The sequence below is a fragment of the Teleopsis dalmanni genome, chromosome 2 (genome assembly GCF_002237135.1).
Source record: "Teleopsis dalmanni isolate 2A chromosome 2, ASM223713v2, whole genome shotgun sequence".
NCBI classification, from domain to species: domain Eukaryota; kingdom Metazoa; phylum Arthropoda; class Insecta; order Diptera; family Diopsidae; genus Teleopsis; species Teleopsis dalmanni.
Genome location: NC_051847.1, coordinates 177,468,886 through 177,529,833, shown reverse-complemented (window position 1 = coordinate 177,529,833; position 60,948 = coordinate 177,468,886). Strand labels below are relative to the sequence as shown.

Genomic DNA, 60,948 nt, shown 5'->3' with positions numbered 1-60,948 from the left:
TTGGATTCTGTAGGTATATGGTTATCATCGAAAACACTTTTATCACATACACTATATATCTTTTCTTCACTTAAAGTATATAAAAATAAAAGAAAGATTTAATATTGTTTAAAAAAACAAAATCTACTTTTATATGAGTAAATTTAGTATTTATTATTTTATTTATTAAAACTTCTATTGCTTTGGTTTAATATAATATGCGATAACAATTTTTAATCTAATGTATAAATAACTTTTTATATTCGTAATAAAAAATTATAAAATTTAATTGCCACTACAAAAGTGCCTCTAAGTATTTTATTAATGTGTTTCATATTTATTTAAATTTTAATATTATAAAAAAATAAGCCATATTAATGCTTAAGTTATCATAATTATATATTTGATAGTTTGATAGAATTTAATATATTAAAACTGGTATAATAAATCGTTTATGAAACGAGGATATATATAACGATAATAAATGATTATGTCAGAAATTGACCAATGTTCTTAAAGACTTCTTGAGTTTCTATAAAATATGTAATTCATTAATAATAAATTTAAGAATTTACGTTTAGAGAGCATAAATTAAGTTTAAATTTTGGAAAGCCGTAAAAGTCTATAATGCATATACGAGTTTATATTAAAAATATCACTATTCCAGTAAAATTGGAAGCTTATTGTTGTTTATTCTTCGCTCGGCGACGTTTAAAGCCAGTCATTTGCTTTAAGAGTTGAGAGTTTTCATCATCTAGATCCATATTTGGTTCCCAGAGACGTAAACGTTTTGGTATATATATTAAGCCAATTAATGTAATTGCTATTTAGAAATATATATTATACAATAATTTAAATTATTTTTTAATTTCACAAAAATTAACTTACAATTCAAAACGCATGGAAAGATCACATAAAAATTAAGTGTACTTGAACGGAAGTACAAAGTTTCGCTGACATACAATACCATGGTTAAAGCCAAAGCACAACCACCCATACTCACGACACTTTTTTAATGGATAATATTTAAAAACAATAAATTAAAACTTTTTATTAATTATTTCAAAAAGGTTAATAAGAACTTACGGTCTGTAATGTATATATAAAGTGCAATGCACAAGTGCTACTGCTTTAAGCAAACAATACATGCCTATTATGCGTGATATTGTATAATCACCTATTAGAAGAGTTATTATAGATAATATTCAAATTTAATATGTATTAACTAACCTTCAATAAATTGTGTTTCAGAGTGATCACCTAAAAAGCTACGACGCTCTATATAGCTACGGAATGCTGTTCCCATATCCATAAAAGCTACAAAAGCTATCCAGCCTCGAAAGGCATATAGTATTTTTCGTTCCATTTGCGTTTGATACGTTTTGGCGGTTGATCCAAAACTTTCTCCAAATTAAAATTGAGGTATATTTTTGTTTTTACACTGAAATAGAAATTGTAAATATATTTTAATATATTCAATTAATATGAAAATGCTCTTAAGTAAATATTATGTTTTAGAGCTAGAAGGTCTAGACCTAGAAATTTAGTATAGTTAGTTTTTATTATACTTCTTGGCATACAAATTCATATACAATATACAGTATCCCAATTTATAATTATTTACTACTCCACTCTATTCTTTGAGTCTCAATTTTTAATTCTCAGTCGTTACATCAATTTTTTTTTTTTGTTTTTAGAAATACACTATTATATGTATATTTTTTGATGATGTTAATTCTTCAGTTTTCTAAACTCCAAAAAAAAAAAGTACAAAACGTTTTGACTAAATTCTATATTTATTTTTCCAATTTGTAATATCAACAATTTGTGAATATTTAATCTGCAACTATTTTTTCTTTTCGAAAATACATTATTTTAGTTCCTAATCCAAAAGTGTCCCAATGAGCGTCATAAATCTCAATATATTTCAATTTATTTTTAATATGTTTTAAGAGCTGCTATTTTTTATAATCATATTAATATTCAGTATCCGCTAGTTATAACGTTTTCGTTTACCATAATTGATGAATGGATAGAATAGAATAGAAATAAACAGGGTACCAGCTCCCAACGGAGCGGAGCACTGAGACCATGGTTGATCTGGATGCATAGTATCTAATACAGCATCATTTTCTTTATATATCATCTTTTCTTCATCTTTATATATTATTTGATTACGCTTAGTATATATATATATAAATATATATATATATATATTAGTTTCTTCTGTTGAGTACTTTAACAAAGTTATTATCACTTTATTTTTTTTCCTTGGAAAAGCTATGTTTTATTTTTGATTGCGCTTAGTTTAGAAGTGATTTATTTTAATCTTATTTCACAACTTGATCGGCTAATATAGTTGACTAGATTTTAATAAACAATTCAAAGTTAGTTCATAATCAAAATATTCATAGCAAAAAGATTTACTTAATAAAAATATTTTATTTTTATCATGAAAAATAAAAATTTAAGAGTTTTTGATAATACAAATTGAAAATAATACAAAATTGTTTTTAATAAACATATCGTTAGCATATTTAGCATGTTAGGCCGTGTGCGAGTTCAAGTAAATTGATGGTAAATTGAGGGAAATAAATGAATATATTTATCATGAAAATATTATTTACCATATTCATTAAATTTCTTATTATTTATAATTGGGTTAAGAATATATTTATTTATATGAATTATTCGCTGCATATATATGGTAGCGAATGTTGGTATTTACCAGAATTTCAAGAAGGGTAAATTAGATAAAGATTAGATAAATTAGGTGATACCATTGTGAAAATTTTATAAGATATTTAATAAATAAAGTTGAAAACTAAAAAATTAACAAAAAATAATAAATAAGTGCAATAAATATATAAAAAAATATTTACATAAGTACAGTGCAAAAAATCCCTAGAATATTTCAATTTACTTTACCTCAATTTACTCGAACTCGCACACGGCCTTAGTACGCAATCAAAATTGCATTTAATTCTCTTGAATTATTTCATTAAATACGTTCAAAACAAATCATTTATCTATTAACTCTATAGAATCTGCTATAATCGATGCTTGACTTTTTATAATTGCTTGAAATTAAGAAACCATACCTGTCTTTCAATTTTTAACGATCATTTTATTTATATTCAATTAACCGCATTTTGAATTCTGTGACATTTTGTGATTACTTTTTAAACTTTATTTAAATAACTTTACAAAAACTTTCTCATCAATCTATTTTTTAAATCCGTAAAAGAATATTTGATAGAAACAAATGGCACTTGAAAAATACAATGAAACTAAACTCACTCAAAACTCTTTTTATAGATTATACTTACCTACATTTTATACCATATAACTGAATACTATATACTATAAATGCATATAGGAAATGAAATCCAATATAACAACGAGAAGAACAACAATTGTAACTAAAATTTTATTGGATTAAAACGTCATTGAACGCTGCCTATCTCATGCGAAATAAGAATCTTTTGTAAAATGAACCAACCACTCAGTCCAAGTATAACACTTCAAAGTAACAAAGGGAAAAACAACAACAACAAAGCAACTGCAATAAAACAAACCGTAAACCAACCAAATAAACCACAACTGTGACAAGAATTGCAAGTCTATTTCCTGTGAAGCTCGAGCACGTAAAATCAATATTTGATTAAACAAAAAAATATTCCTTTGCAATTCACTTCACTTCAATACAATACAATTCGAATACAATTTTGTTACCAAATCAACATGAACTATAATTTAAGTATTTTTATTATTAACAAACACTCTTTCTGTTGAGAAGAATGTGAAAACTTTTTTAATTTTAATAGAATTATTAATAGCGCAACAAAATTAAAAAAAACAAATACGCACATTTTGGCATCGATGGTGCAGTGAGTGTCGTTGTTTATAAATTCTATATTCGTTTTGCTGTATTAAATAATTATTTTGATATTATCAGGGGAGCTGTTTTAATATTTCTTATATTAAACAAAATTGCACAACTTTCCGTTTGACATTTTTTACGATTGTCTGTCTGTCTACCGTTCCTAGTCGTCGAACTGTGTACTGTGTTCACTTGCCGTTTATGCTCTTGTGAGTCTGTCGATAAACACTTGCATCTTCACCGCATTTATTATTATCTCTACTGACAACATATTTTTCTTCTAGAACTGCCGGCATATTTTGGAACATGCGTACAAGTCGCTCTCCTCGAACTTGAATGTTTTTCTTTAAATTATACCGTAAGATTCGATAACTAGGACATCGTGAAATCACTAGAACAGAAACTATACTTTTGTTAAAATATAATAGTAAACACATATATAATAATATATGTATATATTTCCATGTAGCAAAAACCCTCAACGTTATTTACATTTCAAAGTAATTAAATTAGATTCTAAAAATATTCTCATTATCAGAACGGATTTTATTATTATTATTAAATATGATAGATAAATAGATACTTCTTTATTATTCAATTTCAAAATTTTTTAACATAAGTATTATGCTTTAAGTCTAAAAACATTGTTTAGAGTTACTTAAAAATATATTACTTAAAATATATTGAAAAACAAAGAATACGACAATGACTTGATAGTCGTCTGTCGGAGGTGTTGGATTTATATAAATTTGCCTTCTAGCTTAATATTATTCACAATTTAAAATTGAAAATATAAAGAATTCTAATTAAAAGCTTATGTTTTAAATATTAATTAAGAAGTAACAAATTTGCTTATAATCAGTTTTCTGCATTTCAAAGCACTAAAAATATAGTTTTTCAATCTTATTATTAAATATGTATAATATATATAATTTAGCGATTTTACTAATTTAGTCATATTGTACGAGTGGATAAAAATACTCTGACTAGAAAGTTATTTGATTCGGTACCCGCTAGAGTAAGAAAACGTGATAGAGAACCTGCAACGATATAAAAGCAATCGACATTACCAACTGGCGACGGCTTGTTTAATTCTCATGTACACACTAATTTAAATCCAACTGATTTGAAACTGAATTAGCTGGGTTTCTCTGCCTTGAAACTCCGAGTCGGAGACCAGGATAACCCTGGCATCCCATTCATATCCATATCCTTTCTTTTAATACCTTATAAGCTTTTGATACCCCATCCTAACGCATGAATTCTTCTTCTAATGCAATCATGGTTTTTGTCCTATAGGTCTCTCCGAACTGTGACAACAACAAAGCGCATAATTTATGCAGCTCTCGTAAAGACTATTTTTCATATATTAAAATAAATAAATAAGGTAAATGATAAAATAAAAATAACTTTATTTTTATTTGTATTCAACGAGAAAAATCAGAGAGAGAGTTGTCTAATAAAAAAACATTAACTAAACAATATAATATAATAAGATGGCTATAAACAACATCTAATAGTTGTTGTTGTAAAGTATATCGTTCCACTGTTCTCGTGATTCAGCGATCACAATAATTATTACCGGCCAGGGCTACGTACCAGACCAAAGTGCAGTTCACCACCCATCAAAAGGATATTACAAGTAGATCCCAGCGAGTTACAACAAAAAGAATTATTACCATTTACTGTTTGTTAATACAAAATCATTGAAAATAAAACTAGTTAATTAACTAATCAAAATTTATTAAAAAATTTTACAAAACGTATAAAAAAACATTTACAACTATATTTATAACAAACATTTATTTATAAAAAGTATTAATAAATTGATCGTTTTTATTGCCCTGTTCCCTTAGCAGCACTTTCTTCACCTTCGCGATATTCCGCATAGTCAACGAAGCCGTCTCTATTCTTATCCATTGTATTAAGCACATAATCAATAACGTCGGACAATTCCTTATCGGTATATATTTTGGTATCGTGCTCTTCGTTGCCATCTGTTTCATTTAGTTTTGGTTTTTCCTTAACTGCGTAAGCAAAAATATTATTGATTAAATAAATTTCTGTTTTGACAAATGCAACACCTAAACAACATTTTGGCTCACCAAAACCAATTGAAGCCGCTAAAGTTTAAACTTTAATTGAAAGTCGAACGCACATTTTTGAAATGAATGCACGGCAATATCAAGCAAGACGTTAAGACAAAAGCAAGATTAAAAAATTAAATTAAAATTAATTTACTATTATTTTTATTTAATGGTTTCAACAAGTGTTGCGAACAGAACACTCGCTTTATTTTTATTTGTACATAACATTTAGTTGATTGCATCAGTCGTTTTATTTCCAATGGTATTAAACATATAAGCTTTTACTAATTTAAGTTAATTGGAATACGAAATTTTCAAAATAATGTCTATTTTATAAACATTAAATAAATATTAGAAATTTGCAGTAGAAAAGAAAAGTGCATATAATTTTATTATTTATTAAATTAGCTTTAAATCTAGGATGTACAAAGAGCTCATCAAAAAGAGTGTATACAAAACATAGAAATCTCCATGTTTTTTTAACAAGTAATTTAATAATAGCACATATTTTTTTATAAATTTATAAAGCTTTTTTTATTATTTTTAATTTCAATCAATGTCATGTTTTATAATTAAATCGAGATTCGAGTTTAGTTATATTTTTGTGCACTTAAAAGCGCCTTCAATTAAAACATATAATTTTGTAAATTTTTAAAAATTTTAATTATAAATTTGTTCGAATTTGGAAGATTTTTTGTTACTTAAATGGAATGACTTCACGTTTTAACAAAATTTAAATAATTTTATTATTTTAATAACACAATTTAAAAAAAAAAAAAAACATATGCCTTTAAGGAAATAAGGACGCAAATCTATCTGATGAGATGAAAAGAAAACAAGATGAAATTAAAGAAGATCAATTGGAAATCTTTAGGGATTTTTAATGTTTACGCGTCTTGTTAGTTTTGCTGTTGTTGCTGCTGTTGTTGTTGCTGTTTTGTTGCTGCTTTTTGTTGAGCTTTTATAAATTCTGGATAATCAATAAAACCATCACGTGATGTATCATCCATTTGTAAAATGGGATCAATTAGAGCAACTAATTCCTCATCAGAGAAAATCTTTTCTTCAATGTGTGGTTTTTGGGCATCAGTATGTTGTTCTTTGCTGCCTTGTTCTATGTATATTATTTCATTTATTTATTGAAATTTTATTTTATATGATAGCGTAGTTTTAATGGGTTATCAAATTAATTGAAAACGACACAATGAAAATAGTTTTATTTGTCATTCAATGAACCGAACCAAAACCAGTACCGCATAAGTAGTTTATGGTATGAAGAAATTTTTATGAAAAAAAAAAACAAATAAAATGGGTATTAACAAAACCTCTATACCAATTAAAAAAAAAATAAAATAAAAATACTTTTAAAAAGTTGTTCATCTTACCATGCCAGTGAATAAGTGATTTTATTAATTCACAACCATCCAATTTATTATTATTATCGGAATCATGCATTTTGAAATAATGAAATTGTAATTCAGCCTCCGACATTTTACTTGTATCAATTGGGACCTGCATATGCTCTTGGATATGCCTGTAAATACATCAACATTAGATAATTGTTTTTTTTTTAACTAGCAGCAACATTATCTTATTTATTTGTAAAATATATAAATAATTTTATAATAAAGTTATATATTTTTAAATAAATCTATAAATGAAACAATCAATACAGAACAAGAAGAAACTAATAAAATAATCTATATATGTTATAACAATTAACAACAAAAAGAAAAATTCAATTTATCATCATGTTCAATAAGACCGACAACTGTGGTTCATTTATTAATTTTTATTATTTTCCTTTTATTGTACCCCAGAACGATATGCTTGTGCAGTCCTTTTTGGGAATGCTAAATGCCACTTAGCGGCCGAACTGAACTGGAGCCTGAATGGTTCCAGGACATAGACACGGTCGTTGTTGGAAGCTTGCTTTTTTCCTACTTCTCTCTGCCTCACTGCATCTTCTCTATTTTTCACTAAAAATTCAAAACCTTCACAATGCAATTAAGAAGACGTGATATAGGTCATCATCTGTGCTCTTTTCCTTTCTTTTCCTTTGTATATGTGGCTCATTTCTTCTTCTCTATGCCTTACGACATGCTATTGTCTGTATAAATACAATTATTAAGACGTATTTTTGGTCACCATTTATGTTGTTTTTCTTTCACTCCGGGTCTCACTGTTTGTCCTCTGTTCTTTATTAAAATCCAAAGGTTGTGCTGATATAACTGTCAGTACTTCCACTATTGCTTATTGTGAGGACCACAAAATTGCTTGGAAGAAGTGAGTTACACTAATTGTTATCTCCTGATATTATCCATAATCTCTTTGTTAAACCATTTGGTCTTCCAGATAAAGCTAAGAAACGGATTCTAAGACATTGAAGTCACTTAGTCTTTAGTCCCGAACAAAAGCATAAAAATCATCATGGCAACTCCTGTACAGTCCACTTGTTGGAATACGCCACCGTTAAGCATTGCACAGTGCCACGTTAGTACTCCAGTAAGTATGCAAACTTCAGGTTTGCTCAGGCTTTTTGTTTTATTTCTGTTTAATATAGGCTATGAGGTTCTGTCAACCTAACACTACTACATATAAAAATTCATGTACTATAATTTTTTATTTCTAGTTATATGTTAACCGGTTTTTTTTACAATTAAATTTTCAGTTGAAATTAAAAATTAGTTGATAATATCAAAGTGGGAGTAATGTTCGTACTAAAACGTTTTTTTCATCCTGAATTGTATTTAAAATATTAAAATTAAATTTAAGTTGAATTACTAATCGAATAATGTTCGTTTGGTTTTAATTGTCGAACTCATATTAAATATAATATGTACTTATAAATAAATATTATTTGTAAACAATAAAATTACTTTCTTTAAAAAATCATATTTTCAATTATATAATTATTAAAAGATTTTTGATAAATATTAAAAATTAAAGATATTTAAATTTATTAAAATATTTCTAATAATCTAATTATTAAAATATTTTTAATAAATATAATCAAATTGAATTTTTTTTTTAAACTTGTTTGGTAAAATAAAAATAATCTAATACCAAAATCCAAATAAATTATTTTTGATAACAAAGTGACAATTTTAATCTATCAGTGGACATTTACTATCTATTAATTTATAATATTATAGTATTAAAATACAAAAGAAAATAATATAAAAATGGTCATAACTAAACACTTTTAAGATAAAAACTTCATATCGGAATTTCAAAAATAAAAAGTGAAATTTGAAAATTTTTGTTTTGTTTTGATTGTTAAGTGTTATTAACAATTTTTAAAAATGTGTACTTACGCCCTTTCATGTTCAATGTTTGCAGCATTCAGAACTTGCTGGGGTGGATGATGTCCATGATGTTGTTGTTGTCCTGGATGAACTTGTTGTTGAACTTGCGGTGCTGGTGGATGTTGTTGTTGTTGTTGTTGTTGATGTTGCTGTTGTACCGGTACTTGTTGCTGTTGTTGTGCAGGCACTTGCTGATATTGCACATTTTGTTGTTGCTAAAAAAATTCGTATTATAAAATTAGTTATATAAAATCATAGAGAAAATATTAATAAAATTTTTTTGAACTAACGTAATGTTGCGGCGCTACACCAGGTGCATGATGCACTTGTTGTTGTTGTTGATATTGTTGTGGAGGCGGATGTTGTTGCTGATATTGCTGCTGTTGTTGCACGGGAACTTGTTGCTATAAAATATATATTTAATATAAAAATGTAATACGTTGACAGTCGATTAGAGAAACTCACGTAGTGTTGCGGATTTACACCAGGCACAACTCTTTGAGCATTGCAAATATTTAAAAATATAACAATCAAGAGAAATTTAAACGGCATCGCAAATTTTGTATTCATTATGGTATTTATATTGTAAATTTACGTAAATAAACTACAATTTTTTACCCGTAAAATCCTACAATCTGTTAAACCTAATATACTTGAACACGAATCAAACTTACACGTCAAATGCACAACAAAAAAAAACACGTACACAATCTTTCAATTTATTCGGTGGGGTATGTTCAATCCAAAGGCAAAAGTAATATTAATTTAAAAAATTTTTTGAAATATATGCCATGCATAAGTAAAAAGGTTTTAAAATTTTATGAAATTTAATAATTCAAATATGTGTTTGATATATTTACATTTGATATATTATTTAGTTACTGTTTCCATATTATTTATAGTTACTGTTTCCATAAAAACACTTATATATGTTGCCGAAAAGTATTTTAGGAAATCCTTTTGATTTAAATTTGATTTGAATTATTAATATAATTTAACAAAATAAAGTAGTTCACGGATAAATACTTTCTGCTTAAAAGCGTTTTTACTGTTAAATACTTGATAAATAATAAATTATCCGGCTCTTCTCGGATAAATTTGATGAAATATCGGCATTTTTATGAACGCCTATAACTGTGAACTACTGTAAACATGTAAAGAAAATTGTAATGAAGTAGATTAATATATTTTAATAATTGTAATAGATTTCCAAGTATAGGATTTGCAAATGTAACAAGAAAATTTAGTTTTGTTTAACACAACATAATTGACTTAAAAAATAGTAAAACTAACAAGTAAACAATAAAATCACTTTCTAAATTACAAATTGTTCATTTTGTAAATGAACATTTTTTTTATATGTATAACAAGCAGTTGAGAATTATACAGAGCAATTTAATGTGTAAAAAAATATTACCAAGCATTCGCTGGTGCCAAGAAATATTTGGAATTACACCTGTTGAATTAACAAATGCAACTCTTCATGAATGTTTAAGGAATGTCATACTTGACCAATTTTATTATTAACTTCGATTTGTTGGAATTTTGTTGTAATAAATTTTAGATTTTGTTTTTATTAGTTTTTATTTTGTTAAACAATTTTAATAAATTTAAAGTTCTAAAATGGTAAGTATTTAAGATAATACTAAATTAAAAGCATATCCGTAGATCAAAAATCAGAAGGGATCTTTATTTTAAAATATGTGAAATTATGATAAAATTATTATTTATGTTATATTACTCATTTGTATTGATAAAAATTTATCTCTTTTAAGGCACGTTATTTTAAAGAACAAGATATAGACGGTATGTTTATGCTTCATTTAAAATTATATCTAATTAATTACATTGTTTTCAAAACCGGAAGTGAAAGCGTCCCACTTAAGTACAGACATTAAAGCATTAGTAAAAAATTATCTTTACAGAATTTCGTGAGTGTTTTTACTTATTCGCACGATCAGGCCAAATTACTACTTTAGACGAATTGACCGTCATAATGCGTTCTTTAGGGTTATCACCTACTATACAGGAACTTATCGCATATTTAAAGAAGAAAAATGGTAAAATGAGTTTTGCTGACTTTTTAGAAATCATGCATCAGCATTCCAAAGTGGAAAATTTGCCTGATGAAGTGATTGCAGCCTTTAAAGCAGCAGATCCTAAAAACACTGGTTGTATATCAGCAAAGCAACTCAGAAATTTACTTCAAAATTGGGGTGAAGGGTTATCTGTACGCGAGGTAAATAAAAACAAAAATGACAACTTCAAATAACTTCCAATAATAATATCTCTTTTGCCATTAGGTTGACAATATATTCCGCGAAGCAAATGTTGGTAATAATAGCATGGTCCGGTATGCAGATTTTGTTAAAATTGCTTGTGCACCTGTGCCTGACTATTACTGATATGTACAAAAAAAAAATATATACAGAAATCAACGTTACATTCCAGATTTTCCTTAAAACAATTCAAAGAAGAAATAACTACAATTCTTGTAACTATTAAAATAAAAACAATAAAATTTAATTTTACTTTTTTAATAAAAAAAAGTTCATTTTTACATACTAAGAATGTAAAAAAAATGCTTAGTTAGCAATGGTAACTTCAACTTCTACACCAGGTTCAATATTGATGGAAGTAATCTTCTTCACGATTTCAGATGGCGAATGCAAATCAATAATGCGTTTGTGAATTCTCATCTAAATTAAATAGAAAGAATATATTAAAGATGCTTCAAGCTAAGTTTATGAATGGAAATAATATGTAAAGCTCTGTGAGCCACGTTGAAGTTTATGCAATTCAAAGTGGACTATGAGAGTTCGTTTAATCTTGGCAAATCATTGAATACTGCACAGATATTGGCGTCACTATGAGCGCGATATTCGATTTGCCGATTTTATTGAAAGTCAGTCATCTTACCTGGAAACGATCCCAAGTCTTTGAACCTTCACCACAAGGTGTTTTACGGGTTGTAATACGTAAAGTTTTAGTTGGCATGCGTACTGGGCCCTAAAATGAATAAATCGCATAATTAATAATTAAATTTACTTTTAATCAGGTTTACTTTAGCAATTTGAAAATGTATTTTGAATTTTTAAATTTTTAACTTAAAACATATAAGAAAAAAATAATGTCCAATTCAAAACAAATTTTTTATAGCATTTATTTGAGACTAGACTGAGCCTAAAATACAAGCAAAGCCTCCAGGTAAATGCTATACTAAAATATATAATAATAGTTCACACAAAAGCAAGTCTTTTTGGTGTTACTTTTATATTTGAGGCTTACCTTAACGCGCAAGTTCTGGTTTTTGGCGCCATTGATTAAATCGCGGCACACATTTTCCAAAGAACGTACATTCCTGGAAGTTAAAGTGATACGGATGCGATGTACTGATGCAGCATCTGGACCTTGTGGCTTCTCGATATCTTTATTAGTACCAGCCTGTTAAAATAAATTAGGTTAGGTTTATTAACACGTGTAAATAAATGCAGGAACTTGTTAATGATCAACTTAACCAAGAACACTTATTTAAAATGAATTAGAATAACTATGTTTACGTAAAACATACCATATTTATGTAAAATCTTTGGTCGAGTTAATCAAATCTTTTTATTTTGAGCAGCGCTGAACCAAAAGTTCTACTGGTTGAAAATGAAATGACCGAGGAAAAGAATAGTAAAGTAGCAAGAAAAATAAAATACCCATTAAGGTGATAATACTGGGATATTAAAGTATACAAAATGCTTTAATATGAATTTATATTGGATTAGTGATGCCACATTCCAAAAATTTTGCGGATTTCAATACATGTGCAAATCAATTTTTTTGCATAATCTGAAGTTTTAGTGCATATTAACGCAAATGTATAAAAGCATTTAAAGCAACAACAATGCTTTTAAAATCTTCAGAGTTAAGTTTTACTCGCAAAAGTTTTACGTCTTAAGTTTTAGTGCAGCCAAATTTATAAATTAGTCTATTGTGAATGTTTACATATGAGCATTTTATTTACTAATAAATTCAAACACAAAAAAATAAACTGAAATATATTAGATAAAAATGCTAACCATTGTTCTTTTAATATTCATTTTGTTTTCTTTTATTTAAATGAATTAATTTTTAATATTTACAATTTTTATATATCATATTATACACATCACAACAAAAATCAAATGTGAAAAATAAGTATTCAACATATTTTAAAAATAGGCCTTTTCGATGACTCGTAAGTACGGCAAAAAATAGCGATGGCAAAACAACAACACTATTTTCTCTATCTCGTCCAGTATAGGTATACTGGCCAAGCATTTCGGCCAGTAAAAAAAAAAGTGTTACCAACGCAAAAAGCGAACTATTGTGAATCTTCAAAATTCAAAAGTTTCATAAATTTGAAAATTGAAAAGAGGAAAATTTCAGTGTTTTATTTTGAAATTTGCAACATTTTTACCATTCCTATTTGCTATTTGTCAAAACATAACACTTGACAGATTGCAACAGTGATGCCAATCGTTCATCGAGCCACACAAAAAGGCCTAATGATTCGAATTTATTTCAACCAGACTTAAAGCTGTTTTTTTACAACTCTGAAAAAAAATTACGGCTACATTTCAAAAATTAAGTCAATTTGTTTCAACCAGACTTAATGCTGTTTTATTACAACTCAGAAAGAAAAACTTACGGCTGATATTGCTGAAAGCGTAATAGATGTTTGTTAAATGAAAAAGTCGTATTTGTATATAACATGATTATCTTTAAGTTATATATTGAAAATGTTTAACTGTATATAAATCACTCCATTAAATTTAAGTCGTGGTAAATATCAAAGAAACATCTTTACTTCATTTTGGCCAGCAGTTCATTCATATATCTTAAATTAAACAAAAGCAAAGTACTAATTGATATTAAGAATACAGTGTTGGAGTCAGTGTTTGTTAATGAAAAAATATAATATGTATGCTACTATAGAATAAAAATCTCTAAGATATTTTTGTCCAAAATTACAGAGGTTTTAGTTTATAAATATCTATTGTTATTTCTGCAATTTAAAACAAACAAATATTTTAAACATCTGTAAATATTCTTTATACAAACATTTTGAATCGACCCAACCATCAAATTTTTTGTTATCAAGTTTAAATTGTGGTAAATATACTACCATAGAGCAATAAATCAAAAATGTTGATTAAATTTATACTATATCATAAAGTATGTAAAATATGAAAGCATGTAGTATTGATTATTTATAAATTATTGAATTACATAGTTTTATTAAATTAATGTCGCTTATTTTATATTAAACCATTCTTAAAGTTGAACAAAACAGCAACACTAACAATATATAGGGAATTTTAAAATGGCGATAACTAACGGAGATGTCAATACAATAACAACTCTACAATCCGTGAATCGCAATTTGCTGCTACTAAAATTGAAAATAGAAAAAAATTAGAAACATATCTCGTAAATTGTGCTTGGAAATTGTTAATATTTATCAAACAAAATATAGAACTTATAAACAATCTTCGTATATATTTATTAAAAGTTAAAAAGTATAATTTAGCATATATAAAGAATATCCCGTTGTACCGGCAGTCGGTAAATTTCGTGTAAAAAAATACAAACAGTATTGCTCGAGCATTGTGTTGGTTATACAGCATAAATTGGTATTAAAATTTGTGAGCGCTTAAAATATATTTCTATAGTCAATTCGGAAGTAGTTTAAAATACTCGTGGAACAATATTATCATAAACAATTAATTTTACTGGTTACTGCAGTTGTTAATGATTTGCGAAATAATTTGCTAATATAATTCCTCTTTTTTTTCGGCCACTACGTACAATTTTACACAAAACACAGAAACCCTGATTGTCAAATCTTCCATTTTGATATTTACGCTATTCATTTTTAGATCAAACACCACGAACTGTAAAGTTAAGCGCACTTTAAAAAACTTCTTTTATATATAACTGTTTAAACTGTGATTGCGGTAAATCTTCAAGGTTGAAGTAAAGAATTTTAGATTTAAAAAAACTTAAAACAGTTCGCAACAATTTTAAAACAAAGTATGACCAAAGATCATCAAATGGTTGCGACAGGAGACGACATGAGATGGAAATCAAAATTGAAGATTCCTCCAAAAGACACACGCTTTAAAACGAGTGATGTCACCGACACTCGGGGAAACGAATTTGAAGAATTTTGCTTAAAAAGAGAACTGCTGATGGGCATTTTTGAGAAAGGCTGGGAACGTCCATCACCGATTCAAGAAGCAGCGATTCCTATAGCGCTAAGCGGTAAGGATGTATTAGCTCGAGCGAAAAATGGAACGGGCAAAACTGGTGCATATTGCATCCCCGTTCTAGAACAAATAGACCCTACAAAAGATTATATACAAGCATTAGTAATGGTGCCAACAAGAGAACTTGCCTTACAAACTTCACAGATCTGCATAGAACTCGCAAAACATTTGGACATAAGAGTAATGGTGACAACTGGTGGTACAATATTGAAGGATGACATCTTACGTATATACCAAAAAGTACAATTGATCATTGCAACGCCTGGCCGCATACTGGATTTGATGGATAAAAAAGTGGCCAATATGTCGCATTGTAAAGTGCTTGTTTTAGATGAAGCCGACAAACTTTTATCACAGGATTTCCAAGGCATGCTGGATCATGTTATTTTAAAATTGCCGAAGAATCCGCAAATTCTACTATTTTCCGCAACATTTCCTTTGACTGTTAAAAATTTTATGGAAAAACATTTGCGCGAACCTTACGAAATAAATTTAATGGAAGAGCTGACTCTTAAAGGCGTAACGCAATACTATGCTTTTGTGCAAGAACGCCAGAAAGTACATTGCCTTAATACATTATTTTCAAAATTACAAATAAATCAATCGATAATATTCTGTAACTCGACGCAACGCGTGGAACTGCTTGCTAAAAAAATAACGGAACTCGGATACTGTTGTTATTATATACATGCTAAAATGGCGCAAGCTCACAGGAATCGAGTATTTCATGATTTTCGACAGGGTTTATGCAGAAATCTTGTGTGTTCGGACTTATTTACGCGAGGTATTGATGTACAAGCCGTTAATGTTGTTATCAATTTTGATTTTCCACGTATGGCTGAAACGTATTTACATCGTATAGGTCGTTCAGGAAGATTCGGCCATTTAGGTATTGCCATCAATTTGATAACCTACGACGACAGGTTCGATCTGCATAGAATTGAGAAAGAACTGGGCACCGAAATTAAACCTATACCGAAAATTATTGATCCAGCATTATACGTAGCTAACATTGGCCTTAACTCTACGGAACCCGGTACCAACAATGAACTTAATAACTCAGCGAACGAGGAGGGCAATGTTAGCAAGTAAAAAATGGCTTACTAATAAAAAGTATTCGCTATTAAGCAAACTAAAATTTTTCAAAAAAATTTCTGCAATTGAATCAATTTCTATGAATTTTGGAACTTTCAAATGAAATAATAGATTGTATATTTAGACTTTACTAAAATAACGTGTTTTTATGTTTTAAACTTAATGAATAACATCCAAAAAATTTCAAAAATATACATACAGAACAACATTGTACTCTCGATTGAACTTTTAATAAAACCTGAAAGAAAACACGTAAAATATATTTTTCATTTAATAGAATAAATTTAGGAATTTTTCTTTTTAAATTTTTCATTTGTAAATTTTTGCTTAATTTTATTTTAATTATGTATATTTCTGCTCTCTTTTCTTGTTTTTTATTTGTATCGGTTTTTGTGCGTTCTACTTGAGCCTGCCATTTTTTCAAAAACAACAACAAAACATGAATTGTTCAAGGTTATTATTTTTGGCGGTTCTATATGCCTTCGTGTGTTTGTGCATTTAGTGTTTGCCTTCCTTTTTCAAGTTTCTGTAACTGTAAGTGAAGTGTAATTTGTTGTTGTTGTTTTTAGGTGCAGTGTTTCAAATAACAGGTTGATTCGCTTTTTAAAATGTGTAATAAAAATCAGTTTATAAATGTACTAATATATAGCTATGCTGTTTTAGTTGGATATTTTTATAGTTAATAAATAACTTCATGAATTTTGGAATTCAGTATTGATGATGAAATGTGTGTAGGAAAATTTGAATTTTGAGATATAAAAAAACGTTTTTAATAGTTTAAAAAATTTTCCATGAAAGTTTATTGACCCAAAAATTAAAAACAAAGTGTAAAATAGAATATAAAATAATATCCTCCGTTATTTAAAAGTTTATTACACATGAATTGTTTTAGTAAAAGAACACAATTGAGCTATAAAAGCGAAAAGAAATTCGAGTAAAAAAAAACAACTTTCATTTACTTGTAACCTATTTTTTTTTTACAGCAAAATACATATTTAAAATACATATTTTTTATAAATATTCTTAATAAGAATTGTTGTAATAAATGTTTTTAAGCATTGCGTCAACACTGAAAACGTGTGTAAAGTGAACTTTGCTGTTAAAACCACTCACGTGAATTGAGGATCAGCTTAAGAAAGAATCTATGAAAATCAATAAAATATATATTTTTATAAATTCATTTTTTTACTGCAAATATTTTATGATTATTAAAATAATAAACATATGGATAGGTGTGATTATTAATAAATAATTTATTTAAAATAAGGGTTCTGATGTACTTAAATTGTAACCATGACTGAAACATTGTTCAAAATTAGAGATTCTAGATTTATTATTATTTATATTGATTTGATGATATTTAATAATTATGCTTATATAAATTACACATTATTTATTGCATTGTTTTATTTATATATGTTAATTTTGTATTATTTATTATATTTATACTTATAATATTAATATATTTATGGTACCTAATTTATAGATTTAATTTTAAATGTTACTTGTTTCATTCATTTTTAATATTATTTATTATATATATATTTATAAATTATATATAATTTTTAGATTTATAATATTAATATATTTCTGATACATTATTTATAGATTTATTTTTAAATGTTTTTTATTTGAATCAATTTTGAAATTCTTTATTATATTATACTTATAAATTATATATAATTTTTCGATTTATAATATTAATATGTTTATGATACATTATTTATAGATATATTTCTAAATGTTATTTATTTAAATCAATTTTGATATTCTTTATACTTAAAAACTATATATACTTATAAATTATATATAATTTTTCGATTTATAATATTAATATATCTATGATACATCATTTATATAAATTTATTTTTATTTTATTATACTTATAGTTATAATATAAATTATGTGTTATTTTTCGATTTATTTCGAAGTTTTGTTTCAAGTTTTATATTATTTATATTATCTACACTTATTGCACAAGTTATGCATATTTCATAGATTTAATTTAAATTTTTTTTTATTTATTTCAATTTTTTTTCGATGTTTGTTTTATTTTTTTTTTTTTTTTAATGTTTACATAGAGGTCTAACTCTGTTTAGTATCTCTAGCGACCAATAGTAATATGCGTTACAGCCCGACAGATTCACATAGCTTAGTATCTCAATTATTAAAATATATTTATTAAATTTAACACATATACTTCTTCTAAATAGACCAAAGTAAGTTTACTCGATAAACTGAATCATAGTACTGCTATATAAACATAACTATCCGAAGTTTATTATTTATAATAGCTGTTAATTAATATATAGCTGTTTTTGTAGTTAGTGTAATTATTCAGTTTTTTGGGAATAATTATTTTCTTATGACTAAAGGGATAAAATACTAGAATTTTAATAGCTTTTTAAGTTGTTTTATAATTTAAGTATATAGCAAGATATATAAAAGAATTACACATGGATTTTTCGATTCCTGTATCTCTCATATGGCTTTGAGCAGTACCACATTACATTTTCGTAATGATTTCAGTCAATCTTATCGTCCTATATAAAGCGACCTCAAGAAATAGATTAGAAGTTGGCATGATTTGTCTTTTATATGATTTTATGCAGTAACTAAATATTTTATATTAAAGATTTCAGTCTATATTAGCGTACTATTTTGAATGCCGTCTATATTCACTACAGTCACCTTGCAGAAAATTCACAGAACGTTTGGAGCAAATTACCAGTAGAACAAATTTTTATGATCAATATTTAATTTGCAGAACTTGTGGTCTCTGAATATCTATAATTTAGTTATTAATAAATTAGTTCTGTCCAGTATAGAATATTATTGTATGGTCAAGCATAAAGCCAAATTTTACAAGGCTAAGGTTTCAGTGACAAATAAATTGCTTGAGTCTCGTTATTATTCACGATTATTTTTTATGTTGGAAAATATTGTATTTGGAAGGTCTCATACTATTTTTGGGTTTCGTTGATAACAACTGGCAGAGAGATCAATTAAAAGCACCGTTCTATTGTCTATAAAGAAAAACCTAATATAGTTGTTTAATTATGGTTATTAAATGGTATTAAAATAATATAAAATCCGACTATAATCAAAATGGTTCGAGAACGCTTAATAGAAGTATCCCTGCTTGAGATAGTTTCGATACTTATAAGAAAAAAAACGAACAACATAATCACTTAATGCACTGAGTTTAAATGGACATAAAACTGGGGTTACGAAAGAGTTTAATCTATGAGATAAACATAATAATTATGGATTAAATTGCATTGTTTAGATAGAGATCAGAAAAAACTAAGCTTAATTATTTATAAATGGATTGATTTCATTCCTAATCTTATGCATATGCATTTTGTGCGTAGTCATTGTTATAACAATAATGACATATATATGTGACTTTATCGATTATATTTATACATAAGTATAAATCATAATATAATATATTATAGAATTTTATAAGGTTATTAAACCTTCTAATTATTATATATATGCAATTAATTAAATCAATAAATAAAATAAAGTATATCGATATCTTTAAGAACATCAATCTATTGCAGCAAAAAATATCTCCAATGATTTACATAAAGTGATTTATAATATTTCGTAATTTTTATACATTTTGTTATCCACAGAAGTAAGTAAGATGTCTTTGAGACTATGTTGAGAAGTGCGGTTTGTCGTATATAAGTTGACTGCAATAAATGCAATTCAACTAATATTTAACATTTTATATACATTAATTATTTATAATATGCTATTTCTGTAATGAAACCGCCGAAACAAATAATAATTAAAATTAAATAAATATTAACATAACTAAAACCATATGTTATAAAACACTATCGAAATGTATATATATATTTATCATATATACATCTGTACATACATACATACACATATACATATGCTATACATGTATATACATGTATGTTATGCAAATATTGATATTTTATTATTTAAAAAAATTTTTTTTGTTATGATATCGCTTAATTATTTTGTATATGCGAAAGACATACAATTGATATCTAAAAAGTTATTTTATATTTCAAAAAAAAAAAAAATTATTGTGCATTTAGATACATACATATGTAGAATATATAGACTGGTAGGCCTAAGTTGCTAATTCCAACGAATCCACTTAGCCTATAGGCTCTTAGCACCTTTGGCAAAGCTTATAATGCTATTCATTGGGAGTTCTTGCTATAAAATATATATAAATAAAGTAAAATATATAAATATATATAAATAAAATAAAATAAAATAAAATATATAAATACATATAAATAAAATATAATATACAAAAGGCTCTGCTGAACAATGTATCTATAGTATGCATATTAAGATCTAAAACAATAGGCAAAAATATTATAATGTATAGCTTTTAAAAAAAAATTTATGGAAATATGTGTTCATAATTTTTATTGAATTTATCTAAACGTTAAGTATTTTGTGAAATGTTGCCCAAAGTTATATGAGAATAAAAAATATCTGAAACATTTTCGGTTTCCATAAACGGAAGCCATTACGGAAGGTTCAATAATATAGAGAGTAATATATCACATACTAATGTCAATGATTTCATTTGTGGATATTATTTCAATAAAATCTACTTTTATTAAAAAAATCTTTTGATATGTGCAGTCTAAAACATGTTCAATTGCTTTAATATATATTTCATATAGATGACACTATTGTTTATTTTACATCTTATAAAAAAAATGATCTTTCAAACTACGTTAGACTAAGTGTTGTGTTAGAGTCAGTTCATACACATTAGAGATCACTACAGTTTTTTTAAATACCAGAAATGAAAAATTTGAATTTTATTCCTATTGATGACATAAATTTCAGACCAGAAGATCTGAAAAAACCCAAGTTGGGAACTGTTCCTTGTATTAATGTATTAGATTAGAAAGGTGTGACTAAACAATAACCAATTTCCAAATAATAAAATGAAGACTATTACAAATAGTCATTCAAGGGCAAATATTAAAGTTGTAAAGATAGAAGATATTAACAGCAAATAGTATTGAGCATAGAATCTTTTGTCTTCAACAGACACTTAATGAAATATCTAACCATACTCGCTGAGAACTGTATTCGTAACTCAGTTTTATATAATTTAATATAATTCGTAACTATATTTATAATTCTCAGCAAGTATAGTTAGCTATTTCTATAAGTATCTGTTGAAGGTATATTTTCGACTACATTTCTGATAAAATAATGTTAATCAACAATCAACAATTAAATTCTGCGAAAATGTATTGATGCAATTTTCATATAAAAATTTCTATGTTAAAAATAACTTATATAAACGCATCTTTCATTTTTTATATTTATACAATATACAAATTATATTAATCAATGCAAAAAAAAATATTTGTTTTAGATACTAATATGTTTGAGTCATTATTATGTATATAAGCTACATCCAAATATCTACAGAAATTGGTATCAATATTATTTATAAATTTATAATATAAATAAATTCAAATCAGAAAAAATTAATTACCTAATTTTTAGAATATATTATATCGAGTAGAAATGCAATTAATTATTGTATGAATTATATTTTTTTAGTTTTAAAACAGATTAGCTTATATTGGAATAGATGTAGAATTAGAGAGCTGAACATGGCTACATTAAATTATACCGCTTAATTGATAAGTTATATATGTTTGTAAATACAATATATGATCTGTTTTTCTATAGGACTGACTGTGGTTTAACTATCTTCACACAATAAACTACTACATATTGATTAGAAACAAAGGAGATTTTTTGTTTAACACTCAGGTTTCATTAGAATTATATGTATACGAATATGGAAGAATGTTACATGAATATTTTAACAATCCTGTTATTTTATTCAAGTTTTAATGAAACTAGAAGTTATACACAATATATTATAAACATTTTGTATTTTATTTAAACACTATTCTGAATATTACAATTTTATACATAACAAAATCTTATGTATTGATTGCATTGAATATTTTTCTCAAATAAATAAGTTTGCATATAATAATGTATAAAATTAAGGCTTGTATTGTTGTATTACTGTTAAATTCATCTAAAAACTTTATATAAAAAGCTTCAAATATATTTAATATATGTAGGTGTATGTTCCATTAACATTAATAGTTCTTTGTAACTCTTCAATAAATAAATTTGAAGTTATCTTGCGTTTTAATAAAAAAAAATTGCTACTGTTTTGTTATAACTAATTTTAATATTTTGTGTTTTTTTTCTCAATATATCAATGTTCATTAAAGGTGTCTTAAAATAAGTACCAATAAACTGTTTCTTTTTTTGTCAAAATTTTTATTTTTTAAATTAGTTGTTTAAAATTAAAACAAAGCTTGCCTCTCTTATTGATGGCTTTCAATTATAAATTATACATTTTAAATTGGTGTCATTACAATAATTTTGTTTATTTTTACTACAATTCTCTTTTAAATATATAGAAACAAACATTTTTTTAATTCAGACTATTTTACTAAATTTAAAGTTTGGAAATAAAATATTTCTTATATTAAATTACATACACACAAAAATAAGCACAAAAATAAAATATATTATATATAAAACTGCTAAGCAACAAAGAAAATACTTAAAAATTATATTAAACTCACATATATGAAATTATTGCAAAGTGGTCAAAAAGAATATTTTTATAATTATAGTTATTTAAATTGTTAAAAATAAAGTTTTTGATTAGTATAATAATATTATGAATCTAAAATATAATTGAAGTACATATATGAAGTAAAGTTTGTGTCCATTAAAATATTTAGTAAAAAATATACAATATTTCCAAAAATGTGTTCAATGAAATAGGTTAATGTATATTTATAATTGATTCACGTCCCTTTCCAACACCGACCCATCTGACTGGTACTTTCAGTTCGTTTTCTAGGAAGCGTATATATTTTTGTGCGTTTTCTGGCAACTCCTTAAAATCACGTATATTTTCTGTACAAGTTTGCCAGCCTGGCAGTATAGCATATTCAGCTTCAATTGTGCTCAATTCAGCTACAGTGCCGGGAAAATGGTCCAATATTTCACCATTGGGACGCTTGTAACTATATATAAATATATAAAATAAATTAAAAATTGTACTTATATGCAATATTTAAATTCAAGCACTTACGCCACGGCTACTTTAATTTCGGACAAAGTATCAAGTATGTCCAATTTTGTTATACAAATGCATGTATAGCCGTTAACTAATGAGGTATATTTAAGCAAAGGAATATCTAACCAACCGCAACGACGTTTTCTTTTTGTGGTCACACCAACTTCGAAACCACGCGTTTGCAATAATTCACCAAATTCCTACAAATAGAATTTTAAATAATTATTAAACATTTAAAAAAATGTTTAGGTTTAAAGTAATAATTACATTTAATTGTTCGGTGGGGAATGGTCCATCACCTACACGCGTCGTATACGCTTTCACAACTCCTATTACTTCACCAATAGTTTGAGGTGGTAAACCTAAGCCGGTAAGCACACCACCTATACTGCAATTGCTACTAGTCACATATGGATAGGTTCCAAAGTCAATATCCAACATCGCTGCATTAGCGCCTTCCACTAAAATAGTTTTTCCTTGACGTAGCGCAGTGTGCAAAAAGCAAATGGTATCCTTAACATACGGCCTCACACGTTCTCTGTAGTCCTCATATTTTTTTAATTCTGCTTCGACGTCTACATTAATGCTAGGAAAGAGACGTACGTGCGTTGCGACAATGGTTTTGAATCTGTAAGGAAACAAAAACATTAATTGTTGCATTGTTTAATTTTAATAAACGATTTATTTCAGTTTAAACGTACTTCTCGGTGAATAAATTAAAGTCACCTAATAACTCTCCCACGCGTATGCCATTGCGTGTAGCTTTACTGGAGTATGCTGGACCAATACCTTTCTTAGTGGTTCCAAGAGATTTTCCACCCTTTTCTGCTTCTTGCATGCCATCGACATGTTGATGGAAGTCAAACACTAAATGTGCGCGATCCGAAATTATTAGACGATGTTCAATTTTTTGCAGGCCTTTAGCCTCATTTTTCGATAACTCCTCAAATAGTGAGGGCAAGTGAATGACAACACCATTGCCTGAAAAAAATTAGATTATAGAATTAATATGTGATATTAGATAGCGAAGTTTTTAAAATAATAATGGGTATATTTGTATGTATAAGAAGAGATAAAAATATTAATTCGTACAGAATTTTTATAATAAACACAATGTAGATTAAGTTACATAATACTCTATTTCCGTTGAATCCTTTAAAATCGTATCGTTTATACAAACAAAAGATCTGTTTGGGTCTTAATATCCATATACCCTAAGCTATAATATATAATAACAAACAAGCAAAACAGTTGCTTAACTCAGTGTTCTGTAATGTGAGGAAGAATTTTGTAGTTAAAGGGAGAAAATTGATCTCGGAAATTAGAGTGACTGGGGTAAATTTGATAATTGTTACCTGTGGAACAGTAGTGACAGTACGTATCGCTGTAAGCAGTTCTTAATTTGTTTTGTTGTATTTTTGTTTGAATGGATTTTCAAAAAAGAGAGGGTCAAATCATAACAAAATGGGTTCAAGCACTGAATTATTCAGGTTCCATTCTTTTTACTATTTCTATTATTAGGAATCATTTCGCATTAGGAATCATAGGATACATTTCAGTCAATTTACATTTAACGTTTTATAGCCTTATCGATAAATTATTTTTTATAAAATATTTTATGTTTAAGCTTTCTAATTAATTGATTCATAAAAATGCTATTACATATTTTGGTAGTCTTTAAATTGATTAATTTACTATCACACATTTTTGTCTGCTAAGCTATATAGATTTGACTCCCAAGTTGTCTGTACTTTTTAATAGCAAATACAGTACCCAAAAAAAAAATGGTGTTATCGATGTTATCAATATTCGTTCATGGAAAATAAATACAATATAATATTTTGTGACATAAAATATTTTTTTATGAAAAAATAATACAAAATCTATTAAGTATGTTTGTACTTAGACATTAAAATAAGAGAAATTAATTAATAAATTATGAAAATACCTACTATCGTTATTGATCATCACGTGAATAACCACGTTTTTTTATTAGTGGTATGTATACTTGGTATATATTTTTTTATGGAAGTAATATAAGTTAAACGAAACTATTAACAATAAATTTAAATAAAAAATCACAATTTAGTCCAATAACAATTTAGTCTATTTTTAGTAAAAATTCTTTGGTTACGCTTTGTAGTACATAGAAAACGTTCCAGTTTTGATTCAGTTTCCAACAACGTAATATATGGTAGATGATATTTTCATCTACAATGGATAGGTGATAGGTTCAGGTGATAATCACTGCTCAATCACTGACAATCAACCGAGTTAGTTGAGACTTACACTGAGTTGATACTCGGTCTAATAGCATAATTAGTAAAAACAATTTTTTTTATTTTGTGGTTTTATCAGGTATTAATATTGCAGTGTTATCTTATATTTCAGCTCCTTATATATATTTTCAATTGTTTTCTCCATCCTCAAGCATTTTTAAAAATTATATATATTATATACATATATATATATATTGTGTAATCCAAAATAAATAGGACTTATTATATATAAATACTTATATTAAACCAATCTATAAGTATTTAGATGCATTGATCCTCCATTCACAAAATTGTAAAGTATTACAAAATTTGGAAGTTGTTTTACTTATACAAAAATTCTAACGACCAAATAAAATATAATCATATTATTACAAGATCCTTCATGCATGTACTGTTAAGATTTCATAACATTTTAACGATTAGGACTGGAGTTATAGAAAAACGGAGATAGAATAATATTTGACTTTTATTTATATATTTGAAAAATATTAAATTATATAAAAAGGGCCACTAAGTAATATCAATAGTAACTGTAAATTTTGGCAAATGGAAAATAAAAACGTTTTGGTCCCTTTTTGTACCGATCTGATAGACGAGCCAAGTTTATAGGCTTCTCAGGTTGGTTAACTTTTATTTGAATGGGAGACCTATGCCTTTCAATGCTGCTTGTACGCTGACTATTGTGGTCTTTTTGGGAGATTTTCTGATTCTCCACTTGGAAGTTCTTCTGGTTCTTTTTTTTGGGGTTCATATAAACAATACTAATCCGTGGCATCAAAGCAAGCCATTATTTGAGCTCAATTGCGCTTTTGTGTACGCGACTCCAATTTAACCCAACCTGACCTTTGCTTTGGAAAACGCTTCATATATGGGATATTCTGATATATTATTAGATATGGCTTTATATAGAAAACAGATAAACTATTTATAATACACTTCATATTGTATTTTTGAGTTTTTTTATTTTAAAGAAATTAAATTGGATAATTTTTAAAATTAAACAGGTTGTTCTGGTGACATATATATTAGCTTTAAAATGTTTCAATACATGATATCTTAGTTTACGATCTCAAATGTTATTTAATATAACAAAAAATAAATTAAATTTTTGTAAAAATAAAAAAACCGAATTTTTCCAATATATACCAGTATTAACACTGATATATAGTATCGGGGAACACAAAGTGTAAAATTCTATTTTATTTTTTTTTTTTTTGTATTAAAAATTGTTTATATTTGCTATTTAAATAAGAATAAAAAAAAAAAAATTTACACTAAAACATTTTTGTATAATAAATAAGAATAAAGGCACGTGTTTGCGTCATTTGTTTATTTATTTATTTTTTACTTTAGTTGTAGTTCCACTCACATACAATAGTTGTATTTACCTACATTGTAGTATAATGTATATAAAAACTGAAAAACTACAATATATATGAACGTCAAATAATATATTTAAGCATTTTTTGGCACATTTTCATATAATATATTATTCAAAATCATGTGATATCATCAGAAGGCAAACTGAATGTTACACGTAAAGATCACACAGGCGTAAAATTGATTCAAAATTTTTTTTTGTTAACTTAAATATTATTTTTTATACCTTTTAGTAATTTTAAACAAATTACTAATAAATGTTTTAATTTTCCATTGCATGTTTAGTAAAATTTATATATATAAAGCATATATATTACTGTTTGTTTGAAGAGTAATCATGTATTTACATTTCAGTGCCCCTTTCAATATATTGTACTTAGAGTTGGATCTATAATCATATGGTCAGCATAAGAAGTAATCTTGTACACACACTTTAAAATCTCCATAAATATAGTTACAGTTTTATTAGCAATGAATCTAACACCATATGGTCATCATAACGAGTGATCTTGTACACAAACTTCAGTATCTCAGCTAATCGAGCTACACTTTCATAAGTAAGGGATCTATAACCATATGGTCAGCATAAGAAGTAATCTTGTACATAAACTTAAATATCTCCAATAATAGAGATACATATTCATTAGTATTGAATAAAACACCGTATGGTCATCATAAGGAGTGATCTTGTACACATATATCAATACCTTAGTAAATAGAGTTAGTAATGGATCTATCACCATATTGTCAGCATAAGAAGTGGTATTGTATACAATTATTGTTGCAGTCATGTCATAATACTACATTTATTACAATTTAAATGAATTTGGCTTCTCTACTATCCTTTATTGAACAGACCAATTTGGTATGATTATAGCGTAAAATGCCTACACTTATGTTAGATAATTGCAAGTTATCCCATAAATATATTCATGAAAGGAAATCACTTCCATTGTATTCTACAACTATTTCCTAAACATACACTATGTAATGAACACTTGCAACTATCTGCATAAAATATTTGTTAAATACATACATATATTTCTACTGCATATATACTGCTCGCAAGGCGTACGTGGGGCTTTGTGCGAAATAAGCACTTTAAGTTATCTTCATAGTTGTGATATCATAGATTACATTATTTTATAATGATGCAATTTTATATAAAATATTTTGCATACTCAAGCACTTGGATACTATGAGTACGATTGTTTTTCTATTAAATATGAATTATTACAATGGATCCATTTCAAGATCTAAATGAGCTAAAATTTTTGCGAGATGGTCTGTCACTATATCTAAATTAGAATGAATTTACATTTATTACAATATCAAACAGCCTTTTTGTATTCGTTTCGTTTATTATAATAAATCGAAATTATAATTTTTTTTCAAAACTAAACTTACTATAAAGTAGAATTTTTTTGCCGAAAGCTACGCTTTTTATGAAGCACAAAAAATCAGTTAATTTATTGAGGTTTGGTTGATCATACAAAGCTGTTTTGACTTTTGCCAAGTACTCATCATTAGTGGTCTTAGAAAATATTCAAATTTTTTAATTAGATTATAGTTCGTATATAATTTGTTTTAACTGCAAGTGCCAGACTTAGAACTCGTACTTGTCAAATTAGAGGAGATAACTAATCGTGTTTTTCAACAAATAGCCAAGGCTGCCTCAAGTTCCAGGTTTTTTATCACTTTTTACTATTTAAGTGACTCTCTAAGTAAAAATCTATTTGTAAATTAGGATTTTTCATAACAGTGAAAAGATATCAATATGTATAAACTTTTTTAAATACCCTGCGTTGGTCCTTCAGTAAATACAACTTTCATCATATACCTCTCTAAAACGTAATAAACAATTATATTTATAAGCCTTAAAATAGATGATAGATCAATGACGATGTGAGATCTCTGCAAGATACAGAATTATATGCTGATTCAATTTGATAACGCTGGTCTAAATATAAAATATATTGCTCCAATATATTGTACTACTAAATTATTGGACTAAATAAATACTTACAAAAACTTTTTATCTGATTTAGATGAATTGGGCATTTTATTATAAATTTTCTTAAGCCAGTTCTAGTTGTAATAGGAAAGTAGATTTCAGATATGATTACACGTCTTAGAAATAAAGATATAATATAAATATTTTAAATATTAAAAATTTTATATAAGAAATACTCGTCATCTGTTTTGTTATATATGTATATCTGTTATTTATTTTTATTTGTAATTCCGTAACAATCTATTATTATAATTATTTTAAATATTTTTCATTTCCTATTTTACTGCAGAAATTTTTTAATTAATAAATTTTGTTTAACTGCATTATATATAAACATTATAAAACTGATTAGGTAATTTATTCCCTCACGTGAAATGTAATTAAATATATCGTATGTACATTCTCACGTAAAAACGTGCTTTATAGAACTACACCTATAACGTGGGATTGATTTTCCTATTCATCATTCATAAACTCATTTTTAATTATTCATATACACCCAATTATACAGTTTATAGTTAGTAATAATGAGAATGACACTGACCTTGGAACTTTAATGGAAGTACACTATATAACAGAACCCATTTTTAATTTTCTTATAGCAATTGAAAATTTTTTATCCATGTTCGTAATTTTTAATGAAGTCATTTGTTGATGATAAATTTGAATAAAATCATTTTGATGAAGTAATTATAATAAATTTTTAATTTTGGAAAAGTGATTTAATTATTGCAAAAAAGAAATGATTAAAAAAATATAAGCAATAATATTTAATGACTCAATGAAACATTTCAAGTAAATTTTTTAAAATCGTTATATTCTGGTTGGACGTGTTATTAATGCAATTCAGTGACATCAGATTTTTCTCAGTTATTAAATTCAATTTTTTAATTAAAATTTTAAAATATTTATACTGATAAATAATACTAACATCTTACACTGAGAAAATACAAAACAATTTTACCAAAATGTTGATAACTTCAAAAAATATCTTCCAATCACTATCACATTTTCTGTAGAAATTATTTTGTTGTTTTAAATTTATAAACTTCCTTCTGAATCATTTATTGCTCTTAGCTGGCACTTTGGCTGTTGTACCAGTGAAGTGCAGAGAAACAGAATATAGGCAGCGAACAAAATTTGCTTGAGTATACTTTAAAAAAAAAGATTTAAAAGATTATCGGCAGATCAATTCTAGCATATAAAGTATTGGCAGTTTAATAACACATGCCAATATACGAAATTTACTTAAGACTGAGATTAAAAGACAAATGGCAAGACCTATTTGACTTAATATAGATTCTATACTACAGTACATATAATTAAAAAAATTATTAAAACCTAGAGATGACGTCAGAACTGGTTGCTGGCGATTATACTTTCTAAGCTATCAAGGATTTAATATACTTTAGCATCATCATAACCGACAACAATTGTGTTAGCCAGAAGAACAGACAGTAAAATACCTCTGTCTTTCCAACAAGTCCTTTTATGGGCTCAATAAAAAATTGGGTTATAGAGTTATCTCTCGTCAAAAGTTAAGCGCAGAGGCATGAACGCTATAACAGAATGATAAAGTAACACTGTCTATCAATTCACCGTGTCTATCAAATCCGAATTATAATATTAATCACAGCAAGAACAAAAACCTTTTCACCTTTCTCTTCGCAACGCCAAATCCTTCAGCTCATCAATGTTATTTATTCTGAGTCTGAGTCTGAGCTTCCCTGAGAGTTGTATTTCAAGACTTGGTGACATTTTATTTAGTGGTTTTCTTAGCGTACGACCAACCAATCTACACAATTTTTTGTTAACATGTTTCTACGTTTATATCTCTGAAGTTTGCTCTGGACTACAATTCTTGGTTTGTAATTCTGGCTGGCCAAAATATCTGTAGTTTTTTAAATTTTTTTAGTTCTTTCGACAATGTTCTATTCATTCGTTTAAATTGTTCTGCGATGTTATTTGATTAGAGGGTAACAAAGTTCAGTATCGCAGTCACAAGATTTTAAAATACTCACGTATTTAAAGAGTATTTTATTAGCTAATATTATGGATTACATTCAAAAAAAAAAGTGCTATCATTAATTAAACGAGCAAGTCTTTGCATTTAATCTTTATGAGACTTTGATCTGTGAATCTGTTGTGACGAGTCAGAGATTTCTTTTGAAATTTGAATTTTTCTATTTCTATGCATGAATTGTCTAAAAATTAATAATTATTAAATTATTAATTATTATTGTTATTGTTACTGTTGCTAATGGAATTCTGTTTTAGATGTGGGGAAATAGAAAAAATATTGATATTAGTATATTTGGAATAAATCGAGACAATATGTTTGGAATAAATCCAAACAATATGTTTGGATTAAATCGAGATAATATGTCTAGAATAAATTCATGGTTTAACACAATGTAATGTGGGAGTGTTAAGTTAATCGTTAACCTTATAAAACATTACATTTACTTCTGTTATTCTCCAGAATTTTTTCTATATTTTTCTCACATAGTTTTGTCTTTTGTGCATAATATTTTCGTTGATTGTGCTTTAATGATCAAGATTATTCATCACAGTATTTCCACATGACATTTGATGCAATATCTAACCTGTTAGAATCTTCCTTAAACCTACAATTGTCCTCTAAAAGCCCTGTTCATATGATAATCCATGGAATAACGATTATAGAAGAACTGGCAAAAAGTATCTAATTTGACTTATCAATGTAAAATTATTTTATAAAAATATTTTTTTTTTATTATTAAAGAAATAAATATATAATAAACAGTTTAATATTTAAATAGAACTTTTTATATCGCGTTTTATATTTGCATACGAAATGGAAGATTTATTCTATAGTAAATTATTTGCATAAGAGTCTTGCATGCAGCAAATAATTTATCACAGATGACTAATTTGAGATAATTTAAGCAATTTTTGTAATTTTTTAATATTGTTTATATAATTAATAGTTCATTTTCTGCACAACTCATCATCATCTTATCGGGTTTGAATTGCTGCCTACGCCGTGACTTGTGGCTTTCGGTCGTTATTAATCACGCAAAGCGCAAAAATATTAAATATTCATTCGTGACTGAATTTGCAGAGTTGCGGAAAGAAAAATTTGATTGCAGCTGATAAATTTAATAAATTTTCGAATAAATAAAATTTGTGACTTTGATGACAGCAGTGTAAAATCGATTAAACAATTTTAACCGGTAGCTTTTATTGTCATTTTATTGTCGTGCTTAACCTTGTTGCGAATTGAATGCACGTGATTAACATTTTATGCTTAATAAATGAAAAAAAAAAAATATAAAAAAAATAAATCAGAGAGATAAACAAAAAGAAATTACATATTTAAATATAAATTGGAGATATTTTCAGAACATTAATTATTCTAATGACCTCAAACGCATAATTTGTTAAGTTTCGGCGAAAAACCGTACCTCAAAGAATGAATTTAAATACCAATGAGCCCTATTGCTATAATTACCTGATATTCTTATTATAGTTCAGGTAGATTATAAACACATAGACCCTACATATAAAAACCATTATAGTCCATTTTATTAGGAAAAACTACTGAACTAAAACAAAATATAAGTAACATTGTTATGATTACTTGATATTCTCATTATAATTTATGTAGATCATAAAACCCCACATATAAGAAGATTTTTATAGTCATTGTATTAAAAAATACCACTGAAGAAAAAAAATATATGATTGCCCGATATTCATATTATAATTCATGTAGATTATAAAAACCCACATATGAAAATACTATTATAGTCCATTTTATTAGGAAAGGCCACTGAAGAAGAAAAAAGTGTATGGTTCTTATTATAATTCAGAAGAAAAAAGTGTATAATTGATTAACTGATATTCTTGTTATAATAATAATTTATGTAGATCACAAAACCTCACACATAAGAATACTATTATAGTCTATTTTATTAGGAAAGGCCAGAAGTAGAAAAAAGTGTATGATTTACTGATATTCTTATTATAATTCATATCGATTATAAAACCCCACGTGTAAAAAGAATATTATATTCGATTTTATTAGAAAAGGTCACTGAACAAAAAGCAAGTATAAGTAACATTCCTATGATTACCTGATATTCTTCATATATGTAGATTATAAAAAAAAACCCACATTAATTAGGAATATTCTAGTCTATTTTATTAGAAAAGGCTACTGAACAGAACAATATATATATTAAAAAAAAAATAGTTGAAACTGATTTTACAAAATTTTTTGCTTTTGTGTCCAACCCTTTTTTTACCAAAAATCGCTATAATATAATAACATAGACATGGTATCAGTGTATATAACTGCGAAAATATCTATAGTATTTATAACATAATTAGTAAAGTTAAGATTAGATTAGATTAGATTTAAGAAGAGGCTGGAAACTATGCCAACACGTCACTGCACTCTTAAGGATTATTGTGACAAACCATTATGTCCCTTGGATTGATGTTGACTATTTCCGTTATAAGTGGATAGGCAGATGATAAGTGCCAAAGTCTAAGTCTAGCGAAACTATTAAAGTGACATAATGAGTTCTGCTATTTCCTCTTTTACGTGACAAAGTCTGCAGCTATCGCCATTTATGAGTAAAGTTATGATACTGTCAAAATGAAATTCTTAACTAAGTAAAGAATTCAGATATAGATATATTCTAGTTATAAATGGATGAAATTTCGTACCGATATTTTAAAAAAGTCAAAAATACTCATCATATTATATTACGTTGTGTCATTTAAATAGCGCTGCGAACCGGTTCTGAACCTGAGCGATTTAATACCAAAACCCAGACTTTTGATCGATATAATTTATACGCGTTATTCTTAACATTAATAGAAAATTTAAATATGGCAATTTTTTATGCAGAAACTTCATTTTTAAAGAATTGAAGGGGTGAATTAATTTTAGATACTGCTAAATATCTATCATCAGCGGTCTTAACTATATAAACATCTGATGGTTTAATTGACCGTCTACAATTATTGGATTGTAAAAGTCAATTTTATGGGTTGAAAAATGTTTTCCCCAATAATATAACAATTACTATTAATATTATTAAATATTATTATTATTAAGTTAGTATATTTAGAGTAATAAACTTTTTAAGATAATCAACGTTATATATTATAAGACTGAGGTAAAAAACGTAAAAATTCTTGATATGGCAAAGTGCCTAGATTAGTATTACGAAAAAAAAAATAAATAAATATTTTAATAATATATTGATTAAAACATTTTGTAGTTATGTACATATTTAAATAATGATTATGACTATTAATCAGTATCTATCTTATCGTAAAATTCATTTCATTGAAACAATATAGCACTTGGCTTCATTTTATTTATTAAGTAAACTACATTTTTAATTTATTGCAATTAATTAAATTATAATATAATATTACCCACTTATTTTAGATTATCAAAGTGCACTTAAAACTAGGTAATTCTAAAAATATTTCATAAAATTAGGTTATTATATTAATACAATATTATAGTATTTAGTATTTTTTATTTAAATAGCATTCTTGTACTCTTCTATATTATTGATAGATTGTTGGAGGTATTGACTCTATATGCAACTACAACTAGAATAAAAAGAGTTAAACGACTTGTAAAGAGAGTTAAACGCATTAAAGTATGAATTCTGTTGTTAAATCTATAAAAGTGTATATTTTGTAAAATATGAAACTTAAGATTAAGATCATTTACACTAACTAACTATTTAAACAGGTGTTTATCAGGAAAGATATCCCGTCCGTGGCGCCATGACCACCATCACTCCGTAAAATAAAATATTGTGTTTTCGACTTTAATGATAATATTTTTTAGGAAGATATTAGTATGGGTCCTTGAAAAACACATTGAATTTTTGATATCATTTATACCCTATGGGTCCATTGTGATAACACTACTTTACATGGGATTTTAAGTGTTATAATGGTTATAAAACCATTTACAATAGTTATTCTACTAATAAACTGTAGAACTTCTTTAGGTAAGTTAAGAATACTGTAGCAGTCAGTCAAATTGCCAAACTCACTTAGACCATACACATTATTGTGATATTACTACTTAAAACGGGATTTTAAGTGTTAGGTAATTATAAAACTTTTTAGAGACACTAATCAAGTAGAAAAGTGAGACATAATTTTCTAAGTAGTTCCCTTTTTTTGGATAGAGCTGGATAGCTGCAGAAAAGGTTTTCCACTGCTTCTTCTTCTTTATCAAGTTCGCAAATTTTGCAATATTCATAAAAAAAAATCACAGTATAAAACCGTGTGTCAAACAAATAGTAAATGACCAGTTATACAAGCTGTAATCTTAGAATATTCTCTCTTGGCATCTATTGATTTTTTCCTATCAAGTTTCATTTACATTAACCTAAACGAACGGGACGATTTGGTAATCCGAATGACACTGTTCTTCAATATTATTTTAATGATTCTTATTCTAGACATCAAATATTTTTGTTCCGCAGTAGTTTTAAAGTTGATAAACAGTGGTGTATATCATTTATGTTAGTTTAAAATAGTACAGATATATAATATATCGTACTCATATTTATACCGCTAAAGATCAAACACTCCATTAAAGATAAAATTGCAACTGATATATTTTGTATTTTACATGCATCCACAAGTCAAATGCATAATTTGGTATTAGGGGATTCTACAAGTTCAGAATTATTCGAGATCAATGCAAACTACATTTAAAAATTGTAACGTTTATTGTTCATGTTATAGAGCTTTATTGACTTGTTCAATGATGAATTAAGGTTGTTCACACGTTTTAAAGTATTCACATTTTCGAGCGTACACTGTATTTTGATAGTTTATATTATACGGGGTTATGAATACGGGATTTTCTTCAAGAATGAATCAGAAGCTACCTTTATCCAAAACTAACACTAGAGATTATCCACATATATTTGAGCATGTTAGTTTCCGGGTTTTATTGATATATTTTAGTGTATATATGTAAGAGTATTACTATGACTCAAATATATTTATATATTCATATACGATATTTTTATACTGCCAACGATAATGTTTTTACATAGTCTGCATTGAAACATATATACATATGTATATAGATAGTACGTTTCATTGAATTGATGAAGATTATATGAGTATACTTTATAGTATCTTTGAGTTAGAGATCTGTATCAAAGTGAAAACACTATCCTAAAATCTACTCACATATATATAGAATATAGATACATGAATATAGATAGTACGTTTCATTGAACTGATGAAGATTATACGTGTATATTTTTCAGGCCCTTTAAGGTAAAGATCTGTATCTAGAAAAAAATACTATCGTAAATTCTACTCATACTTATTTCAAATAACATATAAACATATATATGGAAATAGATAATACGTTCCATTGAACTGAGCAAAATTATAGGTACATATATATTTTACAGGCTCTTTGAGGTTAAGATTTGTATCAAATAAACATATATATAAATATAGGTAGTACGTTTCATTGAACTGATGAAGATTATACGTGTATATTTTTCAGGCCCTTTGAGGTAAAGATCTGTATCAAAAAGAAAATACTATCGTAAAATCTACTCATACTTATTTCAAATGTGTTTTTGCTATGCTCATCACAAAAAGTGAAGCTTCTAAAGTAACCAAAAATTGTAGGGTCCGAAGTCTTCTTTTTTGCAAAAAAACAATATTTAACTAAGAGTGTATACCCTACAGCATACTATGTATATGGAAGATATAATAGAGTTGAAATATATATGCAACAGTTATATCTTCGTAATCTTTTAGAGAATAAAGCATTTGATTTTGTAAAGAATGACTTTTCAACATTTCAAAGGCATGTGGAATATTAATTGTGTGCTTTTTATTTTTATCAAAAATTCTAATCTAAGAAGTCAAAATAAATTTATCACGATTCTATGGAAAAATAAGTGCAAAATAAGCACGAGCACTTGTAATACAATATACTTTTCTGTCGATGCAGTAAATATACAAATAGTTCAGATGCCTTTGAAATAATTTTATTAATTACACGATACTTGTATTTAGTAGTTTTGCTAATGACGACAATATATTTAAGTAAATTTCATTCAACTCACCTATTACCGAAATACATTTCTCGTTTACGATTCCACTTGGCAAAAGATGGAAATCGAATTCTGTTCCATTCGCAACTACAGTGTGTCCAGCATTATTGCCGCCCTATAATAAAAATTATTATTAATGAAATATATGAAACAAAAAAAAAATAAATATTAGAGAAAATGAAATAACATTTGCAATACATTTAATATACAATAATATAAAAATATATATAAAAAATTTATAAAATTTGGCAACGGTTCGATATTTTCAAAGCAATTATCATTTTTGTGGCAAAATTATGCTAAAATACAAAAAAAATATATATATAGTATATATATCTATATAGTATTAAATAATTTTCACGTTGTATTTTTTTTTTACGAAAAAAATAAATTTTTATCATGTTTTTTTAGATTTTAATTATACACCTAATAAACTATTCGTTTTTGTTTTTGTAAATGCGATAAACATTAAAAATGTGTTATGTAAAATGACAAGTTTTTTGATAAGATAAGCCTTATATATAAATAATTAAAACATTGTATATAGAATAAATAAAAAGTAGAAATAAAAAGCGGTAATAAAATATGAAAAACAGAAATAAAGTTTTATACAACAGATTTTCTTTTCAAAAAATCAAAACTAAATTTTCTATGAGGTCTGCTTGTATTTTTTTTATATTATTATTCAAATTAATTTATATTATTAAAAAAACTGATATACATATGTAATTTAATATAATTATTAATTAAAACAGATATTATTGAATAATGACTTATCATTATCTGAAAAGCGAAATATATTCTTTTCTAAGAATCAAAATCAGTCATACTTTGGGTTAGGTTAGATTATACCGGTGATCTCTAGAGGATCCACTTAGGCGTATTGGCCCACTGTGTTACCATATATAGACGAAAACTTAGAGATTAAAACTACCTAGAAAAGGAAACTTAAAATGTTGTTTAGTGCAAAGTCTTGTAATTGATAAAAATTCTCAAGAAAGGGGAATGTTGAGTCGTCGTCGTGCACTAACTGGGCAAAGACAGAGTAGATGAGAGCCACTTTCATCGTCTTCTCCACAGCTACGACAGGTATGTTTGAAAGGGAGATTCAATCTTCTATCATGGTTCCTACTTTGTACTGATCTGTAAGTAAACCTACCATTAGACTGATATCTCTATGGGGTATCTCAATAAGAATATTGGACAGACAGAGTAGATGAGAGCCACTTTCAACGTCTTCTTCACAACTACGACAGGTATGTTTAAAAGGGAGATTCAATCTTCTAGCATGGTTCCTACTTTGTACTGACCTGTAAGTAAACCTACCATTAGACTGATATCTCTATGGGGCATCTCAATAAGAATATTGGATTTCCTTTTAGTGGAAAGTAGCCAGATTGCATATAGGTGCCTGCATATCGTTGAGTCTTCCGATATTTTATTGAAAATTTCGTCACAGAAAGAACTTAACAATTTGCATTGAGTTATACTTATAATTAATTTATATATTTATATTATTAAAAATATTTAAAATAAGCACTTTAAAACAATTATAAATTAAACTAAAAATCTTAATCCAAAAACAGTTTCCAACGATGAGTTTTAAATTACTTTCAATTAATTTGAAAAACGTTAATCAAGATCAAGAGCAAAGAAACGTGAAGAGTATAGTATATAACATAAATGTGTTGTATTGTATAGTTTTACTATTAATTATGAATGACCTTTGTTGGATTGTTGCAAATTTATTGCAAATAAAGAGCTAGTTGAGTACTCTTTATTCCAAATGTTTGACTATAATATTTGCTTCTGCGTTTCAAGATATAAAGAACGCTTCTATGCAGTATTTCATTTAGATTTAAAATAACTATATATTTATTATTAAAATAAAGATATATTTCAATAAACAAATCAATTTTAATTCAAAATATGCAAGGTGCAATTTATGGCACAATATTATTTTGGACTTATTATATGCAACGATTTGATACGACAAATTTTATTTAGGGAGTACCCCTAATATGCCATTAACCACCGGTCAATGATCACACTAATATATTGTAATAAAAAACGAAAAGTAAATGGAAAAAACTAATGAACTCTTCACAGATTCTTCGTGATCTTAGCTGCGCTTATATCGTTCACACTGTTAAACTACATTAAAATTGTATATTCTGTGGCGAAGAGCTAATTTTCAAGAATCCTATGCTGCTGCTCATAATCTCATAATTTTTAAGAAAGACGAACCAAAATGTCTTCCATGGATTAAGCAAAATACTCTGTTTTCTCTATTATCTATACAGCATACACCCAATTTTTATGATACTTCGATTTAATTCTTCAATTTTTCAAAAAATTCCCCAAAATAAATAATTTATTTCAAACACGACGAACCTTACTGATCAATTAATACTATAAAGTTACTTTTGATTCGATGGCCCAATTAGTTGAATCAAATATTTTTTACACTATTTTTTAACTGGTGTAGTTCTTATCAAATAATTAAATGTGTCTATAACATTTATATTGCGAAATTGATTGGATAAAAACAAATAGGCAATTATTGAAGATTAAATTATATTTCATTTGATAACCTGTTAGACTCAAACCGATATTTATAACTCGCGATATGTGCAACCACGTCCCAAAAAAAAAATATAAAAACTTCAAAGCCCAGTATCTTGAAAATCTATCCATTAATAAAGAGGATAGAGGTTCAAAATACATAGAAAAAAATGTAGTAGCATTAAATGTACATTTTCACTATAAACTAATCCAATTTGTAAATTAATTTTACAAGAATTTTTTCTTGGATTTGTACAATAAAGTCTGGTCTAAAAAATCTCTAGATATGCTTGGTGGTTGTCTCCTACTCCTACTAAGAAATATCTTAATAACGAATAATTTGTAAGTTTTTATTATGAGATAATCAAAAATATTGATATAGATAATGAAGATACACAAAATTTTTATACAAGACAATTAAGAACAAAATAATTAATATTTACAATATTTGTTCTTATTAAATGATCGCGTTGCTGAGTTAATGAATATACAGTTACAAAAATAGGATAATATTGTTCGATAAAACAACATATAAATAACAGCTGATTTTAGCGCTCTTTTGCAAGGAATCCCCTCTGTACGCATGTATTAAAAAACGACGCAAATCGAAACCGAGTACCGAGGCAAGTCAAAGCTAAAGCATGATACAGACCAGAGGTGTTCAGACTAGATACAATTGCGGGCCAATACAAATCACTGTACACATTGGAAGGCCTCAGAAACAAATATATACGTTCATAGTTGTTTTCGACAAATATTTTAAATACGGTTATAATGTTAAATTTAATTTTATTAATTTATCCATTTTAAATTTTTTTATTTGTTATACCATAAAAATAAAATAATGTAGTTTTACTAGTACATCAAAAGAAAATTTGCGTAATTGTAGCAGATTAAAATCACAACTCGGGCCACACTACATTAGCCACGGGTCGCATATGCCCCACGGGCCGTTCTTTGGACAGCTCTGATATAGATGATGCTATATGTATACATACCAAGTATACATACCAAGTATGCTCTTTACTATACACTTTGAAACAAGGTGTAATTTTACCACATACACGTATAGAGACAGAAATTTAATATGCATACTTGAGCATACACAGTGCGATTTGATAGCAAGGCATACTTGGTTTGCATATATTTAGCATCGTCTATATCATGTTTAATATTTATTTTCTTTCTTGGCAACGCAATTCGAATCAAAACGAGATATTAGTGCATATTAAATTGATTTTTAACATCCGTTTTGACAAAACAAACTATATAATATAACTATAATATAAAACTATAAAAACTATTGTTTCCAAGAGAGAGATTTTTAAGTATGGTTGTTTTTTTCTTCAGAAGAAAACTTAACATTACGAATATTTTTGAGTTCATTTTAATTACTTATTTTTCTAAATTACTGCATAATAAAATGTTTATATACAAAATGAAATTAACCTTGAGAATCTCTTTAAATATTCCATTAAATTATTTTCATTAATACTAAAAAAGAAAAAATAAGTTTCAAATTATTTACTCAATTTATTAATTACTTGCTAATTATTTATTTATTTATTTTTTTTTTTGTTAATTCGTTGTTACGAACAATATTGAATGGAAGTCTCATGGAAGTCGTTTATTTGTTAATAGTAATGAAGGAATATGCGAGTATGAATAAATCTATTACATTTTCATTGTACTAGATCAATATTAAACAGCTTGTGAGAAGAAATAGTGCATGGTTGCAAAAGTTTCAAACAATAGTTAAAATTACGATGATTAAGAATTGGTTACATGTTTTTGTATAAATTTTAAATTAATATATGTAATTATTTAATTAAAATGCTCTTTGATTTACGACTTAAGTTGCGGAGCCATTTTGAAGTATGATGTACTGTTACTATTTGCTTTACTCTCAGCTGTTTTATTTGATATCAAATACCTTATCTATCAAATGATTAAGCATATTATATTGCATGTTGTTTTCGAATAGTTGAAGCAGATTTACAAACAGATGTAGAAGATAGGTTACTAATAGATTATACAAAAACTGCAGAGACTAGTGTAAACATATGAAATATATTAAAAAAAAATTTTGTGTATATATTTTAGTGTGAATAATCAAATAGAATATATTTTGAGCATAATATTTTGTGAAGAACGGAAAAATTTAAAACGTACAATGTCAACCAAGAAAATAGACCAAGAAATAGAAAAGGGCAAGAGTGTGTGAAGTCCAAGAACATCAAGAACAAGCGCATTATCAATAAGAAACGTAAATAGCCAAGCATTTTGGGTAAATATACTTGAATGTACGAGCACTCGCTAATGTGTGTACACATATAGAACGTAGAATGTAGAGGACGGATGTGTAATCGAGGAAATGACAAAGAGAGTGAAACTTTGTGCGCACGCTGTTGTGCACAAACGAAAATACGATACAATGTATGATGTTATGTAAACACAAAAAGAATGATTACAGATGAAAAAAAAAAAAGATATATTAACAAACGTTTGCTTTCAAGTAAAATTTCTGCAAAGATGCTGATGCAATAATATAAATGCCCACCAACAAAAAAAAAAAATTTAAATAAAAACAAAGTATATTACACTTAGAAATTTCACATTAACAACATTTTGATTTATAGGGAAAAATATTAAATTTATTTATAAAAATCATATGTTTGATAAACACTGAAATTGTACTGAACTCACCTGACACCTGCACACGATGTCCACATCCGACGCCATCATGTCGACAACTTTACCCTTGCCTTCATCTCCCCATTGAGCGCCAAGTACCACGGCTACTTTTGATTTATACATATTTAAACGTCCTTGATGTAGTGTCTCGTAGTGATTACCGTTAACGATGCAATTTTCAGACATTTTAGCACGTTTTATTCCTGTTGGCGCAATTTTGAAGCTATCCCGAACCGAACTAATATATGGTAAAATTTAACTTTGCAGGCAGTTCCGCGTGTTTCGACCGGTTGAACCACCACTAGCAGCACAAAGCGCACGTCTTAACTCGTCACAAGCAAAACTTGTAAAGAAAATTATTTCAAATTTTGAATTGTATGAAATAGAGTAGGAAAGCACGACAAATCACACATGTCAAATATTTTTCAGCTGCTGTTGTTGCGCAGATTGTTGGGTTGTGTACGACTTTTATTATAGAGTTGTATACACAATGTATATTCTGTACATAATAAAAAGTATGCAAAAAAATCAAGAAACTGTAACATTATTTTTCGCCATCACTGTAGCGTAATTAAAATCAGCTGTTCGTAAATCCACACTAGTAAATAAAAAGTATTTTGTTGTTTTATGTATAGTTTTATTTTCTAAATATATTATACAAATTATTATGTCAAACAATATAGAAAATTGTCAATTGTAAGTTATTACTAATATTAATAAATTATTTTTTAAAAATTGTCAATATTTATAGATGTAACAAATCACCATACAAGTATGTTTGTCCAAAATGTAATGTACCATATTGTTCGGTGGATTGCTATAAATCAAATGCTCATCTAAAATGCTCGGAACAGTTTTATAAAACATGTATAAGAGATGAACTCACTTCAGCACAGCCACAAACGCCAGCAGATATGCGTAAAATATATGATATTCTTAAGAGAATGCATGAATTCGATGCCGGTGTAGGTCCAAAAGATTTTGATGATGGACTTGCAGAGCCTTTAGATTCAGATGATGATGAACCACACCAATCCGATAATGACAATGACGAAGAAGAAGAAAATGGTGATGATGACGATTTAGCAACTAGATTACAAGATATAGACATTAATGACGCAGATGCCGTGTGGGAATGTTTGACAACTGCCGAACAAAAGGAATTTCAGAAAATGATTACTAATGGCGAAATCATGAAGTTATTACCGGATTATAAGCCTTGGTGGCAAGTGGAAAAACAAAAACTAAAAAAACCCAAAATTGTGGTTTTAGAACCAAAAGAAAACAAAAGTGAAGAACAGCCAACATTAATACCAACTGTAAAATCGGTTATACCTAAATTTTCTGTTTTATGTTCCAAAGAACCATCTCCATGTTTACACTATAATCTCTGGAATATTTTAGGTGCATATGCGTGTACAGTACGTTTTTTTAGTGGTGAACATATAACAAATCCCACTGAAGCCGCTTCCAATTTGGTCAATTTAAGTGCAACGCTAAAATATGGCACGAATTTTGAAGAAGTTAACGACGCTTTGATATCTGTTGAAATGGAAGCGCTGACTACTGGTAATGGCGCGAATGGACCTAATGGTATTAATTCTTTACTTGTGGAAAGCCGTGAACAGCTGGAAAATGACGCAAAAGAATTAATGTGTACCAGACAGTTTAAGTTGGCAGCTTTCAGCGATATGTTAAATCTCTTCCTATTAACTAAAAAGCAATTAAAAACGAAAAATTCCGAGGAAGCTGAGTTCCAAAAATTGTATGCTATGTGCAGTGGAAATGTGGAATTAAGTCGTACGAAACTTCAACAGTTCATCAAGAAATTTGAATTTTATTTATCATATGTAAATAGAGATGCAGAAGAGGATTTAAAATAATAAATTAAGGAAAAAAAATTATTGTTTGGTCACTTTGTAACAGATTTATGTATTCTTGTATAAGCTAGGTTGTTAGTCCTAAAGAGAAATGCAGGTATATGTATAAAATATTAAAATTGATTAAATGTTACTGAAATGAAGAGTAGCTGTTGTAATAGTCCATGGTGCATTAATCCGTTAGTACAATCCATTAGTGAATAAATGGATTAAAAGAGAGGACGGGATGGTCTAGCAACGATCACGATTTCTATTGTCATATCACGGACCTTGTGAAAAATATTAAAACACGATTGCAAACGTAATAAAAATTAAAAATCTCACTTTAGCTCTTGTGATTATATCCATTTGGGTCCATCAGTGTAAACCGCTATCTTTCCTTGCATTGTAATCAACCTTGCTTCTCAATCTACTTTTGCAGAAGTTCTAATGGCAATGTTATAATTAAAATATATGCGAGGACGATAGTAATCTGATTTATCACAATTGATATCCGGATAAATGGGTAGAATTTTTTTAGATTAAGTTTCATTAGTTGGTTTTAGTGTACTTAGTGTACACAGCGTACTTATTATGTCTATTTATATCTATTTTTACTTCTGTAAAGGTAAGGTATAGATATTATAGATCAGTAAGTAGATGACAGCGGTGATTCCTAGGACCCATTTAGATCTATTGGCCTAAGGTGATAGTCCTTTTTAATGCTTAAAGCCAGACACTTTTAAATACATCTTACGATACCCACGACTACTTAAGTTCCAACAAACATACCCTGCTGTGCTTTTGTAAAAATTATAGAACATATAATGACTTATATCAGTTAGTTTATGTTCGGTTGGAGTGACATCCTTGCGCATCAAAATTCACTTAGGCAGACATTTGTTGTGATAATATGGATTTGATATTGTTCATATGCCGGAACTGAAAAGTCCCAACAACTAGTATAGAAACTGCATCCTTCTGAAAACGTGCAACTCCATCATTCCAGTAGAAGGACACCAATCTAAAGTCTATGAACTTGATTATGTTCGTGAGCTTAAAGTCGGACAGCTCTGTTGTCAGATATGTAAGGGTGCTCGAAGTTTTTCAATCTTCTTCTGTAAAGGTAAGGTACAGATATTATAGATAGACAGACTAGACTAGTTAATGATAGACATTGACACATAATGTAGAGTACAGTCTCCTCCTCATCCGAAGACGCATTACTCGACAAAAGTCGTTAGATGCTAGAATAAGTTTTATTGCATGTCCCCCTCTAAAACGCTGTGACAATACTGTCTGCACCGATACGAGTACTGTAGTACTGAGCTCGTTCTGCTATAGTTGAAGTAGCTGACAGTTACAAATTATGTCTAAATTTGACAAGGTGAGTGTTGTGATCTGACAAGAATCTTTATCTATCCAGGGTCTCTAATGCAGGCGCATAGTCTCCAATTGACTATTGACAATCTTATAAAATACACATTGCAACAAAAAATTTGCTAATTGATGTTTAAATAAATAAATTTAAAAAAAATTCTTTTAAAAACAAAATTAAATTCTTAGCTCTAAAATTAAATTAGTACACAAACTAGTATTTGATTTTTTAATCCAATTTCTCAACGGAATGAATAAACTTATATACAAATGAGAAAATAAGTAAATAAATTTATTTTGCATGCAGTTATCAAAAAAAAAAATATTTGTAACAAGACTGATCCCTTTTAAATGCGAAAGGACGAATAAAAAGCTGTGAGCAATTAGATGAGCTGAGGCCAATTTTGTGCGAATAAAATAGAAAGTGATACATCCTTTTTTCGAGTGGTTAACCATAAAATCAGTGATGCAAACTGAAGCACCCAAACGGGTAAGTAACAAACAACTCCGCTCATCAAGTATCAGATGACTTATCAGAGTTGACGATCTGTTAATGGAAATAATGGAAAAATTACTTTCGTTTACCCAACAAAATATAAATCGGAAGGACACGCCAATATATATATGGTATGTATACATTTATAAATTTGTGTCATAATAATTATGTGGTGGTGATTGTTGATATATGTTTCTATGTGCTTATGTCTCTCTTATTCAGAAGTATGTGGATAATAAAAATTATCTGATACTCAATTGAATAAATACAAAATTAAATACCAATTACATGATGTTTTACTTTAGATACAGTAAAAATATGTCACACTTGAAGGATTAAAAACATTTTTTTTTCGGAAAATTTTCTTTGTGGTTGGAGAATTACAAATCAGAGATGGCGATAATGAATCGATAGGCAAATTTTTATTTAAGGAATAATTAGAGCAATTATGGGCTATCCTCAGAGCAGATGTATTCCAGTTTACAGTTGCTCGAAGCAATTTAATTTTCTATAAAGGATTGTGCATGTGTTGTAAGGATATGTATTCTGAAATTATAACAAAAATACGTATAAATAAAAAACAAATATTATAATTGTATTAAATTTGCTAATCTCACAAGATTTTATTAATGTTATACATATTTCTGTTTTTAATTATAATTATACATAGATACTGCTTTTAATTTTAAAAACATCATAATAATGTTATCGATGGATTTCATATAATGTTGAAATATATATATATATATATATATATATATATATATATATATATATATATATATATATATATATATATATTTATATATAGGTATATATATATATGGTTTATATTAATCGATCTTGATCAAGTTGTACACAACTTACCTTTTCATATTATATTTATTATAACCTATTAAACCTATATAACCTATTAAATTGTTGGAAATCGTGTGAGACAAAAGCCATCGCGTGAGACTTGAACCCACTAAAACCAACTCTTAGGAATGCATGGAGAACAGATTCCGAGCAGGGGACCGTGCAGATCTGAGGCTGGGAGTCTCATTCGAGAATATAGGAAAAGAAATAAAGTAAATTATTCAAAGGCTTAACAATTATGAAGTAACATAAATATATCTAAGCCATAAAGAAAAATTGTCTACGGGTTTAGAGGTGGGTAATTGTAAATGAAGTTAGAACAACTAGGTTACTGTAACCACGATTATACAACGGTATTACAGATGAGGAGTGGGCAATGACGTCCAAATGAAGGACCAGAATGTGGGGAGGGTTGTTACTCATAGAGAGTAGTAGATCAGAGGGCAGGTGATCAGTGCGTAGTATGTTGAGTGGAAGGTTGTGGCAACTGGTGTAGTATCGAGGAGCTAAGGATCACAAAATGTTGTCTAACTGCTCAATATTGACAGCATTATAGACAAAAGAATTGGGGTACAAAAATGATCTTATGTAGCTTATATAAATAATGCAAGCTAAATTATTATTTTTTGATATTTTTTGGCAATGATTTATATATATATATGGTAAACTATTATTTATTAAACTGTTTATTTTAATAGAAAATACAATATTTATAATAAGATGAGTTTTGAGATCATCCGTATTAATGACAGTTTTAAATAGGAGTCAATTTACATAACATTTTATGTAAATTGACATTTATTCAAGTCACAGTTAATTTTATTTTATTATTTTATTATTCAAGTCACAGTTAAGGACTGTAAATGTAAGGTTACTTATTTTTGATTAACAAATCTGCTAACCAAAGAATTCTTTAATTTTTTTTTTTTTTTTATTTCGAGGCTGGGGAACAAAAAATGTCTACACACACCCGCAGAAAACGTCTTTCTGTGGGTAGTGCACGGTTCGCGCTAATCGCTGACATGTGAAAAAACTCCCCTTTCCAGGATGAAGTACATGACCCAGAACCACCACTAGGTATTGCTTCAGATCATGCACATCCTGATTGTAAGATTAAATGTTACGTCGCTGCTGTTGTACCTGCGTCCAGGCGCCTCTTTTTTGCACGTAGTACTGCCTCCACGTGCCTCGCCACCACGGTCCAGTTGCTCTCGCTTGCCATTAGTAAAAGTAAAGGTAAAGAATTCTTTAATGGCACTGATGTAATTTAAATAAATTCTTATAATACGAGTTAGAGAATGTGTGTACCATAGAATATTAGACCAAAATTTAAACATAAATATATTACATATTTGCCACAACACTCATGTACCTTCTGCTCAAAAAGTACTCGGATTTTGTAAATAAAACACACAAATTTAAATTTTATTCCAAATTTATTTTATCTCCTTTAAAATATGCGAACGCTTAACCCAATCTTCCATACACTTTTCGTAGGCCCGTGAAAGTATGGCTTTTAATTCCTTCAACGAATTCTTTTTTATCGATTCAATCGACTCAAAACGGTTACCACAAAAGGGCAATTTGAGTTTCGGGAACAGAAAAAAGTTGCACAGATCCAGATCTGGCGAATATGGTGCCTGAGCGATGACAGTGGTGCCCTGTTTGGTCAAAAAATCGCGTACAACAAGAATTTTCCGTAGTAAAAATCGCTAAATGCACTTGAGGTATGTTAGTCTCACATTAAGAGCTGCTGGAAACAAACTAATTGACAGATGGCGCTCAAATTTGTACTATATGTCAAGAAAGGGTGTACCAACATAACAAAAAGAAAGCATGAGGTATCTGTATTTTTCAATAAATTCTGTTGAAGTTTTATAAGAACTCAAATATTTCACTTTTTGAAACATCTTTAACAAATTGTTAAACAATTCTGAAATTAATACTTTTCTAGATTTAGTTAGTTATTATAGTATCACTTACTTACTTAGTAAGATGGCTATCACAGACATAAATCGCCTTTGGCCGCATCCGGTAGCCAGTCCAATCAGTGGCTTGTTGTCGCCTGTTGGTAGTACTGAGCGTTCCCATATCGTTTTTCAACTAGTCCTTCTACCAGTTGATGTTAAGATGTAAACATCCTCTACCACGTTTTCCATTTGCGAGTACCGAATTAAGTACCTTTCTAGCCGTAATATTTTCTTTCATTTGTACAAGTTGATCAAGCCAGCAGAACTGCTCATTATTTTGCATTAGAGCAGAACTCTTATGGAAATATTTAATAAATGGTTGTGTCGTTGTAGATGCAACTTAAAATTTTCTACTTTAAATAAACTATATAGTTAATGTTTTCGTTGGTTTTATAATATATACCGTATAACCTCTGGTGCTTCCCTGGATGCGTCCCTGATTGCACCGGTTTATATTACACTAGAGAAGTACTTATACCCACTTTCTTTAGCTTGCCAATAACATATGGAAGGTACTTAAGTCATGTACAACTCCCAGGTTAACATGGCTAATCTATAATAAAACTAGATCCTAGAAACTCATCAAAATCGACCGCGTGAATGCTGCAAGGCTTACTACAGTTCTTTTTGGTCATTGCTGTATAGTAATCCAGGCAGAGAAACTGCGTATACTCCTCACTGCAGAAGTTGTAGAAACGTGCAGGAAAAAAAACCATAAAACAGAAGAAATAGGTCTAGAAGAAATAGCTTTTTAAGTAGATACTTCTTTGACAGTTCATCAGACTGTTTATCGGTGAAGACGAAATACCAATTAAATTATCTAAATTCGACGTGATGGATTTAAGCTATACTTTTCTATATTAGGGATTCCGGCGAAAAATCGTTAATTGAGATACATAGAAGTTATTTGATGGCCTGCCAATGCAACCAACCTCGTACAAATTGATATACTTATATATTTTTAAGCGTTTAACTAAACTATGGATAATGATAACTTTAAAAATTTAATAAGAACTCATGTATTAGCTTTTGAATTTACTAAAAATGAAAAGAAATAAAATTGATTACAGTTAATAATTTCCATAAACTTCCATGTAATGATATTCAAATTGTGAACATATGCCAAATAACAACAATAAAAACTTTGTAACAGATATTTTTTTGGGGTTGTCAGAATGTTAGTATAATATTGCGTCAACAATTTCAAAACAATTATATATCAATCAAAACATATTAGGATATACCGCTCAACTTGTTTTCCCATCGTCGAGTTATATGGGTTACCCAACGAAGTAAGATTAATAAAATGTATAAAAAAAACACAAAAAACATGAATGAAACTTTGTATGAGTCTTCATTTTTTTTTTTTTTGGCAATACATTTTTATTGAAACAATGTTTTCAGTTTAATCCTGGGAAGAGTATCCTTTTTGAGTTGCTCTAGTGCACGTTTAGCGCAAAAGAAGTGGCAGTAGGTTGGTTGGCTTTCAGTTTTCAATTACCTTAGAGTTTGCCCTTGCGAATCTTAAGCTCGTTAGGGTGAGCAATTTAATCAATGAAATCTATCTGCTTACCTGATGATGTCTGCTGCGGTTTGGATGAGGGTAACGCCCATTTTAGAGATTAAAATGCCTCACTGGTTTTAAATACTATTGAGATTCGTGTTTTCAAACAATAATTTGCCTCTTTGCTAAAATTGAAAAGAGAAAGAAAATAAGAGAAAAATGGCGCATTCTGTTAGAGAATCGCATGATCCTTAAAATTCGCGTGCAAGTGGAAATATTCCAACAGTCGAACTTTCAGTTTGCAAGTAGCAGGATCGTGTAGTGAAAAAAATAATATTTAGAAAACTATTTATTTAATATTTTTAATTTTTAAAAATCTCAATAATAAATAAATAGTACAACTTTGACTTACCAAAAATGACAGATTTTAGCATTGATTATATATTAAATCGTGCCGGTGAGAAATATATTGGTACGAATGCTTCCGTGGGTGTTATACAGAGAATTAGAATCAAAAGCTATCATCCTTATAATAATATTAATCAAAATATTCCTACTGATGATATGCAACAAAATTATGAACAATTACCATTATACAATTGGCTTCAATATACACGTTATCATCCGCCAAAATTGCCAAGTAAGTTTTCTTTCCCATCTTCTAGATTACAATTAAATTCATGTTTTGTAATTATCGTTTTTATTATACATAAAATGTTATTATTTAATTACAGGATCTTTGCGATGTGGTCCAGCGAAGCGTACCCCTGGGCGTTTACCACGCATTCCTTTCACACCGGCACAATTACACGCTTTGGAGAATGCTTATCGGGTTTCAAATTATCTCAGTGCCGAAGACGCGAACAAGTTAGCTGCTTCCCTGGATCTAACAAATACAAGAGTGAAAATTTGGTTTCAAAATAGACGTGCGCGTGAGCGACGGGAGAAGCGTGATAAAGAGGACTATTACGACTCCACACTTTCGTCTAACGCTTCAAGTCCGGAACCAGAATCAGAACAAGATATGGTTATTATAGAATAGAGTGAAGTTTGATTGAGCTGGAAAGGCAGACTTATACACCAAAGCTTATTAAGCACAAATAATGCCCTATTGTGATATCATGGAAGAGTAGTAGGTGTTCTAAAAAATTGTTTGATGCGTAAATCCTTATTTCGTGATGTATGCACTAATTGTAAATATGTAATATAATATAATATATTTGAGTATAAAAAATCAAAAACGATGTTTATGAAATATAGAATAAATATATGAATGATATGTTATGAAAAATAAAATATTAACTCTTTTTATATATTGTATTACGTTTGTTGGATTATTAGTAATAGCATATATAGGAGGTTTTATCGGTAAATATCCACTCTAATACCAAAAACTACCAAAAATCCATATTTATTTCAAAAAAATCCATTTCCTTTATGTATTTAAGCTGATTTTTTATGTACTATTATATATTTAATGAAAGAAGTAGCAGTAATTTGCGATTAAGGACTTTTCTCTTTTATTCTTTTATTTTCTTTTGCAAATAATCTTGATATAAAGCATATATACAATAACATAGAAAGCAGGTAATATAGTGTTAAATTCAAATATAGCTCTTTTACTAAAAAGAATTTTGAAATGAAGAAATGGATTGGATATCAGAGTCTCTTTAGCTGTAAGAAATTTTGAAATGAAGGAATGGATTGGAGATCAGAATGGATATCGGAGTCAGAAAACGGAAGGAGAATATGCAGAGCTAAATTTATTGAAATCCCTAAGTTATATATTGTAAGATGCAGTTAAGGAAAATTCCTAATGTCCTTTTTCTCATTTCATAATTAGAAAGTGATGGTATAATATATGAAATTAATAGCGTCAATGTGAGATCCGAATCCACTAAAAATATCGTTTAGTAATGCACAAAATATAGGTTTATGAAGTTTAGCCTGTCCATAGAGGACCGAATGCCAAAAATCCCATCACAGTAGTCAAGAGAAGGCGAAGATATTTTAAAGGGTTTACATTTATATAAATAAATTAAGCTAAGACCTGATTAAGGAGAACAATAAGATTTTAGTGAATGTTAAGATTAAGTGAATTTAAAGAATGTAAAAGGTTAAGTCTAGGAATATATTCTATGAAATAGTTCTTATAGGCTCGGTTGTATACCTAATTTATGTAATAGGTATGTTCCAACTGATTGAAATAGAGAATCTTGTATTGGGATTGTTGCAGGTAATAAGTATACGAATATTTGTCGAATTTAAGGACATATATATAATAAGATATGTGATGGGGGAGAGGAATTGCATAGACGATAACATATAAATATCCATTGTATTAATGAATTTGGATATTTGAAAAGCCATGAATTTTAATAGCATATACTTCCAATATTATATTATAAAGTTTTGTCTCTTAATTCTGTTTGCTTTTTCTTGATTGTTTCATTCAAGTGGCCGAGCTTTGAGTAGTAGAGTACCGAATTATCTATTGTACCTGGCAACTTGTAATATAAAAATCATTTTCAATCCCCCAAACGTAACATATCTTTGTTTGCTTCAGGTTTCCAGGTTTGTGGGAGTTTACCGTCTTTTGACCATCAACACTTGCGTTGGATATACTCTTATTTAATCTCCGTAGTAATTCGCTTTAAAAATAGTTCTAAACCATGTTAAATTAGGATTGACCTTTAGTGTCTCTGTTTTCTTCTGACAGCTAGTGTGTAAAGAAATAATATCAATGGGATGAAGACAAACTGAAGAATATAGAGTGCAGAAATCTGAGAAAAATACCTTAATATACTACGGCAAAAATTACAAATAAGGAATAATACACCAAACCCAGTAAAGGAGAATTGAAACTGCAATGCTATTAAGTGAAAAAAGAACTACTCGAAATGCAGATTGGATTGATAATGCTTGCCGTGATGCTTAAATCCGAAAAAACAAGGTGAAAATGGATATATAAAATACAGGAACTACAGCAGCCACACTGAGGCTGTTGTTTTAAAAATAATTGAAGTCAAGATGAATACCTTAACCTAAAGGTGAAAAACGAAATACCCTATATGCAAATTTTATCAATTAGTAAATACAGCTTTGATGTTGTAGATAGCATACTCTGGTACGATTATCAACAAAGATAATGGTAGTAGAGCCGCAAAAAATGCTAGTTACTACTAAAACCGAACTGCTTTTCGTCGATTAAAACATGATCTATTAAGTTTTATCATCTATCTGGCGACATCTAGACTACTTTCGATAACAATAAATCAACATTTTAAAAACAATAATAAGGCTGTTAGCTATTTACATATTGGAAACCAAAAATATGAAAGAAACAGTTCAAGAAAGTCTCTTAATCTTTGAAAAAAGTTCACTAAATTTAACATATGGCACAATTTAAACACACAAAGACGCTTCTAGGAGGAGAAAAAATAGAGAAAATGAACAGGAAAATAAAAATAACTCAAGATTTATTTCAGCACAGAGACATACATACAATGTGGACATTTAAGCATTGTATGTATGGATATTGAGAGAAAACCTAAAATTATTGTCAATGTTGAGCTTATGACAAGAAGACACAGAGATCGATCAACTCCCAGATGATAAGATAATGTTTATCAAGATACAAGAAGTCTGTATGTTCTCATCTGCAAAATGTGATAAGCGAACCGAATGGAATATAGGCAGGTTTATTCCATCTTATTATTTTATCAATGATAAGATAATATTTATCAAGATACACGAAGTCTGAATGTCATTAACTTTAAGAAGCTATCAGCGAATCGTGGCTATGTCTATCTATCTGTACTACCTCATAAATGTAGTTTTGGTAGTACTACAATATGACACCGATCTGCTTATAATGAATTCATCTATTCCTATGGCGTTTTCGATTAGTAAATCTATATTCAATCTGGTTTTATTCTAGATCTGTCAAATTTTGTTGCCCATTCGAACGTTTTTAAATTAAACTAAATTTTTTTTTAGTTGTGTTTGTAGAAATTTATATTTTTCTCATATACATATGCTATTTACACAGCGGTTAATTTAGAGTAATTTTGCTACTGTAGGGAAATTTATAGTGTTATACATTAATCTCGAGTGTTATACAGATTTACTAATCTAAAATCAAAATTGCTTTAAAATAAGTGTCGATTGAAAAAGTATCCCCAAAATGACTTATGGAAAACGCCATTAATTTGTGCTTCTTTAATTTATCTTTCGGTTCTATTAAGGCGTCACTCTATATTCGTGATAGAATCCTATATTATCTGTAACTGAAATCCGATCAAGAATTTCTTACGATACCTCGTTTCGTGTTTTTTTAATACTACTAGTGGAACCTTAATTCCAGTTACGAAAGTATATTGTACAATACATAATATATGCAAATTATTTGTATAAAATTTTTATTATTTATTACACTTAACAAATTTGAAAATCAAATCAGATCTTAACGATAAGAAAAGTGCAATAAACAAGTGTCAATATCATAACTACATAATGTAACTAGATTTTAGATTTAAAAGTACATCAATATACTCTAATCTTATGCAATAATCATATGTATACATCATTCTATTAAAAATCTTTTTTTCTCTAATTATTTTTATTTCCCACAGAAGTAAAAGCCAACACATGTAGCGGCCACTTCAAATGCAATTTTTACAATAGCGCACATTTATTCGAGCCAACCACATATCGGGACCAAAATATATGCACCAAAGGGCACAAGAATAAAAGAGGAATCCACTGGATAAGCCGATTTGTTTATTGTTGCTATTTTTATGGTCAAACATGCATAATTTATTATTGTTTTTCGGTGTTAAAAAATACAAAAATATCACATTACTATTTCCATGTTTTGAGAGCAAAAAAAAAAGCTGGAAAATATAAATACTTCCGCATTAAAGGTGGAAATAGTGCCCTTTAGCATATGATAGAATGAATACATATAATATAATTCAACTTTTATTTTTGATTTATTATATTTAAAATATGTTAGTAAATTTTATAAAAATAGTGAAATATTCAGTTAATAAAATGAATGTCCCTACTTTAGTGTAAAGCTCCAGTTCCAGTGGGAGATACAGGAACTGATGATGAATAAGCCATACATACGTATCTATCCTTAATTTAAACATTTGTTGATAATTAAAGTAGAGGGATGTTTCCTCCAACGTAGTTATTTGACCAATAAGAGGGGAATAATAAATGGGCATGTGTCTTTTATTTATATCAAATGTGCAACGTTAAATCTCTGAATATTTTGGGAACAACTACTGATTTCGCTATTTTCTAGCAGCAGTAATACTTTAATACTATCACTTACATTCTATTCATGTATGACATATGTATAATAATTAGAAAAATTTATACATAAATGAGTTTAAATATGAATTATTAAATTTATACTCAGAAAAATGAAAACGGTATAAGATAATCACATCTTCTTCTTCTTCTTTTTATTGAGTTAGTGCTATTACGCACTTTTACTCTATAATGGCTGGGGGGCTTATCTCTACCCCACACTAGGCTTTAACTAGGCTAAAAAAAAAATCATATCATTTATTTGTCTTTTAGTTGATGACGGACCTTAAATCAGCATATCTTCCTGAGAGTCCAGAAGTGGACTTGAGGATTGTTAGGGCGGGGTTGATTGGCGTATCAACTTTAGTGAAAACGATTTGCTGTAATTTATTACTAATCTACCTACAATAAAGTCAATACTTACTTTTTCATTTTTGATAATTTTATATTTTATTTGTTTTTTTATTTATATATATATTTTTTTTTATACTTTGTCTAAAATAAAAATTTACATTTAAATACAATAAATATGCTGTTCTGCGCATACTTATATTATATTTTATATTAGATATCCAGTAACAATATATGACCACTTTATGTCACGTATCTATTGTGCGAAATGCACAGGTATCCTAGTAGGGATTATCACATCAAGTAGGCATTGTTAATGAGTAAAAATGCTCTTTATTAGAAACAATTTAATCCGCACTCATTAGCATCAATAATTTGCCTAAATTTGTTTAATCGTCTTATGATTTATTTTAAATGAGGCAATGTTTATGTTACTAATCTATGCTTGTTTATCAAACAATGAGGCAATATTGTTTCGAATATCACAGACCAGCAAAACCATACGCCAGGTTTTGTTAATGTCCTTTCGCTGTCTTTTGTCCTTGAGGCCACACGACACAAAAATATCCGATTAGCATTCCTAATCGCTTTATCCGAGTATAAGCATGTAGTTTCTACATAAATATTGTCCATTTGAAAACTCTAAAGATATTTATTCTGTATCAATACTTTAAATTAAGAAAACAAACCAAAATTTGAAATACTAGTATCTATAGATACGCTTAATCTCTCCAACATATTTTATTTACTTATACTAGAGATAATTACATATATTAACTATGCTTTTTTAGAAAAAATATCAAAGTCAAGTAAATATTTTACATGCTTTAAATTACATATATTTAAGAGCACTTTTTTACTTAATCTAGATTACTTTAGTTTGTATTATTATCAGTCGTAATTTTTTCTTTCAGAGTAGCAAAAAAATACTCGTAACTTACTAAAGAAAACATGTGAAGCAACAACAATGCCCTTTAAATCTTCAGTTAGGTTTTATTCTTAAAAATTTTACGTCTTAAGTTTTTGTGCAATTAAATTTGAAAATCAGTTTATTGTGAATATTCACTGAAAATATGTTGCAAAATTCCAGACACCCACAAAAACTATATGCGCATTTCCTTTACTAATAAATTCAAATAAATGAATAATTAATTTTTAATAATTTTTAATTTTTATTTCAATTAATTAACCTTTTGGACTTATACTTTTTATATTTCATATGACAAAAACAACATTCAATATATTTTAAAAGTGATGCCAATTTGTTTCACACAGGCTTAATGCTGTTTATTTGACAACTCTGAAAGTAAATTATTACATCTATTGTTACAAGAACTTTGATACATAAATGTTTTTAATATTAAGCTTTTATTATTAAAATCATTATTCATTAAACAAAATTATTTAAAAAAATTTGAAACTGTAAGGGTTTATTCAAGAAAAGAACAATCTGAAAGCACGAAACAATGAACTTTCAGTTAAGCAATAACGACATCCAAAAACTCGAAGAACGAAAAAGGGCCCAAGTCGTTTCATGGTCTACTTCGGCTAATCCTTTACCTCAGTAAGGCCACTGGTTGGACGGTGCGCTATCCCAACGTCCCACAATATATAAATAAGCAATGCTGAACTAATTTACGCCCGGAGCAAAACATGAGTTTCTGCTCATTTTACAAATCAATTTTTTTATTGATAAATATGACCTTAAGCTTTACATACAATATAATAAATTGTTCAATAAAATAAATTGTTCAATCTACACATAAGTTGTTTTAGTGTCGAAATAGTTTTTAGACTATTTACAATATCCCTTCATGCAACACTATATCTTAGTACTTACTGCTAAATTTGCACTTGTATCTTTTAAATGTCATACATCACACAATACAGCCATCTATTCTTATGTCTTTGCGCTATAAAGTGGTAATTGGTGCATACAGTATAATCGTCCATATAAAGGACATGTTCTGAATATCGGTGACGTTGCACATTTTGAAGTTTATCACATTTTTTCTTAATATAGTTTCTAAAAGCTGCAATTTACTTCTATAGACACCATCTACATTCCGAACCGGGCCTTACATTTTCGATTTACTGTATGAAACAAAAAGTATAATTTTGTTTTTGTTATTCTGAACTTCATGCTATAAATTTTATTTATTTATTTTATATAGGTTTATGAAAACCTATATAGGTATTTATGTTTAAGTCAATATCGTTATATATTTGGGTTTATTTTATATATAGCTTGGAATTCTATAAAACAATCTCAAATATTGTTTCTAATTAAGATGTTTTTAGAAGATTTATAGCTTATTTAGACAGCACAACTAATTCTGTTTCAAAAAACCTGTACACATAACAAATCTTATTATACAACTTACTCATCCAAAGAAGTTTTAGAGCCTCTGAGTTTTTCCCTTATACGGTAACACAATTGGTCAATAGACATAAGTGGATACCTTGAAGAACTGGTATAACCTAACCTAATCTTAATTTTGTTACTCATATTTATTTGTGTAGTTAAATGAATTAAAATGAAAAATAATTGTAAATGCCTACGTTGCAGTAATATTTCAACGATATTGAAAACATTCTCAATACCGTTAAATGATTCTGCTATTATGAGTTATAAATTTAGTTTTAAGAATTTAATTAATTTTTTACAAATTATAATTTTCTTTGTCGTATTTTTTTTTATATGCAATTAGATATTATATTATTAATTTGATTTTTTAAATAATGAGTAAAATTAGCCGAATGAGCAAAATAAAATCAAAAGTAGATTTTAAATTATTTTAAAACAGATTTTAAAGGTTGCTGTCAGCTGATATCTGACCTTGAAAGCTTAACATAAAACGATACTTCTTAATAAAATTGATGTTAAACTATGTTTAGTAAGCTAAAAATGTTTTTAACGAAATTCTTTTAGGGGTGCTTATGTGAGTAAAAAATCGATTAAAGAGCGTTAAAACAATTTTCAGACTCGCGCAAGCAGGACGAAAAGCTTTATAGCTTTTCAATACCGTTAAAATAAAGTATTGCCATGTATATGTTTTCGTTTCATAAATAATTTTGAGATAAACTTAAAATCTCAACAGACTACGATTTGCTTTTAAACAATTATTATTTTTCCATATTAATAATTTAATTGTAAATGATTTAAAAACAAACCTTCATAAATTAATAACAAATATAATACAATATAATAAACAAATATAATAAATAATAATAGTATATACTAATATAAAAAACGTTAAGCTTATTTAACATCAATATAAAATGAAATGGTTGGTAACCATATTTGTTTGTATCGTTAGTTATTGCCAACATATGGCTGTAAAATTGTTAAATTCTGTAGTATAACAATGAGGAAAGAGTGAAAAAAAATTATTAAATTATATTTAAATTAAAAATAAAAACAGTATGAGAGCACGTAAACGAGTTCATACTGATACATCTACAGTAAGTAAGGATGAACCCAAAGGTAAATTGTTTCAGTTCATACAAAGATCTACCTCTGACTGAAATTTTACTTCAGAAGTTGAAGAATCGAAACAGCCTGGCAGTATGTCGGAACTGCATAAAAAAATAGATAACTTGATTGTTATGGTTACAGCACTCACGGAAGAAGTGATTGCATTAAAGAAGGAATGGCGTCTGGAAAATAAGGATCCATTAAATATTAATAGTCATGGCAATATCAACGACATTATCTATCCTGAGAAACCATTCGAAACACCTGAAGCTTTCATCCAGTTCAATAATGAACTTAAATTAGAAGAAAAATTTGATTTGCTGGTATTAATTAATTATCATTAAAAATATACATTACATTTGTTAAGTGATGTCGCCAAAGACCACCACTGTTGATGGTTATTTGTCTGTATCCGAGACAGACAAGCAATAATTTACTTAGGTCGTGTGCGAGTTAGGCTAAGTTGCGTTCTAAATGAGGGAAATTCTAAGTTGTGTCGATAATGTATTGATGTGGCGATCGTGTTGATAAATGGCAAAATGTGTGCAGTGCAAAAAATCCCAAAAAATCTCCCATTTGGTTTAGCATCAACTTAGCCTAACTCGCACACGACCTTAATTAAAAATTGAATATTTTCCATAGTATTGCGTTAATAATTTCTATTTTTTCTATTATTAATTTAAGGTAAATTGCTTTTTACAAAAATGCACCTATACGGTTAAGGCAAAATCTTTTATTTTTAACTGTTGGAAAACATTAATAACAGATGAAGCAGCCCAGCACTTCGCTTGGATAAACACAACTAATAAGACGTTAGTTCAAAATTTGTTAGCAACTGCTGCAATCAAAAGTAAATATTAGAATAATAGCAATAGTG

General features: G+C 27.9%; 9 protein-coding genes across 11 annotated transcripts in view; 5 read left to right on the top strand and 4 right to left on the bottom strand.

Moving 5' to 3' along the window:
- Positions 1–448: 448 nt before the first annotated feature.
- Positions 449–4,108, bottom strand: LOC119683038. Of its 2 annotated transcripts, none has more exons than XM_038096635.1 (5): positions 3,850–4,108; positions 1,210–1,420; positions 1,066–1,156; positions 868–986; positions 449–802 (listed from the first exon to the last, which is right to left on the bottom strand). In XM_038096635.1, exons 2-5 carry the CDS (start codon positions 1,343–1,345, stop codon positions 660–662), a joined length of 489 nt encoding a protein of 162 aa, XP_037952563.1. In that variant the 5' UTR covers positions 1,346–1,420; positions 3,850–4,108; the 3' UTR covers positions 449–659. The 2 variants fall into 2 exon arrangements, with proteins under 2 accessions (XP_037952563.1, XP_037952564.1); XM_038096636.1 differs by lacking the exon at positions 3,850–4,108 and adding an exon at positions 3,569–3,656.
- A 1,546-nt stretch (positions 4,109–5,654) lies between these two features.
- LOC119685594 (putative uncharacterized protein DDB_G0271606) lies at positions 5,655–10,025 on the bottom strand. 2 transcript variants are annotated; one of them, XM_038099923.1, is made up of 5 exons: positions 9,723–10,025; positions 9,548–9,661; positions 9,267–9,472; positions 7,335–7,483; positions 5,655–5,889 (listed from the first exon to the last, which is right to left on the bottom strand). In XM_038099923.1, exons 1-5 carry the CDS (start codon positions 9,825–9,827, stop codon positions 5,699–5,701), a joined length of 765 nt encoding a protein of 254 aa, XP_037955851.1. In that variant the 5' UTR covers positions 9,828–10,025; the 3' UTR covers positions 5,655–5,698. The 2 variants fall into 2 exon arrangements, with proteins under 2 accessions (XP_037955851.1, XP_037955850.1); XM_038099922.1 differs by lacking the exon at positions 5,655–5,889 and adding an exon at positions 6,682–7,063 and having other exon boundaries at positions 9,723–10,022.
- An 818-nt stretch (positions 10,026–10,843) lies between these two features.
- Positions 10,844–11,783, top strand: LOC119685595 (calmodulin-like protein 4). The gene is made up of 4 exons (XM_038099924.1): positions 10,844–10,883; positions 11,033–11,063; positions 11,183–11,496; positions 11,561–11,783. The coding sequence occupies exons 1-4, from the start codon at positions 10,881–10,883 to the stop codon at positions 11,660–11,662; spliced, it is 450 nt and encodes a 149-aa protein (XP_037955852.1). The 5' UTR covers positions 10,844–10,880; the 3' UTR covers positions 11,663–11,783.
- On the bottom strand, positions 11,779–12,940 carry LOC119685596 (40S ribosomal protein S20). The gene is made up of 4 exons (XM_038099926.1): positions 12,829–12,940; positions 12,546–12,701; positions 12,177–12,266; positions 11,779–11,956 (listed from the first exon to the last, which is right to left on the bottom strand). Exons 1-4 carry the CDS (start codon positions 12,829–12,831, stop codon positions 11,843–11,845), a joined length of 363 nt encoding a protein of 120 aa, XP_037955854.1. The 5' UTR covers positions 12,832–12,940; the 3' UTR covers positions 11,779–11,842.
- A 1,865-nt stretch (positions 12,941–14,805) lies between these two features.
- On the top strand, positions 14,806–16,677 carry LOC119685592 (ATP-dependent RNA helicase me31b). Its single transcript, XM_038099921.1, has one exon. The coding sequence runs from the start codon at positions 15,323–15,325 to the stop codon at positions 16,646–16,648; it is 1,326 nt and encodes a 441-aa protein (XP_037955849.1). The 5' UTR covers positions 14,806–15,322; the 3' UTR covers positions 16,649–16,677.
- Positions 16,678–23,377: 6,700 nt separating this feature from the next.
- Positions 23,378–43,071, bottom strand: LOC119678255 (adenylosuccinate synthetase). The gene is made up of 6 exons (XM_038089987.1): positions 42,869–43,071; positions 37,610–37,712; positions 24,506–24,785; positions 24,072–24,432; positions 23,820–24,004; positions 23,378–23,751 (listed from the first exon to the last, which is right to left on the bottom strand). Exons 1-6 carry the CDS (start codon positions 43,040–43,042, stop codon positions 23,508–23,510), a joined length of 1,347 nt encoding a protein of 448 aa, XP_037945915.1. The 5' UTR covers positions 43,043–43,071; the 3' UTR covers positions 23,378–23,507.
- Positions 43,047–44,749, top strand: LOC119678254 (zinc finger HIT domain-containing protein 2). The gene is made up of 2 exons (XM_038089986.1): positions 43,047–43,552; positions 43,608–44,749. The coding sequence occupies exons 1-2, from the start codon at positions 43,524–43,526 to the stop codon at positions 44,737–44,739; spliced, it is 1,161 nt and encodes a 386-aa protein (XP_037945914.1). The 5' UTR covers positions 43,047–43,523; the 3' UTR covers positions 44,740–44,749.
- Positions 44,750–51,337: 6,588 nt separating this feature from the next.
- Positions 51,338–51,962, top strand: LOC119676241 (homeobox protein MSX-1). Its single transcript, XM_038087478.1, has 2 exons — positions 51,338–51,560; positions 51,655–51,962. Exons 1-2 carry the CDS (start codon positions 51,338–51,340, stop codon positions 51,960–51,962), a joined length of 531 nt encoding a protein of 176 aa, XP_037943406.1.
- A 7,963-nt stretch (positions 51,963–59,925) lies between these two features.
- LOC119684140 overlaps positions 59,926–60,948 on the top strand; it is a 1,345-nt gene continuing 322 nt past the window's right edge. Inside the window, exons 1-3 of the mRNA XM_038098103.1 lie at positions 59,926–60,080; positions 60,135–60,394; positions 60,756–60,921. Coding sequence (XP_037954031.1) covers positions 60,020–60,080; positions 60,135–60,394; positions 60,756–60,921 — 487 coding nt within the window. The 5' untranslated portion in view covers positions 59,926–60,019. The remainder of the gene's footprint in view (positions 60,081–60,134; positions 60,395–60,755; positions 60,922–60,948) is intronic.

What these genes read in the sequence shown, in the direction of transcription:
- LOC119683038 (XM_038096635.1), bottom strand. Translation starts at nt 1,345, where the DNA reads ATGGAACGAAAAATACTATATGCCTTTCGAGGCTGGATAGCTTTTGTA. An exon ending in TGAAACACAATTTATTGAAG is followed by an intron (nt 1,157 to 1,209) that starts GTTAGTTAATAC and finishes CTCTTCTAATAG; the next exon opens with GTGATTATACAATATCACGC. An exon ending in CTTTCCATGCGTTTTGAATT is followed by an intron (nt 803 to 867) that starts GTAAGTTAATTT and finishes ATTTCTAAATAG; the next exon opens with CAATTACATTAATTGGCTTA.
- LOC119685594 (XM_038099922.1), bottom strand. Translation starts at nt 9,827, where the DNA reads ATGAATACAAAATTTGCGATGCCGTTTAAATTTCTCTTGATTGTTATA. An exon ending in GTGTAAATCCGCAACACTAC is followed by an intron (nt 9,662 to 9,722) that starts GTGAGTTTCTCT and finishes TATATTTTATAG; the next exon opens with CAACAAGTTCCCGTGCAACA. An exon ending in AACATTGAACATGAAAGGGC is followed by an intron (nt 7,484 to 9,266) that starts GTAAGTACACAT and finishes ATGTATTTACAG; the next exon opens with GCATATCCAAGAGCATATGC.
- LOC119685595 (XM_038099924.1), top strand. An exon ending in TAAAGAACAAGATATAGACG is followed by an intron (nt 11,064 to 11,182) that starts GTATGTTTATGC and finishes TTATCTTTACAG; the next exon opens with AATTTCGTGAGTGTTTTTAC. An exon ending in AAGGGTTATCTGTACGCGAG is followed by an intron (nt 11,497 to 11,560) that starts GTAAATAAAAAC and finishes TTTTGCCATTAG; the next exon opens with GTTGACAATATATTCCGCGA.
- LOC119685596 (XM_038099926.1), bottom strand. An exon ending in ACCAGAACTTGCGCGTTAAG is followed by an intron (nt 12,267 to 12,545) that starts GTAAGCCTCAAA and finishes TATTCATTTTAG; the next exon opens with GGCCCAGTACGCATGCCAAC. An exon ending in AGACTTGGGATCGTTTCCAG is followed by an intron (nt 11,957 to 12,176) that starts GTAAGATGACTG and finishes TATTTAATTTAG; the next exon opens with ATGAGAATTCACAAACGCAT.
- LOC119685592 (XM_038099921.1), top strand. Translation starts at nt 15,323, where the DNA reads ATGACCAAAGATCATCAAATGGTTGCGACAGGAGACGACATGAGATGG.
- LOC119678255 (XM_038089987.1), bottom strand. Translation starts at nt 43,042, where the DNA reads ATGTCTGAAAATTGCATCGTTAACGGTAATCACTACGAGACACTACAT. An exon ending in TCCCCACCGAACAATTAAAT is followed by an intron (nt 24,005 to 24,071) that starts GTAATTATTACT and finishes TTCTATTTGTAG; the next exon opens with GAATTTGGTGAATTATTGCA. An exon ending in GAAATTAAAGTAGCCGTGGC is followed by an intron (nt 23,752 to 23,819) that starts GTAAGTGCTTGA and finishes ATTTATATATAG; the next exon opens with TTACAAGCGTCCCAATGGTG.
- LOC119678254 (XM_038089986.1), top strand. Translation starts at nt 43,524, where the DNA reads ATGTCAAACAATATAGAAAATTGTCAATT. An exon ending in AATATAGAAAATTGTCAATT is followed by an intron (nt 43,553 to 43,607) that starts GTAAGTTATTAC and finishes CAATATTTATAG; the next exon opens with ATGTAACAAATCACCATACA.
- LOC119676241 (XM_038087478.1), top strand. Translation starts at nt 51,338, where the DNA reads ATGACAGATTTTAGCATTGATTATATATTAAATCGTGCCGGTGAGAAA. An exon ending in TCATCCGCCAAAATTGCCAA is followed by an intron (nt 51,561 to 51,654) that starts GTAAGTTTTCTT and finishes ATTTAATTACAG; the next exon opens with GATCTTTGCGATGTGGTCCA.